Genomic DNA, 72,089 nt, shown 5'->3' on the forward strand with positions numbered 1-72,089 from the left:
TTATGAAACAAATTAACTCATGCAATGGACAATTGTCTAAATTAACGGATTTCCTAGTTATTGATTCGGGTTAAATAAGACTTGTAATGGTTAATTAAATTGGCCCTTTAATTAACCTCTTGCTGATGTTCATCAAACAAGCTCACACATTAACTTACCTATCTTCTAGTTAATTCTATTTTCACATTCGCCATTCCTAGACATACAACTATGTAGTCACAATAAATCATATGAAATTAATAACTAAGAGATGTTCATACAACTTAATTACTGATTTATTAACAGAAGAATAGTTATTGTTAACACATAAGGTTCTTTAACAAGCTTAATCAAACATAATCACCAATTAAAATTAATCCTAATCAAATAATCAATCCATGTTCACAAATTCATCTACCTAATCAGAAGTTATGAGTTTTAGCTCATGATTACAGCAGAAACAAGCTCAAAAACGAAATCAATTGGTAAAAACATAGTTCAAACAAGAGAATAACTAAGAAATGACTAGAAATTGCCTTGATTCTTCTCAAAATTGAAAGCTAGGGTGTTCCACGAGTTCCAGGGCTTCTAGTTGCACCTCCAGTCGCAAATTAACCCCCAAGGGTTCCCTCATTCGTTATGGTTTGAGAAGTGTTTCTATATATATATATATATATATATATATATATATATATATATATATATATATATATATATATATATATATATATATACTGAAAACAGGGGCTACTTGGCGAGTCCAGTGGCCTACTCGATGAGTCCATCACTTAAAATCCCGTGTACGGCAAGGAAAAGTCAAGAATCGCGAAACTTGTGACCAACTCGATGAGTTGATGGCCTACTCGTCGAGTCCATTTGGAATCAACATTTTCTCAAAACATCAAAGTCGTCCGAAATTGTGTCTAGTTTTCATAACATTTTGAATATCATCAATCGGAGTTACGGTTCATGAGATATGGCTAAAAAACTCAAGAGGGGCCAAGCTGTCCAGCAACATCCTTCTTTCTTCAAAATCCAAGATCCAAGCCTCCAATCGCTAGTTCCGCTTCCTTTTCCTTCCGAGCATGTCATTGTTGCTGAAAAATGAAATTATAAACTAATCAAGCACCTTTTGTTCATTTAATGAGACAAAAACGAAATAAAGTATTAAGATAATGCATGAATTTTATAACTAAATATGCCCATATCAAAATACCCCACACTTGACTTTTTCTTGCCCCCAAGCAAAACTGAATTTTAACACACTAATATTACATAAGACAATCCCAATCGTAGTATTGGGCCTTCTTTATCTTCTCTTCTGCCACATACTGTGGAACTTGAAGTGTCATCTCCTTGAACATAGCGGTGATCTCAGTCACCGTCTCAGTAGTATGACGGAGATCCTGAAACTCTCACGTCAGCTGCTGCACCTCGATCACTGGTGCAAATTCGAAACAAAACATGGTCGAGAAATGACTCCAGGTCATCGAATCAATAGCATCACGTCCTACATCATTCCCTACCTCCTCCCACCAATCACGAGCCTTATCCTTCAGGAAGAAGGATGCTAGTCTGATCTTGTCCCCCTCGGGACAACGGCTGGTACAGAAAGCATTGGAAACATCTGCCAACCACCTACTGGTTGCAATGGGGTCCCTAGCCCTATGAAAATCTGGTGCTCCACATGCCCGAAACTCCATAAAATCCAGAGAGGCGTCCCGATCAAAGCCACAATCTTAGCATGAAAAGTGCTCAATCTCTCATTTAGAAAATCTCCAGAATACCCTCCTTGACCGTGCCAATGAGAGTCTGATCAAAGATGGTGTGCGTAATATCAGACGAGATGAACTCTCTCGTCTAGTCATCAAGTTGTCCGGCTCTAGAACCTAAGCTTGAACCCTCTTCGACACCGGAACTGCCTACTGGCCTGCATCGCAATACCATCATACTGAAAAATAAACCATAAAGCTATCATCATAAGCATCAATGTGTATATCGGGGAAATCATAACTACACAAGCTCCCTGGCTTCATTATAGCCCTCCTTGAATCGAGTACGGATGCTCTGCTTCTAGTAGTACGAGCCCATACTACCTTCCACATCTACCCGTACTTTCCTCGAGAAGAGCCTTTACTCATCCAGGTTACTCTATAACCAACAGATCCCTCGCAGCTAGGATATCAGCACTAAATCTCATCCTAGGCTTTCCTATGGAAAAATCCACATTACTATCCACCTTCAGCTACAAAAGGAACTCATGCTAACCTTGTCTAACTAGATCACATACAACTATATCACAAAGACTATATAATTCTTCGAATGAGAGGTCTCTCCCTACAGCGGTTGGACTCAAACAAGAGCTGCGCAATAGAGCTAAACCTAACCTTCTGAAATTATTTAGTTTTCATAATATGTAACTTAGCATATTCGCTTTCTTAACTAGCTGAGTTTAGAAAGAACTCCTAAAAGCAAAAAGCAAGTAGAATTTGAGCATCAAGTAAACAAAATTGAGCATAACCTAATCAGGCCATCCTATCACTCACCGATCAGTACTAGCATGCAAATCTATAAGCTCATATAGCAGGCATACAAAGGCATCTCTCCTAGATCTTTAGCTCTAATCTAGCATGCGTTTCACAATTCACACTTCATATCATATATATAAACATGCATACCAACTTGTAACACCTAAAAATATGGTCCCAAAAAATTTGTTTTTAATAACAGATAAAATAGTTATTCTGATAACATCCAATCATCTCAAATAAAAACCATCGTATTAATTGTCATAAAATCAGAGTGAAACATCACGTGATGAATCCAACGGTGTGTGTGATGCAGTCACCCCGAGCTCTTCCCTCTGAAACCAGAAGTAAATGAAACATAAACTAAAACCATAAGCACAAAGCTTAGTGAGTTCCCCCAAAATACCACATAACAATCATACAATAAACACATTGTGGGCCCCGCCCAGTCCTCGGGCCCCGTTCGGTCATCGGGTTGAGCTCGAAAAGCATATAAACACATAAACATATAATATACACAACATACAAATAGTCATCATGCTTCGCCCGGCATCGGACCTTAGTCCAAAAGCAGATAATCACACATGCATGCAAGAGTTACAAAAATAGCTAGAATTCTATCCGTATAATATAAACATGGGCCGGCATTAGTGCCTTCGACCCACTAAACCCGATAAGGAAACTTACCTTGAATGCTGAAAGATAAATGGATAAATCCCGACCCTAGAAATCAGCTCTACTCAACCCCTAAGTAGAAACAAGCCCTTATATACCAATCAATATTTCAAAACCCCTTATAGAGAAAACTTGGTCAAAGTCAAAGTCAAAGACATCATTTTGAGTTGACTCAACACGCCGAGTTTCCCTTCAACTCACCAAGTTTCCTCATTGATCAACAGAATCATGAAAAGCCGGTCCAACTCGTCAAGTCTACCCATGAACTCGTCGAGCTTCCCCTTTAGCCAGCAAAATCGGGAAAAGTCGATCCAACTCGCCGAGTTCGCCTATGAACTCACTGAGTTCTTCAGTAAACACTCCTATTAATTTATTAAACCATTCTCGAAACTAAAGAGTCCACCACTCAGATTTGGACTAGAATATCGACTAGAAGGGTAAAGTTTCCAACTTTACCCTTAAGAACCATCCTAATGTGTAAAGAACCCAAATCCTAAGATTAAAAGGTTATGGCTTTAACAATAAGCACTTATTCATCAAGACAAAGCTCCATAATACAGATCTGTTCCTTAAAGGCTGCAAAAACACGTAAAGTTTCCAGCTTTACTCTCATTTATGCTTAGAAGAGGCTTAAATGTCCAAAAGGAGCCATAAGATGGACTTAATGCATGCATGGAACTCTTAAGACATAAAGTTGGCACCTTTATGCCAAAAGAGCTCAAGAGGACCATATGTTTGGAAGGAAAGCACTTGGGATGACCTTCAACCCCACCAAACACCCAAACATGGCTAAAAGCATAATAACTTATCCAAAAAGAGATCTAATCAAATATTGAGCAATGTTAAAACTTTATACATAAAATATGATGGAAATGATCCAAAGAATCAAGATCTTGAAGGCTCCAACTTGAATCACCACCTTGCACTAAGCTTCTCCTTCTTCCAAGGGCTTCAAACACACCAAAATACACTCTCAAAATGCTCACAACACTCAAAAAGGCTTTAGGGTGTCGATATTAGGGCTAGGGACTTTGGAGGATGGAAATGAGGCCAACACCTGGGACTTAAAGTATTCAAATAGGGTGCAAAACCCTAAAATTAGGTTTTCTTCCTGAGTGGCCAACTCGTTGAGTTAAGGCCTCTCAACTCATCGAGTTGCCTCATGAAACCGCACGGTCCAGGAAACTTCTACTCGATGAGTTTTAGGCTTCCAACTCGTCGAGTTCTTCAAGAAAATATAAGAATTGAAAAGATAAATTCATTCCGGGAACTAGGCGTTACACTATGTTAGACTAAAGCTTCTAAACCTATAATCTACTAATTACATATTTGTAAAATACTCTAAAAGGTTACTTATATTATTTATGAAATTACACCAGTAATAAGTTCTCTTATTCCTCTAAAAGTTGAGTTATCAGAAAGCAAGATTTTAATGACAAAGTAAGTTGGAGGTACATGGTACTTGAAGCTGCTCAAGAACCATAGCCTGACTTTGCAACAGTTGGCACTAGTTTCAACAAGGAACTGTTGAATATGAATAGCAACTATTGATAAAAATAAATTGTTTGCATTAATGGTAGGAATCATCTATAACATGAGAAATATCAAATCTCTCATTAATGAGTTCTTCTTGATGATTTCTGACAAATCCATCAACTACCAATATGCTTTATCAGATCTTGAATCTGATAAATGAATTTGATTCATGAACATTGAGATGTAATCAATGTCTAGCAATCAAGTATGGGTTTGATTAATCTTCCTCCCTATAGCAAGGATAGAAGAATTAAGTTATTCTTATATATATATATATATATATATATATATATATATATATATATATATATATATATATATATATATATATATAGGTAAAGGTTCAAATGAGAACCATAAAAAGTTAAGAACCATAAGAACCACTATTTTTACCTTATAACTTAAATCATATGATATATTTGATCAATATAATCTCACAAGAAAACTTTTCTCTCGCCTCTCTCTCATCTCTCTCTTACCTTCTACTGCTGCCGACCACCACCACCAACGTCGGCACCACCACTAGCACCGTCGTCGTCGCTGGAATACAACAATCTTCAGATTCGGAGCCGCCACCTTCAGATCTAAAGCATTTACCTTCAGATCTGGTGCATTCACCTTCATATCTACAACCCCCCGACTTTAGATCTGCCATCACCACCGAGCGCCGCCTCCAGATGTCGAACACCTCTAGATAAATTCAGATCTGATGTAGATCTGAGAATTTGGTGTTATTATACAAATGTTTTGTTCCAGAACTCTTGAACTTATTTTTTTCTCTGAAATGATCCATCACCGGTGAAAATGTTTGTCAAATTTGTACAAGATCTGTTATGTGTCACCTCTTTCCCATGTATAACTCATTTTCGTATTTGTCACTCTTATTTTTGGTTAAAACACCACCAAATCGACATCTGATGTGATGTTTTTGTCCATTTTCAGGTTTTGATGAAATACCTCAATGAAATTTGGTAAGTTATTAAGCTGTGAATTAAGTTGTGAATGCATATTTTTTGTATATTAAACTATGAAGTTTGTGCATTTAGCTGAGATATTTGTGTTTAAAATTACGAATTGAATGCATTAAGCTGTGAACTTGTTGTTTAAACTGTAAATTGATTATATTAAGCTGTGAGTTTTGTATATTTAACTATGAATTAATTGTATTAAACTGTGAATTTATTGTATTAAACTTTTTAGTTGAAAATATGCTTTTGAATGCATATTTTGTGGGTATTAAACAATGAATTTTCTGTATTTAACTATGAATTAAAAGTTTTAAGTTGATATTATGTTTTTCTACTTGCATTTGTTGTAGATCTCTATTATATTTTGGTTTTCTTTTCTTTTTTTTTTTTTTTTTGTTTTTTTCTGTTAATGTGTGAATTTGATATTTTAATCTCTCATTTGTCATATAATTTTGTTAATTTTAGTTTTAACTGCTATTCACTTGTGAATGTATAATTTTTTTGAATTAAACTTTAAATTTATTATACTAGTTTGTGAATTTTATATATTAAATTGTGTATTAATTGTAATAAGTGTTTTAAGTTGATAATATGGATGTGAATACTACTTTTTGTGTATTAAAATATGAATTTAGTCTATTAAGCTGTCATTTTTCTGTTTTAAACTGTGAATTGATTACATTAAGCTTTGAATTTTCTTTTTAAACTACGAATTAACTGTATTAAGCTGTGAATTTCCTGTTTGAACTGTAAATTGACTAGATTAAGTTGTGAACTATGTGTATGAAACTATGAAGTTACTTGTATTAAGCTATGAATTTTGTGTATAAACTTTGTATTGACTATATAAAGAGTGTTAAGCTGAAAATATGGTTATGGATGCATACTTTTTGTGTATTAAACTTTGAATTTTGTGTATTAAACTATGACTTTTGTGTTTTAAACTGTGAATTGACTGCATTAAACTGTATATTTTCTTCCTAGACTATGAATTGACTATATTAAGCTATAAATTTTGTTTATTAAATTATGAGTTGATTGTATAAAGCTGTGAATAATTGACATTAAGCTGTGATTATTTTATAATTTTTTTGTTTGCTTTTGAAATAATGTAAATTTTATTCACGACTTAATATATTAAATTCACAATTTAAAATATGAATGATTTATGTATAAATTTTTTTGTTAATTTTTTTTCTGAATATATTTATTTGTTGTGTTGTATAAGTATATAAGAATACATTAGTTTTAATAATAATTTTGCATTAAATTCAAAATGAGTGAAATAAATGGTTTTATTAGACTGTGAATGCAGTATTTATGTTATTAATGCATGACTTTGTTTACATATCTAATTTAAAAGAAAATAATGGTTGCGATGCTGGTATAGGTGGTTGGTGGCAGCGTGTGGTGGTGGTAGTAGTAGGGGTTGAAATTTTGATTTCTTTAAGTTTGTGAATTAGTATAAAATGGTTTGTATTAAATTGTGAATTTTGTGAATTAAATTACGAATGGACTGTATAAACTTGTAATTTATATAAGTTTCGTGTTCAAATATGAGAGCATATAAGAATGAAAATATTATACTGTAAAAATTACAATTTTGCCCTTTTGTATCGAAAAGAGAGGAAAAAAAAAGGATTTTCACATGTTTAACAAGAATATCATGTAAATATTTATTAACTAATGGGGTTCTTAGGTTCTTAATCTTTTATGGTTCTCATTTTAACCAATCCCTATATATATATATATATATATATATATATATATATATATATATATATATATATATATATATATATATATATATATATATAGGTAAAGGTTCAAATGAGAACCAAAAAAGGTTAAGAACCATAAGAACCTCTAATTTTAGATGTTTATAAAGGGTTTAGGGTTTAGGGGTTAGGGTTAAGGGTTTAGGGTTTATGGTTTAGGGTTTATGGTGTTTATAAAGGGTTTGGGGTGTTTATAAAGGGTTTAGGGTTTAGGGGTTAGGGGTTGGGGTTTAGAGTTTAGGGTTTAGGGTTTAGGGTTTAGGGTTACCCTAAATCCTTTATAAACATCTAAAGTTAGAGGTTCTTACGGTTCTTAACCTTTTTTGGTTCTCATTTGAACCACTCCATATATATATATATATATATATATATATATATATATATATATATATATATATATATATATATATATATATATGTATATATATATATATATGGAGATCCATACACATTTACCAAGACTTTTTATAAAATATTTTTATCATACTCATGTCATTGAATATTATCTTTATCATTCTCATGTCATTGACTATGATCAAACCTTTTTACAAGTAGTTATAGCCAGATCAACAAGGATATTATTTACCATAACTACATATTCTTATTATGAGATATGGCAAAACAAATCTCAAAAAAAAAGTCTTTTCTTAATAGAAACCTACTTGAAGATATTTATATAGATTATCCTAGAGGCTTTATTAATCTATGTTGTCCTAACAAAATGTGTAGGTCTTAAGATCCATCCGTAGAAATAAATCAAACATCTCAAAGTTGGAATTGTCATATTAATATAAGAATACAAGGTATTCTTTTAGATCAAAATAAAGATAACATATGTGTTTGCTAAGAACTAGTGGGAGCATAATGTCATTACTAATCTTTTATGAACAAGACATACCTAATCATGAGAAACTATATTCTGACTATGCATGGCTCTTTTGCCTTGACTCAGAAGGTGTTTCTAAGATGAAAGACTTAGAAAAGACAAGATACATTCTTGGAATGTAAAATCTATAGAGATAGATAAAGATGAATGTTAAGATTTTAAAATTATTTACATATGTTGACAATATCTTAAAAGATATTAAGATACAAGATTCCTCTGAAGGACTCTTGACATTTCCACATGGAACCATTTTAAGATTGCCTAAAAAAACCTAGCAGGAAGTGTAACACCCATTTATTTATTACGTTAAATAAATTAATTAATGAGCGAATGGTAGCCTAAAATAAATAATTATATATGCAGGGGGTGGGTTCAAGGAGTAATTGTCATATTTTTTTTAGAAGTTGGGGGCTAAAAACGTGAGTTTGGGACTCATATTATAATATTTATGAAGACAGGGGCTTCGTGGTAATTATTTGAACTTAATTTAAAAGGAAATGAGGTGGAAGGGTTGATTATGTATGTTATAATTAAGATATTGAGGGTTGTCCGGTAGTTTATGGGACTTAATATGTAAGGGAATTTCCACGGACTGGGTTAAAAAGGTAATTATCGGATTAAATTGAAGAAGATTTTCAAATCCAGGGTAAAAGGGTAAATATTAGATTAAATATGAAGAAATCTTATGGGGAGGGACCAATTCTGCCATTATGGCAACTTGGTTATGGAGTCGGGTATATAAGTGTAAGGAACCCTAACCCTAAAGAAAAGATTCAGCCGTCACCCTCCTTATGCATTCCTTGCCGCCCGCCACTCCCATTTCTTTACCTCCAGTCGCAGCCACCTCCCGTTCCCATCCTCCCTTCGCCACAGCAACCCAATCGTTGCTAGGTGCCGCCACATCGCTCTTGCTGGAAGCGAATGAGAAGCCGGAAAGTCGCTGAGAGAGGCCGAGATCGTCGCAGTCGCCGCCCATGGCCGCCGGATCCTTCTATCGCTACTCCTTCGTCACCGAGGAACCACGACATTGCTGCTGTTGGGTTTTAGTCAGAGGCAAGGCGCATTTTGCTGTCATCGTTCGTTGCTGTCGTTCGCAAATCACTACACCCCGCCGATGCCTGCATAAGCCACCTGCCACCGTGAAATGGTGGCTGGGTTGGTGGTCTCGTGAAGCTGTGTGTGTGTGTTGCGATGTTGTGCACGAGTACTGGGATGGTTTAGAGCTACATAAACGTTTTCTGGCCGGAGATCCGAAGAAAACCCCACCACCACCACCATGAGGTGGTGGCTGCCACTCGCTACCGCCACCTGCCGCCTCAAGGTGGTTGCATGTGTCTATTTTATTTGTCGTGTGTTATTTCTGCGATGTAAGGTTGGGTTTGTGTGGCTAGAAAACCAAGAAGGCCATCACCACCACCGTGAGGTGGTGGCTGCCACCATTCGCCGCTGCCGGCCACCATAGGGTGGTTGTGCATGTTTAATTAGTGTAGTGTGTGTGTTTATTTGTGGGTTCATTGTAAATTGTAAAGCAATTGGAAAATGAAAGGAAAAATCAAACCACCACCATAGGGTGGTGGCTGCCGCCTCCCGCCACCACCGGCCGCCGTGTCGGGTAGCGGTGTGCCTTGTCTCGATTGTGTTGATTCGTTTGGGGTGCTTGAAACCCTAGTGGGCCTTGTAAGCCCTAATAGGCCCAATAAAGCCCTAATGGACCTAAAAGCCCAACAAATTGATAAATGGACTAAATATTTGGGTTGGGAAAACCATAATGCAAATAAAACCCTAATTTGTGGAAATGGCTTGGGGCACACGAGAATTAGTTATTAAATCTTAAATAATTATTAATCATTGGCAAACTAGCGTAAGGCATAATGGACTTAATGGATTAAGAAAGAAACACTAAACCTTAATCATCATTGCATGTGAAAACTCTAATTTGGGATTATGGGCTTGGACTTATCGAGGCCCATATTTGGGCCATTGGAATGGAATTGTGTGATTAAGCCCAATCACATCATATGACTTATTTAGAAGAATGATGGATTTAATGGATTAAGTCCTTAAAGAAATAATTCTTTAATGGGTTAAGTAGGAAACTTAACCGTAATCGACATTTTATGTGAAACCCTAACTTCACTTGGGTTTATTGTTGGGCCTTTCTATTGGGCCTTGATGATTGGATTATTAATGGGCCATCCAAGAATAATTATATGGACTAAAATAATTTAATGGGCCTAGGGTAAGTCCCATGTAAGGGGTTGGGCCCAATTTTCCAAATTGGGCCATAGATGGACTATAGTTGGGCCTTAATGATTGTATAATGTTGGGCCTTAGAATAAGACCACATATAGGCTTGGGCCCAATTTGGAAAATTAGGCCATATGCTAGGCTTTGATTCCTAGTTCGCTTTGGGCCTATGGATCGGGCCTTGGACTTATATAAGCCAAGCCTGGGGTAATGTAGTAATTATCCAAGTATGAATTTATGGTTATGTGTTGGGACCCAATTATTAATTGGGTGTTATTTAGGTGTTGACAGTTCGGGAATCTGTCCTCCAGCAGCTGGGGTTGAGTCTGCGGGACTTCAGCAGTGTGGGGTTTTGTCTACGGGACTTCATCAGTATGAGGTGAGTTTCCTTCCAGTAGTAACGGGTCTAAGGCACCAAGGCCGGCCCGTATAGACGAGACGTTAGTATTAGAGTGTGGGCCGAGCCCGTATCTCTTAGTTGAGTTGATTATGATATATGCCAGTATAATAGAATTATTTACACTTGTTGTATGTGCGATACTTGTATGATATGAGTTGGCGGTTGAGTGTGGGCAAGGCCCGTATCTCTCCGAGAGTGGAGTGTGGGCTAGGCCCGTATCTCCCAGATAGCAAAGTGTGGGCAGGGCCCGTATCTTCATGAGTGTGGGCGAGGCCCGTATCTCCCAGAAAGCGAAGTGTGGGCAGGGCCCGTATCTTCACGAGTGTGGGCGAGGCCCGTATCTCCCAGAAAGCGAAGTGTGGGCGTGGCCCGTATCTCCTAATTGAATATTGTTTGTTATATGCTTGCATGGTATGAGGTATTATGGGGGAACTCACTAAGCTTTGTGCTTACGGTTTACAGTTTTGGTTTCAGGTACTCGTTTTCAAAGGAAAGGAGCCAGCTTGATCGCAGCGCATCACACTATGGTTTTCCGCACATGAGATCCTTGGGATTACACTCTGATATTATTTTATGATAATATGTTTGATTATTTCTACTTTGGTTTTGACATGACATGATATTATAGATGTTTTATTACAATGTTGGTTTTATCATGACGTATTTAAAAATGAAATTTTTGGCCTGTATTTTTGGGATGTTACAGGAAGAGCTAGATAAAATGATTAATGTTTTGTTTGCTTGGAAAATGAATTTATCATTTATGTCATATTATGCACAAGACTAGGGATATGATTATGATATGAACATGTAAGAAGATACCAATTGAATACATGGTTAACTCATTGGATGACTATAAGAACATTCTAAGAGTACATAAAAAGAACTAAGAGAATATATATGAGTTAATCAGTTTAGAAGAAGATCTTTATGTAAAGAGTTACACAAGATGCTAACTTCAAGATATATATATATATATATATATATATATATATATATATATATATATATATATATAAAATTATGAATTATAACTGGATTATGACTTCATTATGGAATGAAGAGTAAGTTTTGGTAAAATGAGATCCAAGCAAAACATAGTTGCACAGCCTACTATAAAATAAGTTTACACTAATACTTTTGAAGTTGTAAGCAAGTATGATTGTATGAATTTGTTCATTGAAAAACTAAGTGGAGTCCTTCCATTCAAGGATAGCCTAGTAGTCTTTTATGAGTTTAAGGGTATACTTAATCAAGCTAAGAGACTCTAAATCACATAAGAACACAAATCATATTGTTTGGGATATTTAACTATAATTGGGATAAAGTTAAATATGGAGATGATAGTATTCAAAAAATCCACACAAATTCAATTTAGTAAGACCCATTAATAAAGTCTTTCCTTAAGCTAAGTATGAATCATCACACTTTAGCTATAAGACTTTTTTATTCTATAAATTAGATTTGATTTGGATTTAGTATTTGGATATTGAAACAATATAACAACAACTATTGTACCGTTTTGATATATTGGGATATGCACATCAATACTTTTTGCGCTCTATATTAACATGCTTAATTCGTGAATAATCATATTATTATAAAATTTAATAGTCGGTCATAACTTTAGGAATAATTATGAAGTAAGACTAATATGAATTGGATTGGTTGATTTTTACCAGATGAAAGTATGCAAGTGGTTGTAACCAAGATTCATAGGTACTTGTTAGAGAACTAGTATTAAATAGACACACATCAAGATCACCTTATGGATCGCTTTTATAAGTGATATTTAATAAAAGCTACTATCTTTTTATCCTTAATACCTGAGATACATAGTGAGACTTAAGTGTATGGGGTGCTATGTTTTGATATGGTCAAACGTTGATCCTTAATCGGGCAGTTATAAAGCCTTTTTCATGTGTAGTGTGAACTATGCAAGAGGCTTATATAGTCAAGATGGAATTTGTTCCTCTTATGTGTTAAAAGTTAGACATTTATCGTGTGGTACCCAAAGTTGAACACTGAATGAGATTGATTGTAATCCAAGTATCATATTCAAGAAGATGTTTGTAACAAAGGGATGACTGATAAACTTACCTTATCCATAAATTGTAGCTTTGAGATTTTAGGAATTGTATCTTGGTCAATGGTATTCATCTTCATATGTTATTGGGACAGTGAAATGTTGCTAGATGTTCACCATTGTCCATATCAATCTATGATGAGTCTTGTGTAAGTGGGAGATTGAAAGATCATTACGCCCTTGAATCGTTATAGAATGATATTGCTAATGACATGATATGATCCTATATTGTCACACCTTACAGAAAGTTGCTACTAATTGATTATTAATTAGTATAATTTTATTTTTATTAAATATACTCAACACTTGTATTTAATTGGAAATACATTATTTTATGAAAATAGTATATTATCAACATATTCCGAATTATTGTTTCTAGGAAATAATATTAAAGAGAACAAAAACTAAGTGAAATATCATATAGTATAATTATTAATATTGTGTACAACATTTTGGACATTTAGTGTAACTATTTAGTTAGGAAATAACTAACTAGTTAAGATAATGTGCAAAACACTCCATTTGTTGACTTTTAGGCCTTAAGGTCGTAAGTTGCTAGGAGAGGGAAATAGGTGGAGTGTGTTCTTGTATCTTACACTTACACACTCTTTCTTTCATGCCATACATTCATTAACTACTTAGTTTGACTTGGCTCTTTGGTGCTAGTATGTAATGAAGTGTAAGTAACCAAAAACTATGAGTTTTTGCTTCATGTTATCTTCCTCTTTGGGCTGCCAAAACCGAGAGGTAGCATGGCTCATTCTCTCTTCTTCATTCTTGCAAACAATGCTAGAAATGAAGGCATGTATGTTGTTTCTCTTTAATGTTCATTTGTTATGAACTCTTAAAGCTTAAGAATATCATATATACAAGTGAAAACTAGCATGTTTTAGTGGTCTATCATTGCTTGGTGGATATTTACAGAGAGCTTCTTCTTTGGAGCTTCTTGCTACACATCATCAACTTCCAATCTCCCATGAGAATAAAAGTTTTCAAAGGTTATAAACTTTTCCTTCTATGGTTGATTGAATCTTTCCTAGCTTTGCAAAATCATCTTTGGTGGGTAAAATGATTTTAGTTTATTCGAACATAAAATTGTTTCCGTTGCTAAACGTGTAGTTTTGACTATTTATTTCAGACTAATTTTTAATATAAAAAAAATAGGTATATCATGAATATGCTACATTTGTCAAATCATTCACATCTACACAAGACGAAAAATGAAGAAACTTCAATGTAGCACAAGATTCAACAAGAATGGTGAAAGAGCATTTAGTGAAAGAGCATTTGGTGTTTTGAAAAATGTTGCCACATAGTGAGTCATCCGAACGAAGCATGGTCTCTAAATAATATAGAAAAATATGTATGCGTCATATTACATAATACAATTTTAAAGGACCAATGTAAAGTATTTTGTAGCTTTGATGAAGCAGATATTAAACCTAGACTTTAAGAACTACAAAATTGATCTACAACAATACCAATGTAATCGGCATGAGAATGTAACAAAGAAACGCATAATAACTTTCTTTCATATTTTGTTGAATATATACCGACGAGGCTATCTAGTGACGAAGATTTAGATATATATATTTTTTTATTTTAGGTTTATCTTGTAACATAAATTATTATTATTATTATTATTATTATTATTATTATTATTATTATTATTATTATTATTATTATTATTATAAAATTTATAAGTCTTTGTTTTAAGTTAGCAACAAGTTTTAATATTTGTTTCTTATATTTGTTGTTATAAAATTTAAAACTTTTGTTTAAATTAAAAATAAAAATAACGATGTAAGATGAAATATGAAAAAAAAGAATCTAACATAATTTAAAATCTTGAATGGAAAATAAAATAGAAAGTGACATCATGCTAACATGTCACATAATTGATGAAAAATGAATGGAAGAGATAATATATAGCCCAAGTGGATAAATTAACATATAGCCCAAGTGGATAAATTAACATTTGATAAAGAAATTTCTCCGACAAACTATTTTGGATGCACTTAGTTGGATGTGATACCTTTGGTACCATCAGGAACAAAGTCATGTCATATCTGGTACAGTTAATTAGTAGTTGATTCTAGTTAATGGAATTCATGCTCCTTCTTTCTTATTCTTGTAATATACAATCTGCATCAATATTAATATCAAATGTGGGGATGAGAATGAAGGAATGATCAATTTGTGGTGTATAAGGACAAAGAGAAATTTGATGTAACATAAATGAAAGCAAACAAAGAGAAATTTTATGTAACATTAAGGATGAGAAGGATGGGAAGTATGTATTCCCATCACCCTTAAGGTGTATATCATAGATTATTTTTTCTTTTGATACTTAAAAGAAAAAAATTATATGATTGGTCCATGTGATTTTCCAGAAATATCATGTAATAACAGCTATAGAAACTTCTACATCATGTAAAAATTACATGGTTGGTCCCTATGATTTCATTTTGTTTCAAAATTCATCTCAAACTTACTTTTATACCCTTGATTTATTTATTTTCATGTTTTATTTCTTTTTTGAATATTAAAATAATTTTTTATTTATTAAAATAACACTGCCTAACCCTAACCCTAAGGCAACCCACCTAGGGATGAGCAAAAAGGAACCAAACCGGAATCGAGTATGCAATACAGTTAGGTTTTTGTTTCTTCAATTTCATATTATTTTTTTTGGGTTTGGTTATTTAGGTTCTTGGGTCTATGAGTATCAATTAATTCAGATTTGGAAGTGGTATATAAAGGGACTCAAGAAAAAAAAATCTTCATTTTATTTTATTCTTTCCCTCCTACTTCCTCGGCCATATTAGTTTATCCATTCTCATGTGTGTCGTCTGACATTTGTCATAACCAAACCAAGATCAAGTTCCTTTTTTTTTTCGAAATTAAGATCACAAATCAACAAAAGATCAAGTATTTTTTTAAGTTCATTCAAGTTTAGTAGAGAAAAGTGGAAGTATGAAAAATGAAAGTCTTGGCCTGCAACTATCAAATCCGATATACGGAAGAGTTCTTCCATTTAGGTTAAAAAAACTTATGAATAGGTGCAAAAAAATAGATAGTATGAAAAATCAAAGTACTATACAATTCAAATAAGAAATTTGTAAGGAGGAAAGTTTCTACTTGAAAACGTGATGCAAAAAGAATAAAAATGCTTCTATTAACTTTGTTTGTAGTGAGTGAACTATGTTTTAAGTTTGTTGAAATTGAAGCTTTTGTAGAGTTTACTCGAATAATTAATGGGAAGGTCGTTTTGCCATTGCGACATAAGCTTTCAAAAGATGTTGCAAATCATTATGTTTATGAAATAAATAAGTTGAATTTTTCTTTAATAGTCCACTAAACATGGTACATTTGATCACGGGCATTAGGAGTATCCCGTGTCAAATGGTCTGTTATATGGTAGTCACCATACACGTTATTGATGAAAATTAGGTCACGGATGAAAAAATCATTAACCCCATAGATAATCATAAGTAAGGATATTAGAATCATCACCAATGCGATGAGCACCACACGACCTCCAATGATAAAGCAATAAATTTTTTAATTAAAAAAATACCAAGCATGTATAATGGGCAAACACTTCCACATAAGATGTATGACTTATATTCTCAACCTTATTGTGAAAGATAGATTGAGTTACAACAAATATCATGTACAGTGTTTATAAAATGTGGTACCATTATATACTATCCACACACAACGGATCACAAGGATTAAAAAAAAGCATGAAAGAAGTTTGTGTGGAATAAACAAAATTTATGTGCAATTGTTGTCCTACATTGTGGAACTCGACTTATGAGTTGCAAAAAATTACCATACTATTCATAGGTGTACTTCTCATGTATGAAGTTGAACTTAATTAGCTAATTATAAATCATTTTGTTTTAATTATAAATCATTTTGTTTTTTCCAGTATTTTTTAGATTTTTTTTGCTCATAAGGCTGCTAGGAGTGGACTGCGGTTTGTAACCGCATTCATGCCACCTGGACCGCAAACACCGCCCCCGGGAGCGGTTCCTGCGGTTTTGGCCACAGTGTGGCTAGAAAAGACCGCGTGTTGTGATTAGTTGTTGCATCTTTAACCGTTAAACGTTCTTGTGTCTGAATTTAATTTATTTATTTATTTATTTTACTTATATATATATATATATATATATATATATATATATATATATATATACTTACAATTTTTTCCCTAACATTCAACCAAAATCCTTACACTTTTACTCTCTTTTCCTCTAATTTTTTTGAAAATGTCTTCTTCCAAAAGGCTCAACAAAGAAAAAAGACCCGTTAAAAACACCACAACCCCAATACATTTATTTGATCAACCGATTTTTTCACCTCCATATTACACTATGGCGATATGCTTCCGTATTTTCCATAACGACCAATTACCACAAACACTACCACAACCCGACACAGATTTTAATCCATTTGATTTTTTGTCTCAACCCAAGTTTGTTCAACAAACACAACCAGAAACAATCGTTTCTGATTTTGAACCGGAATTCGTTATAGAAACTCAGACCACTCGAGCAGCAATTAAAAGAAAAGAGAAGACGGAGGCTAAATGTTGGGAACCCCTAGAAGTGTTAGTGGTGGCACAATCTTAGATCGATATTTCAGAAGATGCGACGGTTGAAAAAGACCAAAAGCATGATCGCTTTTGGATTCGCGTTTTACATAGGTTCCATAAAGGAATGAACCATGGAGAATATTGTTCAAAACATCAAGTGTACTCGAAATGTGGGAAGATGAACAAGGAAATCATGTTATTTAATGATTTGTATAACAACATGAAATATCAATGGAAAAGTGGAGAAAGCGATGATGTGATTTTGAGGAAAGCACTGAAAGTGTATCAAAAAGAAAACCTGAATGCTTTCAAGTTTCTTGAAGTTTGGAATTTTGTGAAAAATAATAAGAAATTGCAAAGTAGCAAAACATCAGACGAGCATATCGACAGTGGTTTAAAATACAGCAGAACATCTGAGTCCGACCACACTACATCAGATGTTTGTGTTCAATTTGATTTGAACGAATATGAACTTGTTCCAATTTCACCACCTTCCCGACCAATGGGAAGAGACAAAGCAAAAAAGCAAAGGCAAAAGCAAAGCGTCGGATTCAGTTGAGTTGAAAGAAATGGGGGCCGACATGAAGGGTATAAAAGATAGAAGGACAATACTTTGCAAATTGCTTCTGAAAGAGAGCTTCGGAAACAAAGGGACAGCAACATGCAAGTACTATCGTTCGACACATCGAATATGACCGGGGACGAGCTTCAAGTTATTTTGGTGATAAATGAAGAAATGAAAAAACATTTCGCAAATCGTGGCTAACTTCTAGTTTTTTTTTTCAAGATTTTAATCGTTTTGTGTATGTGTTTTTTTTTTAAATAAGTTGTAGGTTTTATGTTTCTAATTTGCTTTTCTAAATTTTTAGGTTTTTTTTTTTATGTTAAGCAATATATGGTATTTGTATTTTTAATTAATGAAATATTATCTTTTTAAAATCATGTTTTTTTATTAAAAAATAAGTTTTATTAAATTAAAATAGTTTAAAAAAATAATAAAAAACAATAAAAGAAAATAAAAATGTGACATCACTTCCTTGGTGTGGCAAGAAACCACACTTATGTGGTAAAAATGACGTGATTTTTATGTGACGGAGAAGGAAGTACAGTATCGATGACACCACTCCCTCTAACCTAACATGTCCCTCATAATGTTGTGCATCATCATCATTGGTTCTCTGTTGCTACATTTTAAGCTCAAAAAACCACTTTAGTTGGTATCCAAGTTACAAAACCCTATAAATGAGCTATTTATTTTGTGTATAACTTTTAGTGTTACTTTAAGCAACTGTTTCAATTTGTGGAGAAACTTTAGTCGACTTTAAACAATAGCTGAGGTTTTTTTTCAGCATTTGCTCTTTCACTTAACTATATTTTGGGATCAAGATCGGTCTTAATTGGTTAAGATTTTGCTAAGTTACACAGACTAAAGCACTAAAAACTGGTTGGTGGGGATGTTTTTTTAAAAGTACTTTTTTTATATGTTAGATCCTTCGTTCGAAGATTATGTTAAAGCTCCAACAATGAAGATTTTCTTATGTGCAAGGGTTTGGTTTTGTTTGACTAAAACAGAGCTTGCGTCGGCAGCTTAAAAACCATTGGGACATCTTTGTTTTTAGAGAATTTGGAAGTCTATAACCAAAGTATATATAGCCAAATCCCCATTCATCAAATAACCAAAAGAATGGGAATTTGTAAATTCCCATTCATCAAATAATCAAAAGAAAAAGAATGATTGAAGCAAATGATCATAATAAAAATTAAAAAAAAAATACAAATTTACAAAATAACCATGACTTCCAGTAAAGTGCTGATGAGGATGCATCATTACAACGAGATGCCCTACAGATATGTTTTAAGGAATAGTTTTTCGCTAAAACATAACCTAATAACAATTTTGATATTTGTTTTCTTCTAAATCTAACAACGTATCACATTTAGCAAATATCATTGATTCAAAGTAACACGTAAACTATAAAAGAACGAATCTAAAAAATAGACATATAATTTAGGGAAAATTTCACATATATCCTTGCAAACATTAAGAATTACGTCTATATCCTTCCAAAGTTCATAATTACGTATATATCATTCTTAACCTATTAAAATCACATTTATGTCCAATCTTATAATTTAATGAGGTATTAATGAATTTAATACAAAAAAACATATTTAAAAATCAAAATAAAAGATGATTGTACTAAATTACCCTTTACAAAACTAAATAGATTTAATTAGCATTAAACCTAATTAATATGGCAAAACCTAAACACGTGAATTGTAAACCCCAAAACGTGAAATCTCCTAACTTTTTCATCACGTTTTTTCTTCTACAAGCCGTGAGAATTTCTCTTTCGTTTCTTGGAATATCGCTGCTAGAATAATAGTAGTAAATCACATTATTTCTTCATATCAGGTTAATGTTATTCTTCCTTCGATTAATTTTGGTTTTAATTAACTTTTTGCATTCGATTAATTTTTGGTTCTGTATTCAATTATTTGGTTTGCAATAGACAGATTATTGTCCTCCTCTTTGATGGATAATGAGGTTAATGCACCAAGATGGGACATAAGTGCTCACTCACCCGTAATTGAGTAAGTTTTTATCAACAGTGGATGATATTTTATGTTTCCCTTCAATTTTACTAATTGTTTTTTTTTCATTGTGGTTATCAGACAAGTAATATCGGAATTCAAGTTTAAATTGAAATATGGAGGCTTCTTTCGGTTAGTTAGGAACTCATGTAGGCAAGTGTATTGCTTTGGATCTACAAAGTGTCGTTATATAGACACATTTTCATACGACTTAAATCATCTAGTTGAAGAGGTGAAAAGCCACTATCCATCACAAAGCGATATTGTTTTGTCAATAGTATTTGTTGATAAATATGCAAAAGAGCAATGCTTTATTGAACTTGATAATGGTAAGACCTTCATGGTGATGCTAAACATGTATAATGAGAATAAAGAAGTAACAATTTATGCGACAACCGAAAAATTAAGGTATAACCCTAAACCATTAAGTTGTCAAGATAAAGTTATTGATGAGTCTGATGATGAAAATGAGATAGACTCGGTTTGTCCAAGTCAAGAAAGTTATCATAGTCTTCATAGTTCCGATAACGAATATGAGCTTTTAAATTATGGTGAAACTTATGCATATAGTAAGATGAATCAATTTATGAAAGTGAATTCTAAATTCCCAAGTGTAATTGCTTTTAGAAGAGCATTAAATCATTATGCACTAATAAATGAATTTGAGTATGTCATTGAGAAAAGTGATTTGACAAGACTTACAGCATGTTGTGGAGATAAAGAGTGTAAGTGGAGAATTCATGCTTCTCTTACACAAGATGGGGTTACTTTTGAAGTAAGTATTAAATTTGAGAAATACTAAATTCTTCAACATTGTTATTATGTTAACAGAATTATATGTTTTTTTTTGCAATTTTGTAGGTAAAGAAATTTGTAGAAATTCATTCTTGTACTCGAAGCAACAAGAGTGGTAACAAACATGCCACTCAAGGATGGATTGCTGATGTTGTCACCGACAAGTTGAAATCTGAAGGCGATGTCTCTCCTGCCGACCTAAAAAAGTGGCTTATGCATACCTACAATGTTGAAGTACCATATATGATAGTCTTTAGAGGAAGAGAGTAAGCTTATACTGATATGTATGGCAAGTGGGATGATTCTTATGTAAATATATATGATCTCAAACAAGAACTTGAAAAGAGAAACCCAGGAAGTGTGGTGGAGATTGATTTGCAAATAGTAGGTGAAAAGAAACATTTCTTACGTTTTTTTATATCATTAACAGCATGCTCTAAGGGGTTTCTTGTTGGTTGTCGTCCTTACATTGCGCTTGATGCTTGTCATTTGAAAGGGAAATTTAATGGTGTGTTAGCCGCTGCCACAAGTATTGACGGTAACAATGGTATGTTTCCAGTAGCCTATGGTGTGCTTGAGGCAGAGAATACAAAATCATGGACTTGGTTTCTCACGTCACTACAAAAAGCGATTGGTACACCAAATGGTCTTGTTATCTCCTCTGACATGCAAAAGGGGTTGGAATTAGCTATTACACAGGTTTATCCTAATATTGAGCATCGAGAATGCATAAGACATTTATGTAGCAACTTCAAGAAACATTTTCGAGGTGACTTTTTCATGAGCAAGTTATGGGAGGCTGCAAATACCTACTTTGTTAGTAAGCATGATAGATTGTTAAATGAAATTGCTACTAAATGTGCAGATGCAATTTCATATTTGAATGAGAACCATAAAAAGATATGGAGTAGAAGTAAGTTTGGCACACTTGTTAAGTGTGATTACATTACCAACAATATTTCAGAAAGTTTTAACTCTTGGGTAGGTGACATACGCTATAAACCGGTGCTTGATCTCCTTGATGCAATTAGAGAAAAGCTTATGGAACGATTTGACAAGAAAAGGAGTAAGGTGAAAAAATGGAAAGGACCATTAGTTCCAAAAGCAAAGAAGTATCTCAAAACAATCACTAAGGCAAGTTAAGGAACTATATACATACATAATTGTTTTTGCATTAAACATATATATTTTTCCTAATATTAGTTTGTTCTTGTTTTATTTTCTCATGTAGAACTTGGGTGAATATCAAGTTTGTAGAAGCAGTGATAATAAAGCAGAAGTGAAGTTCAAAGGATATCGTTGGGATGTTGTATTGGATGAGAAAAAATGTAGTTGTCGAAAATGGCAAGTTACAGGCCTTTCCATGTGTGCATGCAGCTGCTTTTATTGCTTTCACAAGGGAGCCAAGTTGGGACAAATATGTTGATACATATTTCACAGTCGACAAGTTTAAAGAAGCATATGCTTTAGAAATTGGTCCGATGCCCGGAAAAGATCAATGGGTGAATATAGAGACAGTCGATAAGATATACCCTCCTATTATAAAACGACCGCCTGGACGACCTAAAAAGAATATAATTATACCACATGATGAGCCCAAGAAAAGACACAGATGTCCCCGTTGTGGTTTATATGGACACCATCAAAGGACTTGCAAAAATCCTACGTCTCAACATTTTGATGAAGCATCCTCTAGCAAGAGGAAAGAACACAAAAGATCATAAGCTTTTGTTATGAGTTTCATTACATTTTAGTACTTTAATTTTTCTATAAGGATTGTTTAATTTGTTAATTTTGTTGTTTGGTAGAATTTTCATTAGACAAAACATTTAAAATTTGATTAGATAAATATATTTTTATTTTGGGACCATTTGTTTAATGAATTTATGCCACAGGGATTGTTTCTATAATATTTTTGTGCACCGGGACCGTATGTGTAATGTTTTTTCTGAAACATGGACCAAATCTGTAATATTTTTGTGCACAAGGACCATTTTTAAATGTTTTTATGAAACATGGACCAAGTATGTAATTGTTATTGGGCATAAGGACCATTTTGTGAAGATATTATGCCATAGGGACTGATAATGTAATGTATTTCTGCAACATGGACTCTTTCTATAATGTAATTCTACCACAAGGACCATTTTGTAAGGATATTATGCCATAGGGACTATTTCTGCAATAGTGACTGTTTCTATAATGTATTTTCAGCCATAGGGATTGTTTCTGTAATGTATTTCTTCCACAAGGAGCATTTTGTAACGATATTATGCCATTCGAACAGTTATGTAATGTATTTTTGCAAAAGCAACATATCCAACATGTTACCAAATGCATTAAATAGAAAAACCAGCATGATGCTGGGAAAGTTACAATATAAACAAAATAAAATTCTAAAACAATAACACTTTATTTTGACAAGACAACAACAACACCACCAAAATAACACTCCACTTATGAGACAACTTCCTAATTCCTAAAGAAATAACACCCTACTAATTTTTTTACTTTAATTTTAGGGTCGGCTTCATTAGCTCTCTTTCTACCAGAATTTCATGTAGATGAGATCTTAGTGATAAGTCAGCCTCATTTTCCACCTTGTTACCAGAGCTCTTTGATTTCCAATTTGCATTTGGATATTTGATGTTCTCACGACCCAAAACAATACAAGGTGTCCACCATTCCTTCGTCGACAAATATATTTATCCAAAACTCTTAACACCGTATAATGATTCGTTTAGTCTCACTAAACATAAGAAAAAAAATATTGGTATCTGCACTATCGATAAGCCATATCATTGTAACAATAAAACAGTATTACAAGTGTATTTTTAATTTCTTACTTTTTGTTACAATATGGACCAACCATACAAGTATAAGGATAAAAAGACCATCTTTGGCTCCATGCTTTGATGCATAATCATAGTTGCATTCATGAGAGGTGTAGATACTCGTTAACTTACTAGCAGAAAACATATATTCCCTTCCAAAAATAGTTTTATGGAAACTGATAGTATTGATTTGGGTCCACACGACCTTTTTATAAGATATTTGACAAAAAATCAATATAATTTTCTGAAGATTTTGCATAATTATTCAAGTAATCTAATAATAAACATCTATATTGTAACTACATCAAATTGAAGATGGAAAAGAATATATGAACCATGTGTACTTTGAATGAAAATGGGGACTAAATTGGCCATCCAATCTCTCACTTGCATCCATCACTTGTTTTTTTGCTTCTGTAAGTCAACATCAAGACGAAAAACATAGAAAAAGTTAAAGATTTGGCCAACAAGATTTCTTCTAAATTTTAATCATGTGAAATAAAAATAGAACAGAAACTGAAGAAGAATAAGAAGAATGAAAAAGGAGAAGAATAGGAATGTAGAACAGATTTGGATGATGGAATTTAGTATGTATTCGTAGGTATATGTACATGTTAGTGCTAGAGTGGTACGTACAGACTTTGTAGAAATCACAAATTGAAATAGTGGTACGGACTACACAAACAAACGTTATAGAAGATGATTTCAAATGGAGTATTATATACCCAATTATAATACTCCGAATAAAAAATTGAACACCGGTGTGTAATATGGTTCAGTGAATCAGAAGAATTCAGATTCTCTTTCGACATTCCAAATATCGGCTTATCAAAATCATAAATCGATGTGTCGGCGTATTCAATAATAAGCAATCTAATCTATGCACATTAGCTTATTCACAGCAAATCCCTAATTTATAAGCGAATAACACATACAAAATTAGACATGAATTTAATACCTACTTATACTTGAAATTGAGGCTTGATGCTCCCACATACTTCAAATTGAGGATTGGCACTTCAATTGATGGCCATCGGTGATAAGAGGAGGGGGGATGTGTGGATGAAGATTTTTCTATCGTGAAGAACATGGTTAGGAATTTTCAAGGCGTGAAGGACGGCAATGTAGCTTGCCGGTGGTGGTAGCCGGTAGAGGGCTAAGAGGGAAGAAGGTTAAGAGGGAAGAGGGTGACGCCGTGAGGGAGACCGGAAGATAGGAGGAGGGGGAGATGAGTTCGATTTTTTGGGGAGGAGAAAGGTCAATTTGGGATGGATTGATCGAGGTTCAAGGGAATCATTTTTTTTTTATTGATTTACGATTTCTAGAAAAAAAAGAATGATATTTAATTTGAATATAATATGTAAAGGGTATTTTGGTAAATTTATCTGTATTTATCATTTTTAAATATATTTTTTGATAGTAATTTGATTAATATTTCATTAAATTATAGGATTTGATATATATGAGAATTTAATATGTTAAGAAGGATATATAGATAATTTCGAACTTTGGAAGGATATATACGTAATTCTTAATGTTTACAAGGATATATATGAAATTTTCCCAATAATTTAAGAAATAAATAAATCATGTTTTAACCAAGAATAATTTCTCAAAGATAATCATTTGAAGAACAGATTCACAATAATCTTTGTAGAACCATACACTCTCCAGAAAATTAAAATTTTATATTTTGTCTTCCCTCTGCCACGTCATTTCCGAGTTTTCGTGATCATTTTATAAAATTGTGTTTTTATTGGTTCCTTGCTTCAATCCCTCCCTCCCCTCCCCTCCCCTCCCCTCCATTTGGTTATTTGGAGAATTTTCTTTTTTGTTTATAGGTAACAAAAGTTGCCCTAAATTATGACAAGTCTTGTGCGATTTCACTACCTTTATTTTGAAGTTTCATTATCTGCAATTAAAGGTTGAATTTCTTATATATACATATCCCATGTCTACACCAGATTTTGATTTAAATAACGAGTCTTTGGTTAAGGGCTTGAAACGAAAAGGAACTTGTTTACAACGTACAACAAAATTAATAATGTGAAAGCTCGTGTATCGTCTCAAAAATGTCTAAAGTCAATATGTGGTTTGTTGTGACGACTATAATGATTTTATGATGATTATCTAAACGCCTTTCTACTGTTCTACAAACCAGCTTATGTTTGATCTCCTATCTTGTGTTAGACTATTTGTTTAGTGGGAATTTTTTATACCGCTAAAAGATCACAAAAACCAATTAACTAACTTAATTTCCAAAATATGTTATGAAAAAACAACACAATTTGTTTAAGATCTAAAAAAAATAAATATATTCAATTAAAAAGTTTTGTTAGATGTCCTTATTGCTTACTATACCAGCTTCAAAAACCATAAGTCTCAGCAAGTATGAAGAGCAAAAGATATTGATTTCCGACCAGATTAACACCTTCCTTCTCATAAAAATATTCAGAAAGAGGTTGCCTGAATTTCCGATCGATAAACATAAACTTCTTTAGAAATCCGTACAAATCAAGAAACGAAAAGGGGTCTAAGATAATCGTTCATGTTAGAAAAATAAACATAAACGCTAAGATCAAAACTTCAAATCACACAACAAAATTGCAAACAGAAGAGCTATAAGAAGCAAACGAATTAGAAGCTAAGTTCAACAAAACGATAAGTATTAGGAAAGGAAAAAAGCTCAGAGAGTTGCTTAATGTGCTCAACGAACAGCCTCTTTCAAGACTGTTCTCATACAAGAGGTGTCAGAATATAAGCATCGATCGTCACAGCCAATTGTTTCTAGAATCATAAATCAAAATCAAAATCAAAAAGAAAAATAACACACAATTGAATCAAATCCAAATAAACCTAATAAATAGATCATCTGAAGAATCGATGATTCGAAAGAGCAACCCAACAGTTGATTTATAGAGCGAACGGAGGCGTATGCGACGGCCATCAACGGCGATTCTAGGGTTCCATTGTTAGCAATTGTTTATCAAGGCCCAAATATTATCCACAGTGAGCCTTAAGTTAAACTCAAAATCAAAAAGACTGTAGAACGGGTCAAATTGTTTGGATTGTTTTTGAGTAATTGATATATTGAATTATTGATATAGATATTTAATAACTAACTAGATGGGAACCTATATATTTATATATTAATTACGTAATTGTATACGTGAAAGCTTTTACTAAAATTTGGTTAATTGAATAATTAATTATGAAAATGTATATATAAAATCTTTTGCCAAAATTAGGTTGCAAAATTGTTGATTTAACAAATTGGATGACGAATACAGTATATAAATTTTCTAGTCTGAATAACGATAGTTATTTTGTCCAACCAATTTGACAATTAAAATTAGAGATGAGGGTTTTGACCGTAAAACCAAACCGGAACTGGTACTAGTTGGCACCGAATTAGGTTAACATATCCAATTATTGGTTCTTACTTTTCCTCTTATTTGGTATTTTGTTATATCGGTTTCGGGGATATCAATTATAGGGTAAACCAGTCCAAAGAACCGGAACTAAATGTGTAAAAGGCTTTTAGTTTTTACCCTTAGATCACATATGATATGGCAACACACCCCTGGCATGCTGATTTTTGTGTTGTACCTAAATAAGCATTGTGTTCTTGATCAAGCTCACTTGGACTGATGGCTTGGTTTTATTAGTAGGAGGTCAATATGAGGAGCAAAGGAGGATCAATGGGTTCCTTTTTTTAGTAAATTACAACGACATGATTAATGTAAATTATAAAACATGACTTGTGCATTTAGTAGTTCACAAGTGATAGATGTAAATGAATTTTGATAAATTATTTTACTACAAGAAAAATTATTTGTCATTGAAGAACTTCTTTTAGTCCACGACCTAAAGTACGTTTGGTATTGCCCTGTTTTGTGGTGATTATGCTTTTATGATTGTATGATTTACTACTTAATGTTTAAGGTTTCTGTGTTTAATGTTCTTGATTCAAAAGGTTTTTAAACCGAGGTCAAACAACATCATGTCATTAAAAATATTAAAGTTTACCAGTTCTATATGATAGAAATAAGGATGTGGAAATGAGGATTTTGAAGGCAAAATGCAGTTATCAATAATAAGCTAGGTGTAGTGTCGATTACCGAAAAACCAAGGGAAAAATATTACTTGTTTGAGTTTAAATATTTATGTTTCTTTTACCTTATAAAATATTTACTTATTTTAGTTTATAAAAGACATTATTGATCATACATCTTTTTCTTTAATTATAAATATCAAACTCTATAACTTTGAACATCAAGTTTCGGATTCACATATCTTATTTTGTGATTATATAATCTCATTCACATCTTGGAAAATTGTGTCATTCATCAATTCTAAAACTAAAAATTCGTATGAATCTTAAAACTAAAAACAAACTCTATTATCAATAAGAAACATAGAATTTGAATACCGGAACAAACGAACAATTCGAATTGTATGTATTTTTATTATACTAAAGTTTATAGCCAAAATGAAAATTACCCTAAGACCAAACACAATTAAAATTTATCATCGGTTATCATACAACTACAAAAAGAAAAATAATAATTTGATTCCATGACATATACTTTTAGGGATCTTGATTCACCATGAAGGTTACAAACTAAAGAAATACAAAAAGATAAACTACTACCGATCTAGATCCGGATATCGGGACACATGTCCTTTTTTTTTTTTTTGATCCTCCAGAGATATATACAGATATCTGTGAAGGATCAAAATCAGTCTTTCTATGAAAGACAAAAAATGGTAAATTAGACCGGAAGGATACCTTCCCCGACAAAAAGTCCTACAATTAGTATAACAAGGCCGGTGCCAATGCACTGAGTTGGAGTCATGTATGTTTGTGAATAAGCAGAAAGTGTGATTCCTGCACCTACAACTCCAATCATCAAAGCTTTCATCTTGTCATTCATCATCTTCTTGCTCTTCAATTCTATAGATCAAAGAGAAAGTCAACTCAAGTTTCTGACGTAAATTAAACGAAGATATGAAATGACCCAAATTTGGAAACATTTAAAACAATAAAGTCAACTCGTGGAAGCAAGAGAGAAGTTTCATTTGAGGGTTGCGGTGTGCGTGTGCCCCTCTAAAGTTTCTAAAAGGTTGGTATAACTGGTCCCTTGATTACACGTTATATTGCAGTTTGGGATTGTTTTTGATATACGGGTCTTTTATAGAAATAATAGTATTCTCTACACGATTGGTCCTATGATTTAGGGTAATTTTTATTAGGTAATTTTCAGGTTTGATCCTTAATTTAATTTTTTAATTCGGAAGGTTCCTACTGTTCGTTTTTGATACGCACTTGGTCTCTATCTTACCTAAAAAGACTATTTTGCCCTTGATTTTTAAAATTTTTTTTAAATAAACAAACCCCAACCATACCCACTTTATATTACCTTACTTATCTCACCATTTTTCTTATTTAAATAATAATTTTTTTAAGTAAGATAAAAACCAAACGTGTAACAAAAACAAATTCTAGAAACCAAACATGTAACAAAAACAAATTCTAGGAACCAAACGTGTAACAAAAACAAATAATAAGAACCTTCCGAGTTAAAAAAAATAAGTTAAAGACCAAACATGCAAATTACCCCAAACCACTGTTACCATTCGTGTAAATTACTTTTATTATTATTATATGCCACCTCTTTTTACTTGTTTCAGTTTTTGAGCCGATTTTATCTATAACTAATTACTTTATTTATACACCGTTCTTATATGTCATTTTCTACCACTCCTTAAAATTTTTACAATGTGGGTGCCTCTTAGATGCGTCATTTTTAAACCGTTCCTATATGTCATTTTCTTGTTTGTAAAGGATTGATAAGAGTTTCTACAAACCATTTTATGTTGGATTTCTTATCTTATTAAGATGTTAGATTATTTGTTTACTATAAATTTTTCTATACCGTTACAAGTTCACAAAAACCATATAACTTAATTACAAACATAATTTCCAAAATAAGATCTAACACAAAATATGTTGCAAAGCAAGAAAGAGCAACAAACTTTTTATTTAAGATCTAAAACAAAAAAAATTCGATTCAATTAAAAAAGTTTTTATAGATGTCCTTATTGCTTACTATACCAGCTTCAAAAACTATTAAGTCTCAGCAAGTATGAAGAGCAAAAGATATTAATTTCCGACCAGATTAACACCTTCCTTCTCATAAATATATTAAGAAAGAGGTTGCCTGAATTTCCGATCGATAAACATAAACTTCTTTGGAAATTCGTAGAAATCAAGAAGCGAAAAGGGGTCTAAGATAGTCGTTCATGTTAGAAAAATAAACATTAACGCTAAGATCTAAACTTCAATTCACACAACAAAATTGCAAACAGAAGAGCTATAAGAAGCAAACGAATTAGAAGCTAAGTTCAACAAAAGGATACGTATTAGGAAAAGAAAAAGGCTCAGAGAGTTGCTTAATGTGCTCAACGAACAGCCTCTTTCAAGACTGTTCTCATACAAGAGGTGTCAGAATATAAGCATCGATCGTCACAGCCATTCGTTTCTCGAAGCATAAATCAAAATCAAAATCAAAATCGAAATCAATAAACACACAATTCAATCAAATCAAAATAAACCTATCAAATAGATCACCTGAAGAATGATTGATTCTAAAGAGCAACCCAACAGTTGATTTATAGAGCGAACGGAGGCGTATGCGACGGCCATCAACGGCGATTCTAGGGTTCCATTGTTAGCAATTTTTTAGAGGCCCTTTGAATTATGACATAAAGGCTTTACCAAGGCCCAATATTATCCATAGTGAGCCTCAAGTTAAAACTCAAAATCAAAAAGACTGTAGAATGGGTCAAATTGTTTGGGTTGTTTTTGAGTAATTGATATATTGATATGGATATTTAATAACTAATTACGTAATTGTATATGTAAAAGCTTTTACTAAAATTTAGTCGCCAATTGGTTAATTCAATAATTAATTATTTAAATGTATATATAAAATCTTTTACCAAAATTAGGTTGCAAAATGGTTGACTCAACGAATTGGATGACGGATACAGTAGATAAATTTTCTAGTCTGAATGACAATAATTATTTTGTCCAACCAATTTGATAATTGACATCAGGGATGACGGTTTTCACCGTAAAATCAAACTGGAACTAGCATCGGTTGGCACCGAATTAGGTTAACCTGTCCAATTATTGATTCTTACTTTTCCACTTATTTGGTATTTGGTTATATCGGTTTCAGGGATATCATTTATAGGGTAAACCAGTACAAAGAACCGGAATTGGACGTATAAAAGGCTTGGATCACATACGATATGACAACACACCCCTGGCACGATCGATTTCATGTCGACTAAACCGTTCCTTCCTCTCCAAGATGTGATCAAGAAAAATTGGAACTATACAATTCATATGGCCGTTTTTGTTCTTGGAACTTGTAACTCGGAATAAATATATAAAAAATAAGCCAAGTAAATATGCTCATATTATATAGATTTGTTATGTACTTACCGTAAAGCCAACCCAAAGTTTATACTGTTGCAATTGGAATCAATACTCCTGTTGGAATTGGAATCGATATTGTAAATAAAGGACAAGTAAATATGCGTATAGTTCATATTAATAACCCTTGCATTTTAACAAACGTATCAAATAGCTCCTTTTATACATTTTAGGCATTAGAAAGTCCTAGGGTTTTTTTTTCCGGTTTTGTTTCATTTCCCAATGCCTTTTTCGGTCATAATCGGTTCCAAAAACGATACAACCGACCCCAAGCTGGAACCAGTTCCCTTATACTGGTCGTTGATTCTAGGATTTATCACTTTTCGGTATTTGATTATTATTGTTCCATAATCAATACACCAATATGACATATTCCCGTTTTTCAAATGTTTTTTGATATATATATATATATATATATATATATATATATATATATATATATATATATATATATATATATAATTTCTAGAACTAATTTTTAAAAATAAACAAAATAAATGTCTAATATAGCCATGGAAACCGAGGTGGACTTGTATGTGGTTTCGATTTCGTCATTAGAATTGTGATTTCATCAAAAAAAAAATATTAAAAAATTGACTTTTGATATTTTAGAATGACAAAATCGCATATGGTATCCAGCATATGTGATTTCTTCTCATCAAACTCATATGTGGTTTCCTATCCTTAAATGAAAGGGAAAATGACTTATGAAGGTAAGTAACTATTTCGATTGTCCACATATAGGTAATATTATTTTTTTTGTTCTCATTAATGGAACAAACTTGTCAGTTTTGTTCATATTAAGGTAATATCACCGGCTATTACCGGTTTTTGCTTATGTGGCAGCCATCTGGCACATGAGTTGAATACGTTGCACCTACATGGCTTTGTGCTTATATCATCTTCGTTTACAGTATAAGAAGTCATTCAAGTACACCCGATTTTGAACCCTAGATCTACGATGGCTTCTTCTTCCTCATCTTATTCTTCAAAACGACAAGATGATTTTCAAGCTGATCATCCATGTGATTGCAACTTACCATCTCGTGTGAAGACTTCAAGAACCCCTGACAATCCTGGAAGAAAATTTAGAGTTTGTCAAAACTCGATAGTAAGCTGAATACGTTCCAACTTTCTTCTTCTCCATCTTGTTGAATACCCTTTCTTCTTTTTCATCCTTTAACCTAACATTTTTTTAATTTTTCTTCAAGAATGGAAAAAGTCCAAGCTGTAAATTCTGGCAATGGCTGGATGAGGATGAAGGGAGGACAGATGGAAGAAAGCCTTACTGGAGGAAACCAGAAGAAAGCTGTAATTTAACCTTGAAAATTTGCACTTTGGAGAATGAAATCAGCATATGTAGAATGAAGATCGAAGAAGAAAAGAACACCAATTTTGTTAATAGACAGGAATTGGACAAAGTCAAGTGGGAGTTGTTTACTCACAAATTGGCACTGATTTTGTTATTTGCATTGTATGTGAAAATGTGGATTTCATTGTAGTTCATGATGTATTAGGTTTGAATGATGTAGTTCATGATTGAAACATGATTGGTATTAGAATGATGTAGTCCACCTGTTATTGTGTATGGTTATGTATGTTCTGAATGGATGAAATTTTTGTTACATGTTTTTGCTTCTGAAGTTTTTGTTACATGTTTAGAATGAAAAGTAATTAAACACTAGAATGGTATACATTGAAACATTGGGATGTAATATAATATAATCTAACATGGGAATGTAACATTGGATTCCAGGAAACATTGTTTGCAAAACAGTGGAATTTAACACAATTACAGATGCATTACTGCCAAAAGGTACACATATTACTAGACAAAAGATTCCCAGTCAATGATGCCAAAAAAACAACAAATTATGGAATTCTAATCCAATTCCATTGGTTTATCACAACTACTCCCCTCTTTTCCCTCCCACTTCTTTCTTATTTGAATTTTTGTGATTCTTTCTGAAGGTTTCCTTCTTCTCTTTCCCTGTAGAACCTGAAATGCTGGTACTTCCATCATATGTTCCTCTTCCACTGGATCTTGGACTGTAGCCTGTCCTTGGTCATCTTGTCCAACTGGATCTTGAATTACTTCAACTTCAACCTGTTCAACTTGATCTACATCTCCAGCCTGGTATTCACCTTCTTCAACTTCAACTTCAACAAGTGCTTCAACATGTTCTTCAACTTCAACCTGTTCTTCAACCCCTCTAACTTCAACCTGTTCTTTAGCTTCAACCTCAAGTTGGTCTACATCTTCATATGTATGATTACCCTCTTCATAATCAACTTCATAAGACTCCACCTCACTATCAGGCTCCCTTTGAACTTCACTGTCACTATCACTTTCCAAATCAACTTCTTGATTCAATTCAACCTTCACTTTACCTGTTATGAAATAACTCAAATGTTAGAATTAGAAGCTGTTTTATTGTAATCAAAAGGTAAATGAGGAGAAATACCTTTTTTGTTGGTTTTTTTATTTTTTGACTTTGACTTTGGATTTGAGGATTCCCCACTTGGTTTTTGAGGACATTTTGCTTTATTATGCCCTGATTCTCTGCATATGCTGCATCTCATAGCAATTCCCCTTTTTGAGACTGTATGCTTATTGCCCTTTAGTTCATTCTCAATCTGATCCCTTTTCCTTTTTGTTGATGGTCTTCCTGGCATTCTTCTCATTTTGGGAGGCAATGGCTTGATGTAATCCACATCAGGCTACATATCACTACCATTTAGTGGCTTAATGGTGTACAAGTAGGCATTACAAAACATTATTGTGGTCAACCATGGTGATACATAGTCCTCTGGATCCCTATTGAGGTTTGAAATTGCAGCATATGCATGTACACAAGGGTAACCAGTTAATTGCCAGCCTCTACATCCACATGTTTTCTTACCAAGGTCTACAGCATATGCATCTTGTAAAAGTCTCACTTCAAATTGTTGATAACCAGATGGTACAACTCTCCAAAATTTGTCCACATACACTTAAATGTAAGTATACACAATTGAATGTTAAACATATAAGTTGTAAGTATATAAAAGGTATTCAATCACTAACCTTTGAAGTGTCTTAATCTTGGACAATTTCAGTCTGATGGTAGGACATATGTTTAAGTCTCCCCAAGAACTTCCCTTACTTTTTTGTATACACAGTCTCTCCATCACATAAATTCTAATTTCCTCTAACATAGTGATTAGAGGTCTTTTCCTGGTAGCTGCAATGATTGAGTTAAAACTCTCAAAAACACCATTTTCATATGCATCACATGCCCTATCAGTTTGAAAGAATGCTTTACTCCAAGTTTTAGGGTCCTTCTCCATTAGATGATCATATGCTAGTGGTTCTATCTTCTTGATTTCATTCATATGTTGCTCAAATTTAGCCTGGGTAGTAGAAGCAGCAGCTCTCCAGAAAAGTGTACTAAACTGTTGACCCTTGAATTTTTTCATGAAATTAGCACATATGTGTCTTGCACATTGTCTATGCTCTGCTGCAAGTACCCTTTCCTTGACAGCCTCAAGTAATCCCTGTCAGCATTACAAACAAAACATAAACTTCATATAAATTAAGTATTAAATAAAGAGACCATATAAAATCATTACTTTATGCTGGTCTGATATTAATGTCAACCCATGTCCATTTCCCATTCCAATGTCATCAAGGAGAAGGTCAACAAACCACTTCCATGTTTCCTTACTCTCAACTGCAACCACAGCCCAAGCAAGAGGGTAGATATGGTTGTTTTCATCCCTGCCTACTGCAGCAAGCAACTGACCTCTGCAAACACCTTTTAAGAAGCAGCCATCTAGTCCAATTACCCTTCTACAACCTTTAATCCATCCATCCTTCACACCTTTTAAACATACATAGAACTTTGAGAAGTAAGTGGCTCCATCAGGCATGGCATCTACATCCATCTTCACTGTTGATCCAGGGTTAGTCCTCCTTAGCTCTTCTCCATAGCTCCAAGTTTTAGCATAGTGTTCCTTTAAAGTACCCTCTATCTCCTTAAATGCATACCTCCTTGCATTTCTGCACTATCCCACACTTGCAATCAAATTAAATGTCTTGCTAACTTTAGCCTTCAATTTCCTCACACTCATTTTTGGTTTCTGGAGAATCTGATTCATGAAATGATTACCTATCCATTTATAGGTAACAATGGACCCAAACTTGAAGACTCTTGAGCAATTGTGGTTATCAATTAAAGATTTAATCTGGAATGACCTTTCATTGCTCATCCAGGTTGCCCACAACCTAAAGGGACAACCTGTATTATTCTTGTTCTTCTTACCTTTACAACACTTCACCAGTAACCTGTTATGATCCCTTTTTTCGTACCACAAGTCATACCCATTCTTCACTGCATAATTGGTTAGACATAGCTTCAATTGCATTGGGTTTGCAAACTTCATACCTAGAATTGGCATCATCTTATCCCATGCTTGGTTCTCATCATGGACAGGGAATACAACCTTCTCATCTTTTCCATCATTAGGTTCATCATCATCACTAAGCTTACCTGAAAGTTTGTTTAAAAAATCATCACCAACATTTTTGTTAAAGGTATGGACTTCTTCATCCTCTTCATGCTCATATGCCATAATACCATCCAAGTTATCATCTTCTTCACTATCATCCTCTTCTACATTCTCATCCTCTTCTACATTCCCATCCTCTTCTTCACTATCATACCCATTACCATATGATAACACCTCATTTTCAGCCCAATCAAAGATTGGATCATTTTGTTGGTCAATGTAGACATCCAACTCAGCTTCAGGAGTATAAGTAGCTTCAACAAACTCCCAATAATCAGCATCACTATCGATTCTTATAATACCCTCACCTAAGGTTTCCTTTCTACTACAGTAGTACACATTATCACAACTTCCATTTGTTAAATTCCTAAGCCACAAAAGAAACTCTTTGTAGGAAAACCCTCCAAAATCGACATCACGCACTGTTATCTTTTCGAGGTCTAAGTATTTCAACGGATTTCGGGCAAATACTCCACTGTAATGAACATCTATAGTTAAATACATACCTGTAGGTGATTGGGACGCCATCTTACAGTCGACTTCAACACGTGATTATGATGAATTTGGTGAATCGAATCTACAATCGGGAGGTGATTATGTTGAAATTGAACGTATAGAACCCTAATTAAATGAGAGAGGGGAGTAATGGCCACGTAAGAATCCACGTAATTAGTTTTAAATGAGTAACACTGAGTAAAAACGATGCAACCGGTTAAAACGGGCAAAAATAGGTAATAGTCGGTGATATTACCTTAATATGAACAAAACTAACAAGTTTGTTCCATTAATGAGAACAAAAAAATAATATTACCTATATGTGGACAATCGAAATAGTTACTTACCTTCATAAGTCATTTTCCCTTAAATGAAATTGTACAAGTGTCAGTTCATAAGATTATCTTATGAATTAAACATTTGTACAATATAACTTGTGTAAAATGATGATAAGTAAGATTATACAAGTGTTTAATGAATAACTTTATGCATTATAATCTTATTTGAGAAGAGGAAATCACATGAGATTGAGACTCGAATGACTAAATTATTGATGAACATAAAGGAAAATATAGATGACCATAATCACCATATGCGAGTTCGTAATCTCAAATGGCAAAAATCAAGAAATTTATTATAGATTTAATGATATCTCATTCCAAATGACGAGATAGTAGACCATAAAAGTTAACATGCGATTTCGAAATATATATTTATCATTTCTTAATTTTATTTTATTTTGGTTGAAAAGCTTAGAAACTTAGGTTTACTTTATTTCTCATGTTTTTTAACCAATGTATCTTCCTCTCATTAATGCATTTCACAAGAGCTCCACTCTGAAATGGAAATATCTCCTTGTTAGTGAGTTGTGTTGTGATTATGATCCTAGAGTTAAAATTTTATTTGTCCTGGTCAGTTAAATATGTTAAAATATGCAACACTCATTTCTTCAGCTACATTTCTTATTTTATTTAAAACCTTAATTTTACTTTTGAGAAGATTGGTTCTACACGGGGTATAGGTAGTCACCTACGCATGGTGTAGGTGAACAAGTCAATGCAGGGCGTACCAAAGGCCATACATGTTGTAGGATCGTTGGATCCAAAACCCTAATTTGGGGTTTGTGAGCCCCATTTAAAGGCATTAATCCCTTGAGAGTCTTCTCATGATCAACCTCCACCCTCATTGATATGTGCATATTTAACTACGTATTTAATGCATATTTCTAATACTTTTAGCTACAATTATGTTTATTTGGGGACAAAATGTACTTTTTATGGTTGAAATATGTTTTGTAGCGGTGAAAACATGCTCGGGATGAAAATTAATCATACGAGGATATGGAAGCATGAAAGCGGAAGCCAGGGCAAAAGATGAAGAAAAGAAGACTTGAAAACAGATGATCGCGTCGTGGTGATCCTTCAACATGACGTGGTGATTGGAAGATTCTCGACTAATCATACGACTTGGAAAATATGGGATTCACATAAGGACCACGACATGGTGATGTCCAACCATGACATGCTGAACCGATATAAGGAAATTATAAAAACCCAAACATTAGATCGAATGGGACGGCATGTGCTCGGTTTTCTGAGGAGAATTATGATTGAAAACCCTTGGAACCCCAAAACAAGACCGAAAAGCAAGAGAAGTTCAATGATTAAAGAAGATTTAGATGAATTCCACATTGATCTTGTTGGTTTGTTAATCATTACTTATGTATAGCTTATTATATATGGATTTTGTGGGTTTTTCAGCTACAATGAGAGGCTAAACCCCTTTTACTTATGTTTGGAGAAGATGAACCTAGTCCATATGCGTTGATTTTAATTATTGGATGCTTATATTTGATTTTACTTGTGTTTGAAAATTTAAACCCTAGCATGTTTTTGTAACATCCCAAAAATTATTAGGTAAAATTTTCATTTTTAATTCAACCATAAACACTATTTATACTTTTCAATCATTCAAAATCATATCAAAGTAAAAATCATTATCAAAGTAAAATCCGAAAATCCCAAAGCGCGAAATAATGGGTGGATGTGTTGCGGTTAAACCAGGTCCTTTCTTTTCGAATCGGAAGCACCTGAAAACATAAATCGTAAGCAAAGAGCTTAGTTAGTTCCCCAAAATATCACATACCATACATACAATAGGCCTTGCCTGATAATCATCAGACCCTACCTGGAACAAATATGTCAGTAACATGCGATGGGCCCATCCCAACACATCCATCAGGCCCAACCTAGCATCGGGACTGGCCCGATATACATACAAACACATACAATAAATGCAATAGTCACAAAGACAGCTAGCATACTATAGCATAATCCAATGGGCCGGCATTGGAGTCTTCGACTTGCAAGTACTGTGAGGAGACTCGCATGAATCACAAAGCCAACTAACACTCAGCTCAAAACCATTCCGACCACAACTAACTTATCTCCTTCAAAATGATGGGTGTTTAACACCTCATATCAATCCATACAAGGTAAACCCTAATTCTACCGTCTAAAAATAGAATTTGACAATAAGTCAACTCAAGCCAAAAGTTGGCAATCAAAGTTAAAGTCAATAGCCCATAATTTCAATTATCCGTGCTCACGTCGTAACCATCCGTTGGTCACGTCGTGAGAGCTCACTTTATCCAATTCCAACTCACACCAACTCAACCTAGCCAAATCAGTCACAGAAAATCACCTGAGATTACCTCACGGCATGAGCAGCCTTTACTCACATCATGAGCTCCAATAAGCTCATAAGAAATGGGATTGACCATTCCTCACGTCGTGAGACCCCATGTCTCACGTTGTGAGAACAATTTTTGCAAAAAAGTCTAACCGGTAAGTCGTTAAACCATTAAATCTTGCACTCTAACTTTCCAAGAGGTCTTATAACTCCTTAATACACTAGAAAGTCGATGCTTTTAAGACATATATGTCCAAGTCAATGCTTTTAATACATATAGATCTCATTTGGGTCAAAAGTTGAAGAAATGACATCCAATTCTCATGCAAGGTTCCAAAACTTAATCTCTAGATCTGAACTCCAAAACAATCTTAAGACTCTTATAACCCATAAATTTGCCAACTTTATGGTTTCTTTTCATTCAAACTTGCTCACCCAAGGAGAAAAGTGGGATAAAACTTAGATCTAGCCTCATATAACAATAAAGGTGGAAGCTTTGACACTTAGAATGGTCCATAAACAATGTAAGGTGATGATGATGATGATTCCTTACAAACTTCTTCAAAGGATCACCTTCTTTTTCTTCTTCCTCTTCTGTAACGCCCCGATTCTCAGGTATTGTTCAAATTATAGTTTCTTGGTTTTGGCCCTACTCGACAAGTCGGTTACCCTACTCGTCGAGTAGCATCGGGATTGGATAGCGACTTAAGTGACTGACTCGGCGAGTCCACTAGTGGGACTCGGCGAGTAAGATCTGGCAAGTGAAACCCTAATTCCCGGGGTTTGTGTCCCTATTTAAAGGATCCTTAGCCTTCCTTAGGTCTCTTTACAGTCTTAGTGAGTCCCTGATTCGAGTATGTGTGCTTGTTGAGTGTGTGAAGCTTGATTTGAAGATTTTGAAGGAGAAAGATTGAAGGAAGAGGAGGTTGGAGCAAGTTAGGTGGGGAAATCAGCATTACTTTTAGTTGTCATCTTCTAGAGGTACCCTAAATTACAATCTCTTCTGTGAGTTTTCCTTTCATTGAAGTTCTAGGGTTTTTTGTAGACCTTAAAGGTTGATAAGTTGAACAATGAGTTGGATCTGAAGTTGTAACTTCAGATCTGAACCCTCTTTAAGCTCTAGAAACATAAAGTCTCAGAATTGATCATGTATGAGGTCCCTCTTGGGCATGAAACCCCATTAAGAGCTTAGACTTGGCATTTAGAGCCTTAAATGCAATGCTTGTATGTAAAGTTTGTGACTTTACATAATAAGTATGCCATAGAAGCCTAGATCTATGAATTAGAGCCACTGCATGGCTCAAAATATGTATGTATGGAAAAAGACCAAACGGACTCGGCGAGTCTGATGAAGGAAGTCGTGAAACACGATGAGTTGGATGAACAACTCGGCGAGTCCAATGAAGAAAGCTGTGAACTCGACGAGTTGGATGAACAACTCGGCGAGTCCGATGAAGATCGCCATGAAACTCGGCGAGTCAGATGAACTTTCCCAAGGATATGCCCACGTATGCACCCGTCGAGTTTTGCTTAGGAAACCCGACGAGTGGCTTTAGAGTTCAGTCGAAAAACGAGGGAAACTCAACGAGTCACTCGATGACTCGATGAGTGCACCGGAAGTCAAGGAAACTCGGCGGGTAGCCGAGGGAACTCGGCCAGTCTAGTCAACATGGACTGTTAACTTTGACCATTGACCTAAGTAGATCTGTTTACTTTTGAGGACAGTTCTAGAAGGATTAGAATCTTATGTATGCAATTCGTGATAAATATAGGTGGTGGGATTCATGACACTAACCCGAAGGTTGGAACTAATTTCTGTGAGTCGACGTTTTGAGGTGAGTTATCCTCACTATACTAAGGGGTCTAAGGCACCAATGTCGGCCCAATGGATTTGATATCCTAGTAGTTATTGATATGTTGAGTTGAGTTAGTAATGTATGCCAGTTGATATGCTAGTCGGGTAGATGTGTAGGACTGCCTATGATATTGATTGATTACCTATATGTGCATTTATCTGTTACATGTCGACATGTTGTGTGGGGTCAGTTGAGGTTGTACTACTCCGTGCGGTAGCCAACAAACGCAAGAGTATTCCATATATGAGTTGAGGGCCCGGTAGGCATTCCAGACTCATACTGAGGAATCAGGATCATTCCAGATACAAGCTGAGGGCCCGGTAGGCATTCCAGACTCGTACTGAGGGATCGATGGCATTCCAGATACGAGCTGAGGGCCCGGTAGGAATTCCAGATGCGTACTGAGGGCCTGGGGGTAGTCCAACTTGTAAAGTTGGGGACCCAGTATATGTTGTTCTGTTTTGATTGATATGATATGCTAATGTTGATATTATTATGTGGACTGCATATGTATCGATATTTTAGGGTGACTCACTAAGCTTTCGGGCTTACAGTTTCAGTTTATGATTTCAGGTCCCTCAGGGGATCACGGCAAGGCCAATGCATGAAACGTACAGCTCCTCCTACTATGTTATGTTTATGGGAAAAGACTCTGATAAATAATGTTTTGAAAACTAAATTTGTAATATTTTGATGAACTTGACATGTTTTTAAAAGTTTAAATTTGTTTGAAATTTTGGATGTTACATCTTCTCTTCTTCTTCCAAACCAAGAAAGGCCCCAAAATGACCAAGGGTCAAGTAAGGGATGAAGGCTAGGATTTTCTAAGGTGAACGAGGGTTTGAAGGTTGATAAGAAACCCTAAAATAACTTTAGATAAGCTTAAATACGAAGGAAACCCTAAAGGATCATGGACTTGGGTTGCATCATTTCTCACAACGCGAGCCTCTATGTCTCACGTCGTGAGACCAGTCCTGAACAAATTTTTTTATCTTGGATCATCTCATGTCGTGATCCTCTATGTATCATGTTGTGTGGCCCCTTTTCTTCCAAAATCCAACGTTTTAACTCCATGAAACCCCAATTCGATTCATCCTGGAAAACGGGTGTTACAGTTTTAGTACTTGTTTATACTACTTATAAATTAGATTATGTGTGTTTTGTTGATCATTCTAATTGAATGAATTTGTCTCCTAATTGTTTATGATCATTAAACATATAGATCTAGGATTAATCATATCTTAGATTAAGTAATTAAAACTAGTAACTTCAACTGTGTTAGAGTGCATAATTAATCTTAATTTTTGCTTGGTTGCTTAACTTTTTCATAGGACAGTAAGTATTATCATTCATAGTCCAATTTATGCTTAATATCATTTTGGTGTTTAACTTGTGCATGATTATTGCGTGGTAATTCATAAATTAGTAGGCCTAGATATTTTATCATAATAGCTAGTTAACAAATTGGTAATCAACATAATCCATCAATTAGAAATCAATCATAGGAGAATGTGAAATCGGATCTAAGTTGAAGTTTTCTTATAATTCTTGAAGTAATTTGCTTTCTTAACTTCTAGTTGATAGTTTAAGTTCTTCTAATCTTGAAAAATCAGTAAAAACACCCCCCCCCCAATTAAAGTTTGTACCTTATTTTAATTGGAAGTAGTTAATTTATTTAATTGAATTTCATTCTCTGTGTTCGACACACAACTTACTTGAGTTATTTTATAATCTGACTATGTACACTGCCTATAAGTGCATAGTCAGTAAAGTTTTGTTTGGTTATAAATTTAAGAATGATAGGTATATTTATGCACATCAAAGTTTTTGGTGCCATTGTCGGGGAACGACTTATTTGACTTATCGTTTAATTGCTTTTAGTTATTCGATCATTTATGTGGGGTAAAAACCGTAAAAAGTTACTTTGGTTGCATTATTTTATTTTTCTCTATGAGTTGCAACCACATTGTGGTTTTGTCTCAGTTAATTTTTAGTTTAGTGATTTTTATTCCTTTTACGTATTTTTGTTTTATTTTATTTTTATTGCAGTGATTTACGACCCGGGGATCTAAATCTCCAATAGTTCTATCACTTTAAGATCCAGAATCCGCTTTTCACAAAAAGATGAACAAGAAAGTCAACGAGTCTACAAGCACTTTTCAATCAGACAAGGGATTTGAAAGTTTCGATTGGATACCTGATAAGAAGGGAATTGGATACAAGCCAAAAAACATCTACTGAAGAAAGTTCAGACGATGAAGAGATAAAGAGCGAGGCTGAAGAGATGGCGGATATCATAAGAATGGAGATGGGAGATTACAAGAAGAGGATACGAGAACAACATGGACCAGGCCTTGTCCCACCAGATATACCAGCTGAAAGAAGTTTTGAGCTCAAAGGGCATATTTTATCGATGCTCAAGGATATACCTTTCGCTGGGAAGGAGTATGAAGATGCTTTCAAGAATATTGATGAAGTAAAGGACATTGCAAACTACTTCAATTCTCCTAATGTGCCAAGAGAATCTATTTTACTTAGGATGCTTCCAATCACATTTACTGGTGAAGCTAAAGTTTGGTTGAAGTCACTTGCACCCAGATCTGTTACTACTTGGGCAAATCTTCATGACGCTTTCATTAAGCAATTTAGTCCACCTTCAAAGATCTCACAGCTCAAGAAGAATGTTGCTAATTTTCAACAAGAGGTTGCAGAGTCATTGTATGAAGCATGAAAGAGGTACAAGGGCTTGCATAGAAGTTTTCCTCAACATGATCTTAATGTCCGAAAAAAATGTCCATTTTCTATGATGGAGTAAATGTCACAAAAGTACAACGTCTTGACTCTCAAGGGCCAATGACGAAGAAGGAGCCGAAAACTATTAAGGAATTGATTGAAGAGTTTGCGAAGCACTCACATGAGTATCACAATCCAAGAAAGGATGTTACTAGAGGTCAAAGAGATGAAGGGAACGAGAACTTAGCTACAATCATTGCTAAACTAGATACTATGAACAACTGAATGACAAAATTAGAACAAACAATCCATGCCATAAGAGTTGGGTGTGATAATTATAACGAACCACATTCAACAAATCAAGTGGCACCACTTTGCCACCTTTTGGAGATTTCAGCCAAAAATGGGGATGATTTCGACCATAGTATAGCCGAAATCTCCTTGTACACTTACAAAAGTGTTGATTTCGATCCTAGCATTATCCAAGAAAGGGATGTCGGTCCATGTTGAAGAGATTTCAGCCTTAATGATCCTTAACTAGGTGTCTTTGGTCATATGGTTAAGTATTGAGGGTGATTTCGATCCAATATGGCTGAAACCCTTGGTTCTTGTAACGCCTGTAGATCCGAGCTAGTTAATTTAGAGATAATAGGGGTCGAAAATCACTTTTTGAAAAAAATATTATTTAGAATAAATAATCTTAACCAAGTTTTAGAATATGTCTCAAGGATTCAGTACATATAAAGAATGTCGAAATCTGAGTTATAACGAAGAAGGTATGATCCGTCGAAGTTTTGCGACGGAACTAGCACGATACCGGGAAGCGTAAAGAATGAATTTACGGTAAAGCGACTTTTAGCCTTAGTAATCTAAACAAAGTTGTAGAATATGTTAAACTGAGAGCATCCATAAAAAGAACGCCCAAATCTGACTTCGTATGAGGAAGTTATGAATTTTCTAACATTTGACATAACAGTGCACAGCCCGAAACTCGAATTTTAGTTCGAGCGGTTTTTGTCCTATGTGGCCTAAATAAGAGTTTAAGATCTCATTAATAGGGACTCAGCAGTAAAAAGATAGACAAAAACGGAGTCCGTATGTAGAAGTTATGAATTTTCCGGACATTTAACAATATAATCTTCCCGTATTGTTGAATTTAAGATTGGTCAAGAATTAGCTGACGGAGTCAAAATGAAAGTTGTAGATCTTATTTTTACCTACATGTGGATATAAAGAACATAAAAAACAGAGGTCGTATGTGAAAGTTACGGATTTTAGAAGTCGGAAGAGTGATGTGCGAAAATGGGTGATGTGACACAATCTTGGCCATTACTTTCTCCCAAAGTCTTGCTACTAGATGGTGACATGTGACACCAAGTTCAACCATTTTCCACCCTATAAATAGAACCTCTCCCACCCTCATTTTCTTCACACCCTTCCCATTCTTTCTTCTCCTTACTCTCTCTCTAGAACCTCTCTCTAGCCCCCGAAACCCCCGAAAAGCCTAGGGAACCTCCCTAGCACAAGGCGGAAGCCCCAGAGTGCTTGACGGCTCCGAGAAGAAGAGCTTTTCAGATCGGGAACGCTGCTCCAAGCAAAGCCCAATTTTCTATAAAACCCACTGTAAGTGAGCTACACCTATGTTATTTTTAATATAGCTTTTATTTAATTATAGTAACATTATTAGGAACTTATAATAAGTACTTGGGCTATTATTATGGGTTATATAAGTATTGTTTAACGCTTATATAATAGTAATAATAGCTAGACTATTAATTAGTCTCGGAAAATAATATACTAAACTCTAGTGGTAATAATACTAGGTTTCATCGAAGGAAATTATTTTAAAGTAAACGAAGCGTTGCCCGAGTACCGAGTCACCACCTTATCAAGTGAGTGCATGGTCCCTTTCATCTTACACATATATATGAAGTATTTAATATAAATTACGTGTTGTGAGTGCATGGTCCCTTTCATCTTACACATAGATATGAAGTATTTAATATAAATTACATGCTATGTGGGCATATTGTCTGAATACTTGTTGTCTATGCTAAGTGAAATATTTTTATACACGTTTTAAATGATTTAAATTGTATATGTATTTTATATCTACAAAACGTGTTGGGTAAAACATGGGTAGATGTAATAGTTGCTGTGTGACCAAATAAAATAATGAGAGGTCTCGATATAGATGTTATTGATGATACAGTCATCTAGAAGAGTAGAGATGATGACCACAGACTATTCTAGACAGTCCAGTGGAACGCTAGCAGGATCGTAACATGTAGGTGTTTATTTGAACTGTGTGCTCACCAGCAGTACTCCATCCCCCACATGGTTGCCTTATCTGACATGAATTTCTGAGGAACCCCCGAAGCATGTGTTGTCACCCCGATGAAAGTCCCTTAGACTAGGTCCCTTGTGTTAGATGTTTTAGGGACGTAAAGTGAGGATAACGGGAACGGGTAATCGGGTTTATTTGGTTTAATAAAGTTAATAAACTTATTTATTGTGGGTTGAAAACCCTATGTACTCACCAGGTTTCCTAACCTGACTCACTCAGTTTATTTATATTGCAGGCGTTGATATGAAGTCACATTACACTAAGAGATTAAGAAGATATAAATCACTAGTGATAATGAATGTAAGTTCTGTTTATGCTTATGTTTCTATATTGACGATGACATCCCAAATGTTTTAAAATGAATAAAATACTTTTCTTCGGAAATGCTTTGATAACGTATTTATCATGTTTTACTGGGAACAAATTCCACAACATTTTTATTAAAATAGGTACTTTGATTTTTATAAAGCATAAACAAAATTGGTCTTTTCTGGCCGTGAAAATGCGGATGTCATAGTTCTATATTCTCAAAACCGAATTCCCTTTTAGTGGGGTATAATTCATGCTTTTTGATTTATTTCTTTGACTTGTGTTGACTTTGAAAGTTTATTACGTCATGTTTTTTAACATATATAATCATATTAACTTATATAAACATGCCCTCTTGGCTTTCAAAGTTTTATTGCATCAAGTTTCATTTATGATTACACTTGTACACAGTTAGAATTTAGACCTTTTTTGTTCTAAAGTTTTCCAGTTGTCACACTCAAACAGGCTTAGATACCACGTAAAGTTGCAAGCTTTATGTCCATGCATGGCATATAGGGATAACTTTGCCAAAACAAGGCTCAACAATGGGTTTAAGACATGAAGATTGGCCAAAGCTTGAGTCTTTAGGCCTAAAGGGCCAAATAGTGTCCAGATCTGAAGTCTTCGCTTCAAAGTATGCTCAAAACCAATAATGACTCAAGAAAATGCTAGAAATGGCCATAAACTCTCTAATGGAGAGATATATCAAACAAGTGATCAAGGTAATGGCTTTTTACCTCCAAATGGTTGCTACAACATAATGGAAGGCGAATCTAAAGTCTCCTTCTTGTTCCAAGCCCTTAACTCTTCAAGTTTCTTCAAGTAATGCACAAAAACACACACTCTTAGCCTTACACACTCTCAAAATGGAAGATAGCTCGATTACGGTTTGTCTCAGGGTGATAAGGTGACGAAGGAGGTAGGATAAAGGACTTAAGGTCCTTTAAATAGGGTGTAAACCCTAAAAATTAGGGTTTTCGCACTCAGCTCCAACTCGTTGAGTTGGGTCCCCCAACTCGTCAAGTTGATTCTAAAGTCCATGCGGCCATCTCAATCTTTACTTGATGAGTTGGGGCCTCCAACTCGTCGAGTTTCCCTGTCAAAAATGAATATAAAACAATTTAAATTTATACCTGGGAGTCATGATGTTACAATTGGTGATTGGTTTGCTTAACTTGATGATAAGAAAGTAACTACTATCATTCATAGTCCAATTTATGCTTAATATCGATTTAGTGTTTAATTTTTGCATGATCATTGAATGGTAATTCATAAATTTATATGTCTAGATATTTGATTGTAATAGCTAGTTAACAAATTGGTAATCGATATAATCCATCCATTAGAAATCAACCATATGAGTAGAAGTATTCTTTTTATTCTTGAAGTTAATTTGTTTACTTAATTGATAATTGATAGTTTAAATTCTTCTGATCTTGAAAAATCAATAAAAATACCCCCAATTAAAGTTTGTTCCTTAGTTTAATTAGAAGTATTTAATTTATTTAATTGAACTCTGTTCCCTATGTTTGACACCTTACTTATCTGAGCTATTCTATAATTTGACTAGGTATATTGCCTATAAGTGCATAGTTAGTAAAGTTTTGTTAAGTTATAAATTTAAGACCAATAGGTATATTTATGCACATCACTCATACTGTAACCTCGAAACCCTAGCCTTTTTATTTGAGTTTAGAGCCTTAAGTGTGGTTTTGGTGTGCATTTAGTAAATAAGGAGTCCATTAGTGAGGCATTGGTGAACCTTGAGCTTGTTGATCTAGAAATTGCTCTTCTTCAACATTCTCTAGGAGGTATAAAGCTTGAAACTTGATGATTTCTTTGATAGATCTAGCTAGTGATGTTATGATCTCTCATCCCTTGACTTTGGTCCTAGTGAATATGAGTTAGTCCAGACCTTATGAGTGTCATTGTATATCATTTTTAGGGTTATAGAGTGATAAAATGGGAGCTTGGTTGCTCCCATCCTTTCATGCAAGAGTTATTGAGATTTGGAGTGTGTTTTGGACATGGGTCTTGATATTATGTTCCATTGAGCCATGAAAAGGCATAAAGTTGAAGACTTTATTGCTTAGGATGTTATTTGGGACCAAATCTGAGAGTTATACGTTTGGTCTTTATGGATTAAGGATTTAATAAAAAAGTTGGCAAAGAAGAGCGTTTAAAAGGGCACGTAATCTTGGCTATGGATGGCGCAACCTGCTTTTGTCCCGATCCCATCCGAAGGCTCTAGGGGTGTAAAGTTAGAGCAAGGTATGCATGGAGTAGTCCAGAAGTTGGTTATTGGCCAAAATGGATTGTTGGTCAAGTTGAGTGGATTATAGCCATGGAAGGGTAAAATGGTCTTTTACCCAGAAAGAAAGTGTGATTAGGGGCTAAGACCCCTGAGTGTGAATTATTATGTTGATTTATGATTTGGGTTTTATGATGTATTGTTTAGTGTGGGGAGTTCTAATTTAGGCAGTCTGAGTATGAGATTCGTTTGTTTGCGGTTTAAGGTGAGTCTTCTCATTATACTCATGGGTTAAAGGCACCAATGTCGACCCACTGGATTGTGCTAGTTGTCTTTGTGCCTTGCATGTTTATATTGGGTTAGGCCCATTATTATTTATGTTGGGTTGGGCTCGTTATTATGTATGCTAGATTGGGCCCATTTGTATGTTGGGTTGGGCCCATTATTATGTATGTTGGGATGGACCCATTTATTTATATGTTAGGTCAGGCCCATTTATATGGTATATGTTATTTTGGGGAACTAATTAAACTTTGTACTTATGGTTTTGTGGATTAACCTTTTTAGGTACTTCCAGTTCGAAAAGGATGGTTCCGGTGTGATCGCACGTCACCCCTTGATTTTATTCCGCATTGACATTTGATTTTATTCTAATGATTGAGAATATTTCATACTATGGTTGATTTGTAAAAAGTGGTTGTATTTTTTGGTGTTTGAAAATTGAAAATTTTACCACTATTTTTGGGATGTTAAAAAATGATTGTTTACTCGTCATTTTATAGTTTTAATTAACTTTCATTATTATTATTATTATTATTATTATTATTATTATTATTTCATAATTATTTATCAATTTTATTGTAAGCAGACCATTTGATCGTCGTATCATCCTCTTCTTTCACCACCCACCACGACCGGTCGATCATGACATAAAAAACTTATGTTCTCTTCTCCAACAACCAATAAGAATATCAATAGATTTAATGATAGGGGTTGTCACAGTGAAAAAATTGGAGGTGGTGACTATTGAAGATGAAATGTCGACACCCTTTTATCCTACGCAAACCTATTTGACAGAAGTTTGGTATTTGGTTTCTCGGTTTAAATTTCAGCTTCGAGATTTTCATTTTTCTGATTTAACATCTATACATTGTTCCTTTTCTTGACAAATTTGAAACCCTAAGTAAGTAAAGTATATGTAGCGTCCTTTTTGTTGAAGATCAATAAAACATGATGTTCTTGCATAACCAAAATAGTTAGCCATATATTTAGTTTTTCCATATCTTTAACCTGCGACAACTTTGTGATGAGATTTCATATGGTATTTTTTTGCATGATTTCAATCGTGTTTCATGTTGAACTGTTAAGAGCTTTTGGTAGCTTTGAAGAGAAAACCATTAAAAATGACTTTTTTTTTGTAGTAAGAGTTTTTAGCTTTTGTTTTAAACAAAAAACTTCTAATATAAAAGCTACTTCAATTATCTTTTTAGAGCTTTTAAGTTTTCGAAGTTTTTAACTTTAACTTTTATTTAATTTTACACATTTCAAAGTTAACAACTACTTTTTTCAGAACACATATCCATAAATAAAAGATGCCTTACAATTACCAACTTCTACTCACCGATTAGTTTTGCCAACACACACCCTTAATTTGGGGTTCATCTCAATTTAACCAAACATTGATTGACTTTGTGGTGTGATTTAATATGGATTTCAATCAATGTAGAAATGATTTAATAAGTGTTTTTATGTTGTTTATATTTCTTCTTCATTTGGGATTTTATATTTTGTTTAAGTTTCTTCTTTGTATGTTTTGATCCAACTAAGGAGTGTGAGTGATGGGGTTGATGTTGATCTCAATATGGAGGAGCGAAGAAACGATGGTTTAAGGCTAGTTAGGGGTTTTAGGTTATTAACAACACTGTAATAGTAATTAATAATTAATAACAATCTATTCTTAATAAAAGAGTACTTTGCATGCCACATGTCCCTCTTTTGCACCTCCAACTTGCCACGTGTCATTACCAGACAATTCTTATGAGTCACTTTCCCGCCTATTCTTTGCATCATAAAGTCGAATACATCATCTCCTATAAATCATGTTACACATGTTGAATTACCTGCAAATATACATTGATATCAATATCATTCCTATATTTATGGTCAATCCATCATTCACCGCTCACTTTTGTGCCGCCTTCGTCACCATCATCTCTAGGAACCCTAGCGCAGGCCACAACCATTTACCCCCATGTATCCTGCTCAATGAATAATACCAACGCTCCCATATCAGACTTTGACATATTGACTTCAAGTTCCATTGTCAAGGTATCAATTATTTAACTTATTTTTATTCTTATTGATAGGAAATCGATTCTTAAAGTGGGTTTTTAGGGTTTGATGTTATTGGAACCCTAATGCAATAGTAAATTTTCAAGAAGATGCTTATGACTAGCAAATCTCCAAGTTTGCTTCGTTTTTGCCCAGGTAAACCTGATCTCGATCTCTTCTTTTTCTTCTTCATATTAGTTTTACATTCTAATATGTATTATATGGAATGGATTTACACTTTAATATGTAACACCCAAAGTTTCGAAGACCAAGAAAGGAAAGAAAACCCTAAGTTTAGGGGTCGACTCGGCGAGTCTAAGGAGGGACTCGGCGAGTCCGAGCGGGATCCGGGTCGGGGAGTAAGTGACCGACACGGCGAGTCGACCAGGGTGACTCGGCGAGTCTGGTCTGTGCGTGGAAAACCATAAATTCGGGACTTGGGGCCTATATAAATGTCTTAATCTTCTTCCCAGGGTTCCTTACTGCCTCTTTAGCCCTGGATATCAAACCCTAGCCGTCATATCTCCTAGTTGATCCTTGGAAGGTGCCTTAAAGCTTGGAAAAGGAAGAAGGAACTTGGAGGAGCAAGAAGGAGCTATAGATCTGGGATTGTGAGTTCATTTTGAGCACTTGGAGGTAATAAACTAGTTCCTGGACCCTTTTTGCACCTAGATCTATGTGTGGTTGTTGGGGCTCTTTTGCCATAATGTTATTATTTTGGGTTAGAAGCCGGATCTGGAGTTGCTACTTCAGATTCAAGTGTTTTAGGGCCTGGAGAAGCATAAAGTATCAGTCATTGTGTCGATTTTGAAGTCCCTTGGCCTTACACCCTAGTTAATGGCGTATCTTGCCTAGATCTCCTTCTCTACACGTAAAGTTTGCAACTTTACGTAAGGAATAGACCTTAAAAGAGTGGATCTACAGTTTGGAGTCCATGCATGACTCAAAGGTCCTCTGCATGTATGTAGAACCGAATGGACTCGGCGAGTCCTTCGAGTGGACTCGGCGAGTAGCTTGAAGATGAGGAGGAACTCGACGAGTAGGATGAACAACTCGTCGAGTCGGATGAAGTTAGGCATGGACTCGGCGAGTTGGATGAGCAACCCGACGATTTGGTTGAAGATTGTCTAGGACTCGACGAGTCTGTTCTTGGACTCGGCGAGTCAGATCGCGAAAACCCTGAACCCTTCGAGTCGAGACCCTAATCACTGAGTCGGGTGGTAACTTAGCGAGTTGGACAGGACAGGACTTGGAACTGGTTGGACTCGGCGAGTCATGGACTGACTCGGCGAGTCGGGTCGCGAATAAGAAAGACCCTGAGCTTATGAACTCGGCGAGTCTTTAGGAAGACTCGGCGAGTAGGGTTGACCTGGAAGGTTGACTTTGACCAGAGTTGACTTAGTTGACTGTCAGACTAAGTGTTATATGTATATTGATAGCTCGGAGAGCTGGAGGAGCAGCGGATCAGGGGATTGTCGAGTAGCAGCCAGAGATTTATCAGTAGGGCTCAGGAGTTCAGGTGAGTTTCCTTCCAGTAGGGATGGGTCTAAGGCCACAATGCCGGCCCGTCCAGTTAGCAGTAGTTTCCGGACTTCGGCCCGATGCAGTAGTTAGTATGTTTGATGCCTTCGTGGCTCAGACAGGATTTATGTGCTATGTTTTATGTGTTATGTGTTATGTGTTCCGGGCTACGGCCCGATGTAGTATGCAGTATATGTGTTCATGCTAGTTGATATGTTATGCTATGCTATGTTCAGTCAGTTAGCCCGGACTTCGTTCCGATGCAGGGGACAAGGTCCAGTCAGTTTCCGGACTTCGGTCTGATGCAGGGGGCAAGGCCCCAGTTAGCCCGGACTTCGGTCCGATGTAGGGGACAAGGTCCCAGTCAGTTTCCGGACTTCGGTCCGATGCAGGGGGCAAGGCCCTAGTTAGTCCGGACTTCAGTCCGATGCAGGGGACAAGGTCCCAGTTAGTTTCCGGACGTCGGTCCGATGTAGGGGGCAAGGCCCCAGTTAGTCCGGACATTGGTCCGATGCAGTGGGCAAGGCCCAGTATGTTCTTTATATGTTTTTGTATGATATGTGTTAGATTGGGGGAGCTCACTAAGCTTCGTGCTTACGGTTTTCAGTTTTGGTTTCAGGTACCCAGTTTTCAAAAGAGGAGCTCGGGGAGATTGCAGTGCACACACCGTAGTCAGTTAGCCTGGGAATGTTCGACTCTGATAATGATATTATGTTTTGAATTAATACTCGAGAATTTATGTTATGACTTATGATACAGTTTTTATAAATATGATTCTAGTAATGCTTTTAAAGAAATTTTTGGTCGTGATTTTTGGGTCGTTACAAGTTGGTATCAGAGCCTTGGTTTGAGGGATTCAGATATGCATTCGAGTGTATTTGAACTCAAACTAAGGACACGATAAAGGATTTTCAAAAGAAAAACATTTTTGAAAAAGGGTTTTGGAAAAAGAACATAGAAAGAAAAGATTTTTTTGAAAACGAGAAAAGGGTGTGGTGCATGCAATCAGCCGAGCTCAAGTAAGTACTCCCAATTTACCCATACAAGTTATGTTATGATCATCATTATCAGTTTCAGTTTCAATTTCAGCTTCAGTAGAACATCATGCTAGAATAAGACTAAGGATCTAGGATGATGCCTTATGTGCCTGTTTTATGTGTTTCAGCTAATAAGAATTGCATGCTAGTATTGAGTAGACAGTAGTAGGATAGCCTGTGCAGGTTATGCCTGATAGCATGAGCTTAGCATTGTATGCTAGTGCAGTTTCTTGTTATGAGAATTGTTTTGCCTAAGTATGTTTCCTTTATCCGAATGCTGCTTGCTTTGTGCTTTGTGGGACTCTGAGTGATGGGAGTTAGCCATTAGGTGAATACGTCGCATCACATGTGATTAGGGTTGGATAATCTAAGAGTGTTAGATTTGGCCCTACTGCGCAGCTCTTGTCTGAGTCCAACCGTTGTAGGGACGAGACTTTTACTCGAAGGATTATCCGAGCCTCATCACATGTGATGGTATTCAGGTGGTGGCTAATTGGCATTACAAGGAGGCCTTCAGCAGCTGAGGACTGTTTGGGTAGAGTTAGAGGTTCCCTAGGGAAAGCCTAGGATGAGAGTAGCAGAGATCAGTAGAAGAGTAAAGGGGACTTGGTGGAGTTGAGGTAACTCTTGAGGAAAGTACGGATAGAGGTGGAAGGTAGTAGGGTCCCATACTACTGAAAGCAGAGGATCCGTACTCGATTCAAGAGGGGCCGAGGCGAAACCAAGGAACTAGTAGAGTATGTGAGAGATCCCTCAGTAGCAGTATGTAATTGATCAGGGATTGTTATATTTTCAGCATGGTGACGTTGCGCGAGATATCAGTTGGCAGTTCAGGTGCAGGGGAAGGGTCTGGCTCGGGCTTTAGAGCCGGGCAGCTTGATGATCAGATGAGGGATTTCATTTCCGCAGAGATTATGCGCAACATCATCGATCAGACTCCAGTGATTTTCGGTTCAGTTAGAGAGGCTATTGTGGAGCTCATGGACAATCATCTTGAGGCCTTTAGGGCCGGGTTAGTTTCAGGACAGATTGGGGCTCGTCTAGGTCCCGAATCTTATGGAGTTCAGGGATCCATCAGGGAGGGAGATCCCATTTCTAGTTTCTGCTATCAGGGGGCACGGGTGTGTGGGGCATTCTGTCTCCAAGAGAAACCATTGCATGATTGGATAGTTGAGGAAGTTTCGTGAGCCATTCGCGAGGGTCTGCCAGACATGGTCGTGAGGATCACTGATAGATTGATAGCTAGGCTTCAGGATCAGACATATGTTGTTCAGTCAGCAGACGTTACCGTTGGGGTAACATAGGAGCGAGAGTCGGGCAGGGAGTCGGAAGGGAAGAGGAAAATGGATGAGACTCAGGTTGCCACAGGTTCGAGTAAGAGGCCCAAGAGTTCAGATTTGAGGACGAGGAACTACCAGAGCCGCAGTCGATGCGGGAAGTGCGGAAGGATGCACATGGGTGTGTGTAGGCGTAGCAGTGGTGGCGATGCTGGGTGTTTCAAGTGCGGCCAGATTGGTCATTTTAGTAGAGACTGTGTTGTTACCATCGCCCAGGGACTTGATCCGTTGTGTTTCCATTGCAGGCAGAGGGGCTACAAGAAGGCCCACTGTCCGAGTTTGTATTCAGCAGGGCAGGCGCCAGCTCCTGCCCTTGGAACTTCAAGTACCATCAGTGGTTGTCAAGGCCGGGCAAGGGTGCCTACGGCTCGGAGCCGAGTTTCTCCGGTAGATTTCAGCAGGGATTCGAGCAGCACTGAGTAATGGAGGTATGTAACTTTGTGTTTATCAGCTTAAGTTATGATTATATTGTTATGGTTTCTGCATCAATTGTGGTATAAGTGTTGTGTTATGGAGTGGCTTGCTTGTGATTACGTCATATGCCATTTTCATACCTCGGATAATTGGTTGGTAGTTAGGGGATGTGCTCATATGGAGAAGTTTCGGAGGATGCAGTAACTGTAGCATGGTAGGGAGAGATCTGGTTTGTTTCGCTAGTCGGAGTGGATAGTGGTTTGGATGGAATGGTCAAATTCCTACCTGGCGGGCTTGGGTTCCCCAGTAGAAGTTTTGGAATGGTAGTAAAGGTCGGGATCTCTTTTGAATGTGAAGCAGCAAGGGGTAAGCAGGATCGAAGTGGGGGAGAACCCTCCGGGTATACATGGATAAGAGTCACTCAGGATGGGTGCGCGGCCTCTGAGAAGAAGTGGTAGTAGCACAGTGCTGGATGGATTGAGAGTTCGAGAACTTTTCCCAGCAGTGGGTTCATGTAATGGAGATGGTTAGAAACTGGTTAGGAATCCAGGATTTGAGGACCACCTGTAAAGACTCAAGTGAGTGGAATGAGGAACCCGAGAGCGGGCAACAAGAGATGTTTTGTAATAGTAGCCAGTGTATGAGGCAGCATGCAGGTTGCGTAGATTCAGGAGTTGGGAGGTTGGAAACTTCCCAACAATAGCTTCTTGTATCCGGATTAGTAGACAGTTGGGTTGGGAACCAAGCCGGAGAATTCCTCGACGAAGCACTAAGTATATCAAGGATATAAGATGTCGAGGATGATGCAGAATTCAAAGACTGAGGGCTGGTTTGAGAAATCGGGATGGGGAATCACTAGCGGGACTAGGGATAGTTAGGATGTCCTCGGGATAGTAGTAGTAGTAGTGTTGTAAGCCTGCGGGAGTAGCCGTAGCATTCACTAGCAGTCAGATAGTAGTAGTAGTGTTGTAAGCCTGCGGGGGTAGCCGTAGCATTCACTAGCAATCAGATAGTAGTAGAGTGTTGTAAGCCTGCGGGGGTAGCCGTAGCATTCACTAGCAGTCAGATAGTAGTAGTAGTGTTGTAAGCCTGCGGGGGTAGCCGTAGCATTCACTAGCAGTCAGATAGTAGTAGTAGTGTTGTAAGCCTGCGGGGGTAGCCGTAGCATTCACTAGCAGTCAGATAGTAGTAGAGTGTTGTAAGCCTGCGGGGGTAGCCGTAGCATTCACTAGCAGTCAGATAGTAGTAGTAGTGTTGTAAGCCTGCGGGGGTAGCCGTAGCATTCACTAGCAGTCAGATAGTAGTAGTAGTGTTGTAAGCCTGTGGGGGTAGCCGTAGCATTCACTAGCAGTCAGATAGTAGTAGAGTGTTGTAAGCCTGCGGGGGTAGCCGTAGCGTTCATTAGCAGCCAGATAGAATTTGAGACTTGTGAATCCGCGGGTGTAGCTGTGGCTTTTATCAGATTGGTAGCAGCATGAGCGCGTGGTTGAACGCGGGAATGTAGTAATTCCCACCTGTTCGTGTGCAGCGGTGGGAATATGGGAATCCACGGATTAGATTCGGATTTCCCAAATGGTTCAGTTATGGCTAAGTGAGCGAATCTTGGCTATAGATCGTCACATCAGTTATGAGATCAGAGTAGCAGTGGACCGTTGAGGTTCGGGTATGTTAAGGGCTACCGTCAGTCTGGGAGCCATCATGTTATTAGTCATAGAATGGATGATGTCAGGATGTGAAGTATGGACCCGATCGGTTGGATCGGAAGGTTGTTAGAGCCACAGTGACAGGATAACTAGTGGAAACTAGTCCTTGAGGAAGATTTCATTTAGAAGTCGTGGAAGCGACTAAGGGAGGAGTCCCTTGACTCCACAGTTGGACTTGAGTTTAGTGTTTCAGGCAGCTCAGTGTTTCAGCCAGTTTAGTGTTTCAGGCAGCTCAGTGTTTCAGCCAGTTTAGTGTTTCAGGCAGCTCAGTGTTTCGGCCAACTCAGTGTCTCAGGCAGCTCAGTGATTCGGCTAGATCAGCGTTTCAGGCAGTTTAGTGTTTCAGGCAGGTTCGGTATTGCAGACAATTCAGTGTTTGAAAGGTTTCGGAGTTTTGGGTCAGTATTGTATTTGAGTTGGAATACTAGTGTTGACGGTATAGTTGGTTGATGTGGAAATGACAAGTCTCTCTCAGCAGGATCAGTTGAGCCTTCGGCCGAGTATAAGTGACATGTAAAGATAGCTAGGCAAGTAGCTTTTCTTCGGGATGAAAGACTCGAGTTAGTAGGAGTTGAGTAATCAGATGGGATATAAGCAAGCTATTCCCAGCAACATCGTTTCAGTATGAGCGGAAGAATGGATAGAACAGTTATAGATAGTCGAAGTATTTTCAGGAGTCGCTGGAAGCGACTAGGAGATTGTGAAGGGGTGTAGTAACCGGTAGGGTTCGGTAACCCAAATATGGAGACGTCAATAAGGACCGGGGGTGCTCGGCACCAAGTTATGTCAGATAGGGGCGTCGGTGGTTGTTGGCGGTATTGACTCGTACTGGAATTGGCGGGGGTGATGGAGTTGGTGAAGTATAGGACCTTCACAGTTACAAAGAAATAGTTGGTTATAGAACCTTGCCTTGGGAAGGCAAGGGATTTGCGCAAGGACAAGAAGGGGCAAACCCCTATAGGTTCAGTTCAGTACTCGGTGAGTACCAGAAGGATTGCCGGTTGAGTAAGTTGGGTCTCTAGGATGTTCAGGGTCAGGGTTGACCCGAGGTGTTATCTGCAGGGATTAAGGTTAGTCGGAAGGATCGAGCAAAAGCCAGCAAGGGTAGGCAGCTGGTGTTGGAATAGTTGGTTGGGTTTAGAGGCAGCTCGCAGGCAGTGGGCCATAGCAGACTTCGAGGAAGAAGTTTAGTTTAAGTGGGGGAGAGTTGTAACACCCAAAGTTTCGAAGACCAAGAAAGGAAAGAAAACCCTAAGTTTAGGGGTCGACTCGGCGAGTCTAAGGAGGGACTCGGCGAGTCCGAGCGGGATCCGGGTCGGGGAGTAAGTGACCGACTCGGCGAGTCGACCAGGGTGACTCGGCGAGTCTGGTCTGTGCGTGGAAAACCCTAAATTCGGGACTTGGGGCCTATATAAATGTCTTAATCTTCTTCCCAGGGTTCCTTACTGCCTCTTTAGCCCTGGATATCAAACCCTAGCCGTCATATCTCCTAGTTGATCCTTGGAAGGTGCCTTAAAGCTTGGAAAAGGAAGAAGGAACTTGGAGGAGCAAGAAGGAGCTATAGATCTGGGATTGTGAGTTCATTTTGAGCACTTGGAGGTAATAAACTAGTTCCTGGACCCTTTTTGCACCTAGATCTATGTGTGGTTGTTGGGGCTCTTTTGCCATAATGTTATTATTTTGGGTTAGAAGCCGGATCTGGAGTTGCTACTTCAGATTCAAGTGTTTTAGGGCCTGGAGAAGCATAAAGTATCAGTCATTGTGTCGATTTTGAAGTCCCTTGGCCTTACACCCTAGTTAATGGCGTATCTTGCCTAGATCTCCTTCTCTACACGTAAAGTTTGCAACTTTACGTAAGGAATAGACCTTAAAAGAGTGGATCTACAGTTTGGAGTCCATGCATGACTCAAAGGTCCTCTGCATGTATGTAGAACCGAATGGACTCGGCGAGTCCTTCGAGTGGACTCGGCGAGTAGCTTGAAGATGAGGAGGAACTCGACGAGTAGGATGAACAACTCGTCGAGTCGGATGAAGTTAGGCATGGACTCGGCGAGTTGGATGAGCAACCCGACGATTTGGTTGAAGATTGTCTAGGACTCGGCGAGTCTGTTCTTGGACTCGGCGAGTCAGATCGCGAAAACCCTGAACCCTTCGAGTCGAGACCCGAATCAGTGAGTCGGGTGGTGACTTAGCGAGTTGGACAGGATAGGACTTGGAACTGGTTGGACTCGGCGAGTCATGGACTGACTCGGCGAGTCGGGTCGCGAATAAGAAAGACCCTGAGCTTATGAACTCGGCGAGTCTTTAGGAAGACTCGGCGAGTAGGGTTGACCTGGAAGGTTGACTTTGACCAGAGTTGACTTAGTTGACTGTCAGACTAAGTGTTATATGTATATTGATAGCTCGGAGAGCTGGAGGAGCAGCGGATCAGGGGATTGTCGAGTAGCAGCCAGAGATTTATCAGTAGGGCTCAGGAGTTCAGGTGAGTTTCCTTCCAGTAGGGACGGGTCTAAGGCCACAATGCCGGCCCGTCCAGTTAGTAGTAGTTTCCGGACTTCGGCCCGATGCAGTAGTTAGTATGTTTGATGCCTTCGTGGCTCAGACAGGATTTATGTGCTATGTTTTATGTGTTATGTGTTATGTGTTCCGGGCTACGGCCCGATGTAGTATGCAGTATATGTGTTCATGCTAGTTGATATGTTATGCTATGCTATGTTCAGTCAGTTAGCCCGGACTTCGTTCCGATGCAGGGGACAAGGTCCAGTCAGTTTCCGGACTTCGGTCCGATGCAGGGGGCAAGGCCCCAGTTAGCCCGGACTTCGGTCCGATGTAGGGGACAAGGTCCCAGTCAGTTTCCGGACTTCGGTCCGATGCAGGGGGCAAGGCCCTAGTTAGTCCGGACTTCAGTCCGATGCAGGGGACAAGGTCCCAGTTAGTTTCCGGACGTCGGTCCGATGTAGGGGGCAAGGCCCCAGTTAGTCCGGACATTGGTCCGATGCAGTGGGCAAGGCCCAGTATGTTCTTTATATGTTTTTGTATGATATGTGTTAGATTGGGGGAGCTCACTAAGCTTCGTGCTTACGGTTTTCAGTTTTGGTTTCAGGTACCCAGTTTTCAAAAGAGGAGCTCGGGGAGATTGCAGTGCACACACCGTAGTCAGTTAGCCTGGGAATGTTCGACTCTGATAATGATATTATGTTTTGAATTAATACTCGAGAATTTATGTTATGACTTATGATACAGTTTTTATAAATATGATTCTAGTAATGCTTTTAAAGAAATTTTTGGTCGTGATTTTTGGGTCGTTACAAGTTGGTATCAGAGCCTTGGTTTGAGGGATTCAGATATGCATTCGAGTGTATTTGAACTCAAACTAAGGACACGATAAAGGATTTTCAAAAGAAAAACATTTTTGAAAAAGGGTTTTGGAAAAAGAACATAGAAAGAAAAGATTTTTTTGAAAACGAGAAAAGGGTGTGGTGCATGCAATCAGCCGAGCTCAAGTAAGTACTCCCAATTTACCCATACAAGTTATGTTATGATCATCATTATCAGTTTCAGTTTCAATTTCAGCTTCAGTAGAACATCATGCTAGAATAAGACTAAGGATCTAGGATGATGCCTTATGTGCCTGTTTTATGTGTTTCAGCTAATAAGAATTGCATGCTAGTATTGAGTAGACAGTAGTAGGATAGCCTGTGCAGGTTATGCCTGATAGCATGAGCTTAGCATTGTATGCTAGTGCAGTTTCTTGTTATGAGAATTGTTTTGCCTAAGTATGTTTCCTTTATCCGAATGCTGCTTGCTTTGTGCTTTGTGGGACTCTGAGTGATGGGAGTTAGCCATTAGGTGAATACGTCGCATCACATGTGATTAGGGTTGGATAATCTAAGAGTGTTAGATTTGGCCCTACTGCGCAGCTCTTGTCTGAGTCCAACCGTTGTAGGGACGAGACTTTTACTCGAAGGATTATCCGAGCCTCATCACATGTGATGGTATTCAGGTGGTGGCTAATTGGCATTACAAGGAGGCCTTCAGCAGCTGAGGACTGTTTGGGTAGAGTTAGAGGTTCCCTAGGGAAAGCCTAGGATGAGAGTAGCAGAGATCAGTAGAAGAGTAAAGGGGACTTGGTGGAGTTGAGGTAACTCTTGAGGAAAGTACGGATAGAGGTGGAAGGTAGTAGGGTCCCATACTACTGAAAGCAGAGGATCCGTACTCGATTCAAGAGGGGCCGAGGCGAAACCAAGGAACTAGTAGAGTATGTGAGAGATCCCTCAGTAGCAGTATGTAATTGATCAGGGATTGTTATATTTTCAGCATGGTGACGTTGCGCGAGATATCAGTTGGCAGTTCAGGTGCAGGGGAAGGGTCTGGCTCGGGCTTTAGAGCCGGGCAGCTTGATGATCAGATGAGGGATTTCATTTCCGCAGAGATTATGCGCAACATCATCGATCAGACTCCAGTGATTTTCGGTTCAGTTAGAGAGGCTATTGTGGAGCTCATGGACAGTCATCTTGAGGCCTTTAGGGCCGGGTTAGTTTCAGGACAGATTGGGGCTCGTCTAGGTCCCGAATCTTATGGAGTTCAGGGATCCATCAGGGAGGGAGATCCCATTTCTAGTTTCTGCTATCAGGGGGCACGGGTGTGTGGGGCATTCTGTCTCCAAGAGAAACCATTGCATGATTGGATAGTTGAGGAAGTTTCGTGAGCCATTCGCGAGGGTCTGCCAGACATGGTCGTGAGGATCACTGATAGATTGATAGCTAGGCTTCAGGATCAGACATATGTTGTTCAGTCAGCAGACGTTACCGTTGGGGTAACATAGGAGCGAGAGTCGGGCAGGGAGTCGGAAGGGAAGAGGAAAATGGATGAGACTCAGGTTGCCACAGGTTCGAGTAAGAGGCCCAAGAGTTCAGATTTGAGGACGAGGAACTACCAGAGCCGCAGTCGATGCGGGAAGTGCGGAAGGATGCACATGGGTGTGTGTAGGCGTAGCAGTGGTGGCGATGCTGGGTGTTTCAAGTGCGGCCAGATTGGTCATTTTAGTAGAGACTGTGTTGTTACCATCGCCCAGGGACTTGATCCGTTGTGTTTCCATTGCAGGCAGAGGGGCTACAAGAAGGCCCACTGTCCGAGTTTGTATTCAGCAGGGCAGGCGCCAGCTCCTGCCCTTGGAACTTCAAGTACCATCAGTGGTTGTCAAGGCCGGGCAAGGGTGCCTACGGCTCGGAGCCGAGTTTCTCCGGTAGATTTCAGCAGGGATTCGAGCAGCACTGAGTAATGGAGGTATGTAACTTTGTGTTTATCAGCTTAAGTTATGATTATATTGTTATGGTTTCTGCATCAATTGTGGTATAAGTGTTGTGTTATGGAGTGGCTTGCTTGTGATTACGTCATATGCCATTTTCATACCTCGGATAATTGGTTGGTAGTTAGGGGATGTGCTCATATGGAGAAGTTTCGGAGGATGCAGTAACTGTAGCATGGTAGGGAGAGATCTGGTTTGTTTCGCTAGTCGGAGTGGATAGTGGTTTGGATGGAATGGTCAAATTCCTACCTGGCGGGCTTGGGTTCCCCAGTAGAAGTTTTGGAATGGTAGTAAAGGTCGGGATCTCTTTTGAATGTGAAGCAGCAAGGGGTAAGCAGGATCGAAGTGGGGGAGAACCCTCCGGGTATACATGGATAAGAGTCACTCAGGATGGGTGCGCGGCCTCTAAGAAGAAGTGGTAGTAGCACAGTGCTGGATGGATTGAGAGTTCGAGAACTTTTCCCAGCAGTGGGTTCATGTAATGGAGATGGTTAGAAACTGGTTAGGAATCCAGGATTTGAGGACCACCTGTAAAGACTCAAGTGAGTGGAATGAGGAACCCGAGAGCGGGCAACAAGAGATGTTTTGTAATAGTAGCCAGTGTATGAGGCAGCATGCAGGTTGCGTAGATTCAGGAGTTGGGAGGTTGGAAACTTCCCAACAATAGCTTCTTGTATCCGGATTAGTAGACAGTTGGGTTGGGAACCAAGCCGGAGAATTCCTCGACGAAGCACTAAGTATATCAAGGATATAAGATGTCGAGGATGATGCAGAATTCAAAGACTGAGGGCTGGTTTGAGAAATCGGGATGGGGAATCACTAGCGGGACTAGGGATAGTTAGGATGTCCTCGGGATAGTAGTAGTAGTAGTGTTGTAAGCCTGCGGGAGTAGCCGTAGCATTCACTAGCAGTCAGATAGTAGTAGTAGTGTTGTAAGCCTGCGGGGGTAGCCGTAGCATTCACTAGCAATCAGATAGTAGTAGAGTGTTGTAAGCCTGCGGGGGTAGCCGTAGCATTCACTAGCAGTCAGATAGTAGTAGTAGTGTTGTAAGCCTGCGGGGGTAGCCGTAGCATTCACTAGCAGTCAGATAGTAGTAGTAGTGTTGTAAGCCTGCGGGGGTAGCCGTAGCATTCACTAGCAGTCAGATAGTAGTAGAGTGTTGTAAGCCTGCGGGGGTAGCCGTAGCATTCACTAGCAGTCAGATAGTAGTAGTAGTGTTGTAAGCCTGCGGGGGTAGCCGTAGCATTCACTAGCAGTCAGATAGTAGTAGTAGTGTTGTAAGCCTGTGGGGGTAGCCGTAGCATTCACTAGCAGTCAGATAGTAGTAGAGTGTTGTAAGCCTGCGGGGGTAGCCGTAGCGTTCATTAGCAGCCAGATAGAATTTGAGACTTGTGAATCCGCGGGTGTAGCTGTGGCTTTTATCAGATTGGTAGCAGCATGAGCGCGTGGTTGAACGCGGGAATGTAGTAATTCCCACCTGTTCGTGTGCAGCGGTGGGAATATGGGAATCCACGGATTAGATTCGGATTTCCCAAATGGTTCAGTTATGGCTAAGTGAGCGAATCTTGGCTATAGATCGTCACATCAGTTATGAGATCAGAGTAGCAGTGGACCGTTGAGGTTCGGGTATGTTAAGGGCTACCGTCAGTCTGGGAGCCATCATGTTATTAGTCATAGAATGGATGATGTCAGGATGTGAAGTATGGACCCGATCGGTTGGATCGGAAGGTTGTTAGAGCCACAGTGACAGGATAACTAGTGGAAACTAGTCCTTGAGGAAGATTTCATTTAGAAGTCGTGGAAGCGACTAAGGGAGGAGTCCCTTGACTCCACAGTTGGACTTGAGTTTAGTGTTTCAGGCAGCTCAGTGTTTCAGCCAGTTTAGTGTTTCAGGCAGCTCAGTGTTTCAGCCAGTTTAGTGTTTCAGGCAGCTCAGTGTTTCGGCCAACTCAGTGTCTCAGGCAGCTCAGTGATTCGGCTAGATCAGCGTTTCAGGCAGTTTAGTGTTTCAGGCAGGTTCGGTATTGCAGACAATTCAGTGTTTGAAAGGTTTCGGAGTTTTGGGTCAGTATTGTATTTGAGTTGGAATACTAGTGTTGACGGTATAGTTGGTTGATGTGGAAATGACAAGTCTCTCTCAGCAGGATCAGTTGAGCCTTCGGCCGAGTATAAGTGACATGTAAAGATAGCTAGGCAAGTAGCTTTTCTTCGGGATGAAAGACTCGAGTTAGTAGGAGTTGAGTAATCAGATGGGATATAAGCAAGCTATTCCCAGCAACATCGTTTCAGTATGAGCGGAAGAATGGATAGAACAGTTATAGATAGTCGAAGTATTTTCAGGAGTCGCTGGAAGCGACTAGGAGATTGTGAAGGGGTGTAGTAACCGGTAGGGTTCGGTAACCCAAATATGGAGACGTCAATAAGGACCGGGGGTGCTCGGCACCAAGTTATGTCAGATAGGGGCGTCGGTGGTTGTTGGCGGTATTGACTCGTACTGGAATTGGCGGGGGTGATGGAGTTGGTGAAGTATAGGACCTTCACAGTTACAAAGAAATAGTTGGTTATAGAACCTTGCCTTGGGAAGGCAAGGGATTTGCGCAAGGACAAGAAGGGGCAAACCCCTATAGGTTCAGTTCAGTACTCGGTGAGTACCAGAAGGATTGCCGGTTGAGTAAGTTGGGTCTCTAGGATGTTCAGGGTCAGGGTTGACCCGAGGTGTTATCTGCAGGGATTAAGGTTAGTCGGAAGGATCGAGCAAAAGCCAGCAAGGGTAGGCAGCTGGTGTTGGAATAGTTGGTTGGGTTTAGAGGCAGCTCGCAGGCAGTGGGCCATAGCAGACTTCGAGGAAGAAGTTTAGTTTAAGTGGGGGAGAGTTGTAACACCCAAAGTTTCGAAGACCAAGAAAGGAAAGAAAACCCTAAGTTTAGGGGTCGACTCGGCGAGTCTAAGGAGGGACTCGGCGAGTCCGAGCGGGATCCGGGTCGGGGAGTAAGTGACCGACTCGGCGAGTCGACCAGGGTGACTCGGCGAGTCTGGTCTGTGCGTGGAAAACCCTAAATTCGGGACTTGGGGCCTATATAAATGTCTTAATCTTCTTCCCAGGGTTCCTTACTGCCTCTTTAGCCCTGGATATCAAACCCTAGCCGTCATATCTCCTAGTTGATCCTTGGAAGGTGCCTTAAAGCTTGGAAAAGGAAGAAGGAACTTGGAGGAGCAAGAAGGAGCTATAGATCTGGGATTGTGAGTTCATTTTGAGCACTTGGAGGTAATAAACTAGTTCCTGGACCCTTTTTGCACCTAGATCTATGTGTGGTTGTTGGGGCTCTTTTGCCATAATGTTATTATTTTGGGTTAGAAGCCGGATCTGGAGTTGCTACTTCAGATTCAAGTGTTTTAGGGCCTGGAGAAGCATAAAGTATCAGTCATTGTGTCGATTTTGAAGTCCCTTGGCCTTACACCCTAGTTAATGGCGTATCTTGCCTAGATCTCCTTCTCTACACGTAAAGTTTGCAACTTTACGTAAGGAATAGACCTTAAAAGAGTGGATCTACAGTTTGGAGTCCATGCATGACTCAAAGGTCCTCTGCATGTATGTAGAACCGAATGGACTCGGCGAGTCCTTCGAGTGGACTCGGCGAGTAGCTTGAAGATGAGGAGGAACTCGACGAGTAGGATGAACAACTCGTCGAGTCGGATGAAGTTAGGCATGGACTCGGCGAGTTGGATGAGCAACCCGACGATTTGGTTGAAGATTGTCTAGGACTCGGCGAGTCTGTTCTTGGACTCGGCGAGTCAGATCGCGAAAACCCTGAACCCTTCGAGTCGAGACCCGAATCAGTGAGTCGGGTGGTGACTTAGCGAGTTGGACAGGATAGGACTTGGAACTGGTTGGACTCGGCGAGTCATGGACTGACTCGGCGAGTCGGGTCGCGAATAAGAAAGACCCTGAGCTTATGAACTCGGCGAGTCTTTAGGAAGACTCGGCGAGTAGGGTTGACCTGGAAGGTTGACTTTGACCAGAGTTGACTTAGTTGACTGTCAGACTAAGTGTTATATGTATATTGATAGCTCGGAGAGCTGGAGGAGCAGCGGATCAGGGGATTGTCGAGTAGCAGCCAGAGATTTATCAGTAGGGCTCAGGAGTTCAGGTGAGTTTCCTTCCAGTAGGGACGGGTCTAAGGCCACAATGCCGGCCCGTCCAGTTAGTAGTAGTTTCCGGACTTCGGCCCGATGCAGTAGTTAGTATGTTTGATGCCTTCGTGGCTCAGACAGGATTTATGTGCTATGTTTTATGTGTTATGTGTTATGTGTTCCGGGCTACGGCCCGATGTAGTATGCAGTATATGTGTTCATGCTAGTTGATATGTTATGCTATGCTATGTTCAGTCAGTTAGCCCGGACTTCGGTCCGATGCAGGGGACAAGGTCCAGTCAGTTTCCGGACTTCGGTCCGATGCAGGGGGCAAGGCCCCAGTTAGCCCGGACTTCGGTCCGATGTAGGGGACAAGGTCCCAGTCAGTTTCCGGACTTCGGTCCGATGCAGGGGGCAAGGCCCTAGTTAGTCCGGACTTCAGTCCGATGCAGGGGACAAGGTCCCAGTTAGTTTCCGGACTTCGATCCGATGTAGGGGGCAAGGCCCCAGTTAGTCCGGACATTGGTCCGATGCAGTGGGCAAGGCCCAGTATGTGCTTTATATGTTTTTGTATGATATGTGTTAGATTGGGGGAGCTCACTAAGCTTCGTGCTTACGGTTTTCAATTTTGGTTTCAGGTACCCAATTTTCAAAAGAGGAGCTCGGGGAGATTGCAGTGCACACACCGTAGTCAGTTAGCCTGGGAATGTTCGACTCTGATAATGATATTATGTTTTGAATTAATACTCGAGAATTTATGTTATGACTTATGATACAATTTTTATAAATATGATTCTAGTAATGTTTTTAAAGAAATTTTTGGTTGTGATTTTTGGGTCGTTACATAATATGTATTTATTTTCTCATGTCAAACATAATTTTAGTTGTATCCAAACTTCACAACGAATATGAGGTAATGTAAATGTAATTTACTAATGCAATCGAGTTTAATTAGATTCCATATTGTTAAAATATTGTTTTTTGTTCTTATTGACCGGTTCTATTTTTTGTTCCTTATTTGTTGTAGTCGGCTTATGGAAGAAGATGGACAAGTATCTTTTTTTATTGAACAATCAAGGTTGATTAGTTCTTTTGACCCTATGGTTTTTTGTATCAAATATATCTTTTTGGGATACTCTTGAATAATGGTTTCTTATTATTAGTCTTCGGTTCAAGTCAAGGACAAACAAAAATTATGATAAAAAGGGTTTGATTGCTTAAGGTTAGACTTATGGAGCTTATTTCCATGGAGGTCATTGATAATTATGGGGTTTGCTCACTGGTTTATTAATCTGTTTTTTTTTTTGTTTTTTTTTATTTATTTTTTTATTTTTTTATTGTTAAACTAATCTATACTTAATATGATATTCATGTGGAATCTTTAAAAGTGTTGTCTGATATATTTTTTTTTTCAACTTGATGACATTTAAACCCACAAAACTTGCACAATTTTATATTTTTGATGTAACCAAATAGTAAGGAATCTGTTGTATATTCTAATTTTTGGAATTAGGTATATACATTTTATTTCATGTTTTTAAAGGAATGAAATATTTGTGTCATCACTCATCACAGTGAGTAATTTTTTAGTGGTCTTGTGTATTGTTTTAAATTATGTGTATATTGAATATTCTTATTTTCTTTTTAGCGAGGTTCATTGTTGCGCATAATTTCCTTTGGATATGACAAAAAAAAAGTATTATTATTGATTTGACACTGATTCGGATCCGTTGTACTGATTTTAACTTGACTTGTATTATTGATAAACAAGGAAATCAATGCTCAACACTGATGAGCAATAGAAATATAATGTTGAGCTGGTACATATGAAATTAGAAGTGGAACAACTAAAAAAAAGGTACTAATGATAAGAAGCACAAGCAAAACATCTCTAAGGCTCTTGAAAAGAAGGTTTGCACAGTCTTATTCTTTTTTTTTTTATCGTACAATCCAGGTTGATTAGTTCTTTTGACCCTATGGTTTTTTGTATCGAATATATCTATTTAAGATACTCTTGAATAATTGTTTCGTGTTATTAGTCTTCGCTTCAAGTCAACGACAAACAAAAATTATGATAAAAAGGGTTTGATTGCTTTAGGTTAGACTTATGGAGCTTATTTCCATGGATGTCATTGATAATTATGGGGTGTGCTCACTGGTTTACCAACCTGTTTTTTAGATTGTTAAACTAATCTATATTTAATAAGATATTCATGTGGAATCTTTAAAAGTGTTGTCTGAGTTTTTTTTTTTTTTTTTTTTTTTAAATTTCCAACTTGATGACATTTAAACCCACAAAACTTGCACAATTTTATATTTTTGATGTAACCAAATAGCAATGTATCTGTTGTATATTCTAATTTTTGGAATTAGGTATATCCATTTTATTTCATGTTTTTAAAGGAATGAAATATTTGTGTAATCACTCATCACAGTGAGTAATTTTTTAGTGGTCTTGTGTATTATTTTAAATTATATGTATATTGGATATTCTTATTTTCTTTTTAGTGAGGTTCATTGTTGTGCATAATTTCCTTTGGATTTGACAAAAAAAAAGTATTATGATTGATTTGACACTGATACGGGTCCATTGTACTGGTTTTAACTTGACTTGTATTATTGATAGACAATGAAATCAATGCTCAGCACTGATAAGCAGTAGAAATATAATGTTGAGCTGGTGCATATGAAATCAGAAATGGAACAACTAAAGAAAAAGATGCTAATGATAAGAAGCACAAGCAAAACATCTCTAAAGCTCTTGAAAAGAAGGTTTGCATAGTCTTATTCCGTTGCTACCTATATACTTATTGCCCTTTAAGATTAATACATAATGGCAGTGCAAGATAAAGCTTTATGTTATAATTGTGTGTTCTCTACTTGACATTCAATCGGTATCATGCTGTCTTAAGAACCTCATTGATCATATTAGTGATGAAAATTGTAAAAAGGATGTTAATTTTTATCCCTTTTAATTTATGGTAAAAACTGGTCAATAATGGCAAGTTTCAATATATATATATATATATATATATATATATATATATATATATATATATATATATATATATATATATATATATATATATATATATATGTTAAAATGGCTAAAAAAGTTAGGCTTATACTATTTTTAACAATCAAAATGATCAAATGTTGGCTTTTGTCGGTGGTGATTGTTTTTGCCTTCTAATGGCAAAAAAGGTTAACAATGTTACTTTTGATGTCTAGGTACTGGAAATGAGTTTATGCTTAATGACATTATCAATTTTATAGATACAAGTTAAGGTAACATAAGGTTCTAATGAGATCTTCCATTTCTTATCATTCAAAAGATCTTACTATATAACCTTTTTTTTTTTTTTTTTTTTGGTAACCTTTGTGTAGTTGATACAAGTTAAGGTAACATAAGGTTCTAAACGGTAAAAAAAATGTTAGATGTCAAATTATCATAGTTCTTTTATGCTCATGTCAAAAATATTAAAATGTTGGCTGTTAGAATGGTATGCATGTTGTTGTCAAAATATATTACATATGATATAAAAAGTAAAAAATAGGCCGGTCAAATTTATCTTAGTTCTTTAATGTTGTAAAAATTGTTAAAATGTTTTTATTTAAAATGATTTATGCATGTTGCTGCTAAAATGGGTTATCCATATTGTCAAATTTACCATAATTCTTTTTCTTCCGTTCCTTTGATCAACAACATTTATTAGGTTTGTTTGTTATTTAAATTTGAACAATATTATTTTCAACATGATCATTTTATAATTAATCTAGACATAAAGAAATTTTCTCATATCTTCAAACCACCTTATATATTAATTTAATGAGAAATTAAATATCCTTCTACTTTTATTCATACAAATCTTCCTATCAAATTAAATGATACATGCATCATTTTAGTATACTTAAATATCATTAAATGAACATTAAATATGATATATGTCATCATTTTATTGGATAGGAAGATTTGTAGGAACAAAAAGTAGGAGAATATTTAATTTCTCTAATTTAAAATAACAATTATATAAATACGGTTCAAACATCCAACTCTTTAAACTTAACTGCTTGTAAATGTATGATTAGATTGCATTTTTTTTTGTAAAAACTTTAATGTTGTTTTACTTTTTCAACCGTGAGGTACACGGGTTATAATCTAGTAAAAAATAAAAAAAACGGATAAAATAGAACAAAAATCTTAAATGATAGCATAATAGTCGTTTTATAGTGATTAAAAAAAAAAAAAAAACTAAAAGTGAGCGCGTTTAAAATTAAGGACACTAAACACAACGGAACTCTCTGGAAAAAAAAAAAAAAACAATGCAAGTTTTGTTTGGAGGTTACCCACAAAAATACCAAATCACAAGGTTCATTTTATTACTTCTAGCTTATCCCTCAACCTTAATTCCAAACTCCAACCAAACTTTATATTTTCCAACACACACCTAAAGCTATCATAAAGTAATGTGTTCTATGTCAGTAAGACAGGTCCTATAACAATCTCATAAATGATTATATATATTAAAGTTCCCTCTTTCATAAATAATATTTTGGAGAGATGATTTTTGACTTTACATATATCTTACATGGTATTAGAATCACTATCTAACATTCGTGTGATTTAACACATCCATGTATATCCTCATTGAGCATACGTTTCTAAGTGGATTGTGTGTGACATCGGTGTCACATTGACACAATCCTATAAATGATTATATATATTGGAGTCATTTTTCTTCTTAAAAAAAGATTTACAAATTTGTTTGATAAATTGCATTGCTGGGCAAGTTTGGTTGCATTTAAAATACCTTTGTTTGCATCTTCAAAAATTTTCATTCAAATCGGAAATTTTTAGCAAAACGAATATTAATTATGTTGTATGTGTTGTATTTTCTCATCAAGACAAACATAAGGGGTTAACAGTTGCAACACATAATTTCACAATGCAATATATCTTTATAAAACAAGTAAGTAAATTTAGGTTTGAAAATCGTGTCGTGTTCGGGTTCGCGTGTCGCGGGTTCGTGGGTCAAAATATGCCAACCCAAACACGATCCATTTAAATATACAGGTTACGGGTTGGTGGGTTTGGAACATAAACTCATATATGACCCGCCAACCCATTTATTTATACAGGTTCACAGGTTGACGGGTTCGTGGGTTCAAATTTTAGACATTTAAGTATTAAACATCCAAATGAAAATTAAAATCATTTATAGAAACATGCTACCAACTTAACCTTATAGGTTACAACTTACGATCTTAGACCATCCACTACGAGTCAAAATGTCAAAACAGTCAAATGATCTATGAATCAGTGGTATATATTATATAATACTTATTAAATATTTATAGTTGATACATAAATACATTTAAAAATAAAATAAATTTTTTATTAAGAATATAAACGGGTTGGCGGGTCAACCCATTTATTTTTTGAGAAACCCATATATGACTCGTTTAATAAACGGGTTGGCGGGTTCACGGGTTAGCGGGTTGAAAAACTCAACCCAAACCCATTTATTTCGTATCGTATCGCGGGTCGTGTCGCGTGTCGTGTCGAGAATTGTCAACCCTAAGTAAATTAAGACATTCATGGATCCCATAGGCTATTAACAATTCCTATATATCAAACCTTAACAAAAATGGCCAA

At 36.7% G+C, this 72,089-nt stretch overlaps 2 protein-coding genes, 2 long non-coding RNA genes and 5 other non-coding genes across 9 annotated transcripts; 2 read left to right on the forward strand and 7 right to left on the reverse strand.

Moving 5' to 3' along the window:
- The first annotated feature begins 20,117 nt into the window (after nt 1-20,117).
- On the forward strand, nt 20,118-22,197 carry LOC145040164 (uncharacterized). The gene is made up of 3 exons (XM_078988136.1): nt 20,118-20,281; nt 20,363-21,056; nt 21,143-22,197. The coding sequence occupies exons 1-3, from the start codon at nt 20,223-20,225 to the stop codon at nt 21,344-21,346; spliced, it is 957 nt and encodes a 318-aa protein (XP_078844262.1). The 5' UTR covers nt 20,118-20,222; the 3' UTR covers nt 21,347-22,197.
- Nucleotides 21,359-22,800, forward strand: LOC145040964 (uncharacterized). Its single transcript, XM_078988844.1, has 3 exons — nt 21,359-22,210; nt 22,308-22,404; nt 22,454-22,800. Exons 1-3 carry the CDS (start codon nt 21,359-21,361, stop codon nt 22,798-22,800), a joined length of 1,296 nt encoding a protein of 431 aa, XP_078844970.1.
- Nucleotides 22,801-23,668: 868 nt separating this feature from the next.
- LOC145040166 (uncharacterized) lies at nt 23,669-25,162 on the reverse strand. Its single transcript, XR_013679869.1, has 3 exons — nt 24,869-25,162; nt 24,255-24,324; nt 23,669-23,825 (listed from the first exon to the last, which is right to left on the reverse strand). It is a non-coding gene; the product is annotated as an uncharacterized LOC145040166 (long non-coding RNA).
- A 1,086-nt stretch (nt 25,163-26,248) lies between these two features.
- Nucleotides 26,249-26,378, reverse strand: LOC145044735 (small nucleolar RNA snoR77). The gene has a single exon (XR_013681678.1). It is a non-coding gene; the product is annotated as a small nucleolar RNA snoR77 (small nucleolar RNA).
- A 215-nt stretch (nt 26,379-26,593) lies between these two features.
- On the reverse strand, nt 26,594-26,689 carry LOC145044726 (small nucleolar RNA snoR1). The gene has a single exon (XR_013681670.1). It is a non-coding gene; the product is annotated as a small nucleolar RNA snoR1 (small nucleolar RNA).
- A 1,774-nt stretch (nt 26,690-28,463) lies between these two features.
- LOC145044169 (uncharacterized) lies at nt 28,464-30,659 on the reverse strand. The gene is made up of 2 exons (XR_013681237.1): nt 30,545-30,659; nt 28,464-28,867 (listed from the first exon to the last, which is right to left on the reverse strand). It is a non-coding gene; the product is annotated as an uncharacterized LOC145044169 (long non-coding RNA).
- On the reverse strand, nt 30,006-30,136 carry LOC145044734 (small nucleolar RNA snoR77). Its single transcript, XR_013681677.1, has one exon. It is a non-coding gene; the product is annotated as a small nucleolar RNA snoR77 (small nucleolar RNA).
- Nucleotides 30,352-30,447, reverse strand: LOC145044725 (small nucleolar RNA snoR1). Its single transcript, XR_013681669.1, has one exon. It is a non-coding gene; the product is annotated as a small nucleolar RNA snoR1 (small nucleolar RNA).
- A 13,020-nt stretch (nt 30,660-43,679) lies between the features above and the next one.
- On the reverse strand, nt 43,680-43,785 carry LOC145044629 (small nucleolar RNA R71). The gene has a single exon (XR_013681576.1). It is a non-coding gene; the product is annotated as a small nucleolar RNA R71 (small nucleolar RNA).
- Between the last annotated feature and the right edge of the window lie 28,304 nt (nt 43,786-72,089).

Source organism: Lactuca saligna, chromosome 4, assembly GCF_052625555.1.
Source record: "Lactuca saligna cultivar CGN05327 chromosome 4, ASM5262555v1, whole genome shotgun sequence".
Lineage (NCBI taxonomy): Eukaryota > Viridiplantae > Streptophyta > Magnoliopsida > Asterales > Asteraceae > Lactuca > Lactuca saligna.

What these genes read in the sequence shown, in the direction of transcription:
- LOC145040164 (XM_078988136.1), top strand. Translation starts at nt 20,223, where the DNA reads ATGGATAATGAGGTTAATGCACCAAGATGGGACATAAGTGCTCACTCA. An exon ending in GCTCACTCACCCGTAATTGA is followed by an intron (nt 20,282 to 20,362) that starts GTAAGTTTTTAT and finishes TGTGGTTATCAG; the next exon opens with ACAAGTAATATCGGAATTCA. An exon ending in AAGATGGGGTTACTTTTGAA is followed by an intron (nt 21,057 to 21,142) that starts GTAAGTATTAAA and finishes GCAATTTTGTAG; the next exon opens with GTAAAGAAATTTGTAGAAAT.
- LOC145040964 (XM_078988844.1), top strand. Translation starts at nt 21,359, where the DNA reads ATGTATGGCAAGTGGGATGATTCTTATGTAAATATATATGATCTCAAA. An exon ending in ATCTCAAAACAATCACTAAG is followed by an intron (nt 22,211 to 22,307) that starts GCAAGTTAAGGA and finishes TTTCTCATGTAG; the next exon opens with AACTTGGGTGAATATCAAGT. An exon ending in TGTATTGGATGAGAAAAAAT is followed by an intron (nt 22,405 to 22,453) that starts GTAGTTGTCGAA and finishes GTGTGCATGCAG; the next exon opens with CTGCTTTTATTGCTTTCACA.